General features: G+C 46.5%; 2 protein-coding genes across 2 annotated transcripts in view; one reads left to right on the top strand and one right to left on the bottom strand.

Annotated features, from left to right (window-relative positions):
- The first annotated feature begins 31076 nt into the window (after window positions 1–31076).
- Window positions 31077–39034, top strand: LOC140727361 (C-X-C chemokine receptor type 2-like). The gene is made up of 2 exons (XM_073044637.1): window positions 31077–31198; window positions 37207–39034. The coding sequence occupies exons 1-2, from the start codon at window positions 31187–31189 to the stop codon at window positions 38278–38280; spliced, it is 1086 nt and encodes a 361-aa protein (XP_072900738.1). The 5' UTR covers window positions 31077–31186; the 3' UTR covers window positions 38281–39034.
- A 23724-nt stretch (window positions 39035–62758) lies between these two features.
- LOC140728104 (C-X-C chemokine receptor type 1-like) overlaps window positions 62759–72089 on the bottom strand; it is a 10420-nt gene continuing 1089 nt past the window's right edge. The window contains exon 2 of the mRNA XM_073046302.1: window positions 62759–66799. Coding sequence (XP_072902403.1) covers window positions 65738–66796 — 1059 coding nt within the window. The 5' untranslated portion in view covers window positions 66797–66799 and the 3' untranslated portion in view covers window positions 62759–65737. The remainder of the gene's footprint in view (window positions 66800–72089) is intronic.

A 72089-nucleotide genomic window follows, 5' to 3' on the forward strand; every position in this document is an offset into this window, starting at 1 on the left:
TGACAAGAATCAACTCCTGCCTATGCAAGAAGCTGGACCCACTGCAATTTGTCTATCGCCACAATAGGTCTACAGTGGATACAATCTCACTGGCTCTCCACTTGGCCTTGTGTCACCCGGACAATAGTAATACTTACGTCAGGCTGCAATTTATAGACTACAGCTCAGTGTTCAACACAATCATACCCTCAGTTCTAATCAATAGGCTCCAGTACCTGGGCCTCTGTACGTCCCATTGCAACTGGGTCTTTGATTTCCTCACCAGAAGACTACAGTCCATGTGAATTGGATGTAACATCTCCACCTCACTGATAATCAATACTGGTACATTAGGATATGTGCTCAGCCTACAGCGCCACTCTCTTGACACCCATGATCGTGTGGTTAGGCACAGCTTAAACGCCTTCTATAAATTTTTCAATGACACAGCTGTTGAGTGGTGTCACAGCAATAAACTTGCACTCAATGTCAGTAAGACCAAGGAATTGACTGTGACTTCAGGAAGGGGAAGTCAAGGGAACACATACCAGCCCTCATCGAGGGATCAGAAGTGGAAAGGGTGCGTAGTTTCTCGTTTCAGGGTGTCAACGTCTCTGGGGATCTATCCTGGGCCCAACATATTGATGCAATTACAGAGAAGCCTTGACAATGGCGATATTTCGTTAGGAGTTTGAGGAGAATTGATATGTCACCAACGACACTCACAAATTTCTACAGATGTTCTGTGGAGAGCATTCTGACTGGTTGCATCATTGTATAGGGAGTGGGGTACTGCACAGAATCTGAAAGAGCTACAGGGGGTTGTAAACTCAGCCAGCTCCATCATGGCCACTAGCCCCACAGACATTAAAGACAGCTACAAAAGGCGGCATCCATCATTCAGGACCTCTTTCACCCAGGACATGCCCCTTCTCATTGTTACCATCCTGGAGGAGGTGCGGGAGCCTGAAGACTCACACTCAACATTTCAGGAACAGCTTCTTCCCAGTACCATCAGATTTCTGATTGAACACTGAACCCATGTCCACTGCTCCACTAATTTTGCTCCCTTTTTGCACTGCTTATTTAATTTTTCATTTTTTATATATATTTCTTATTGTCATTTACACATTTTATTATTATGTATTGCAAAGTATTGTTACTGCAAAATGACAAATTTCGTGACATGTGCCAGTGATATTATCTGATTCTGAATCCAATAGGAACCTACTCCCTGCAGTGCAGGAGAATGACAGAACATTCGATAGAGGTATACAGAACTATGAGGGGTATAGATAGGAAATGCAAACAGACTTTTTCCGTTGAGGTTGGGTGAGACTGGAACCAGAGGTCATAGGGTTAGGGTGAAAGGTGTAATGTTTAAGGGGAACATGAGGGGGCACTTCTTCACTCAAAGGGTGATGAGAGTGTGGATCGAGCTGCCAGTGGATGTGGGTTCAATTTTAGCATTGAAGAAAAGTTTGTATTAGTACATGGATGGGAGGGGTGTGGAGAGCTATAGTCCAGAAGCAGGTTGATGGGTCTTGGCATAATAACTTTGTCACAGACTAGATAGGCCAAAGAGCCCATTTCCATGATATAATGCTCTCATACGAAGGCACGTCTAACCATTTGTGTATTCTAGTCTTCCACCTCCTCTCTGTAGGCTGTCTCGTTATTGTTGGTGAAAAGCCCCAGCACTCTCATGCCATCACCGAACTTGTTTATGCGTGCTTGGCCGTGCAGCCGTGTGTGAGCAGAGAGTACAGCAGTGGGCTCAGCACATAGAACTGGGAGGCACCCATGTTGAGGATGATGGGCAGAAAGGAGATGTTGTATGTCCTGACTTTCTGAAGTCTGTTCATTAGGAAGTCTAGCACCCAGTTGCACTGTGGTGTACTTAGACTGAGGAGCAGGAGCTTGTTCAGCAAGGACTGTGGGACAATAGTGCTGAATGTGGACCTGAAATCCAGAAACTGCATTCTGACATGTGTCCTTGTCCTTGTGTTTGGGACAGGTGGTATGCCAGCTGTTGTAGAGTGGTTCTGTCAGTAAGCATGTCCAACGCGGCAGGAATAGACATCGTGGTAAGTGCCAGTCGAAGCCCTTCGTGAGGATTGGTGTCAGTGTCACTGGGCGGTAGTCATTTAATTTGGGATAATTGAGATAGTGGTGAAGTTTTGTGCAAGTACGTTTGGGGTGTTACAGAGCAAGGAAATAGCATATGTTTTTATGGTCCTTCAGCCCAACTTGTCCAAGGTGATCAAGCTGTGTCAGTGCCATGTGCCTGCATTTGACCTGTATCTCTCTAAATCTCCTCACAAACAGGTTTATTGTCGCTGGCATTGTGAAATTTATTGTTTTGTGGCAGAAGCACAGTGCAATACATAAAATATACTAGAAATTACAATGCAAAATAACGACTATATTTATGTGTAACCCTCTCATCATAGGCTAACAAAGCATAAATGTTTGAGTGTTTTTTCTCAGGGAAAAAATAAGACTATTACTTGTATGAATACTGACACACCCATCAAAATTTACTTTTTGCCAGGAAGTTACAACTAAGTATAAACCTGGAGGTCATTGTCACATAATCAATCCAGTTTGCTTCACTTCATTTTCTCACGGTACTGAAATGGTTCTGAACCAGTCCAATAAAAAAAATGTACGCATGCAACCCATCAAACTCCCTCCAATGTCGTGTGCAGGCTAGGCATTGTGAAACCATAGTCTGCCTGAAGATTCTCTGGCATTGATGTCTGTCCTTCCAAACGGGGTTCTGTGAGCATTTCACCATTTCCACTGTTCATTGTCCGGTTTCATTCTCCCTCTTCCCCGAAACTCCTTTGATCCAGTGCTCTGTGTAGAAAAAATGGCTCCCCATTCCTTTTCCCCTGCACTCTCTCTAGAATGTTCCCAAGACAAATGACCAAGCCTAACTTATTAATCAACTAAATTTTAAACAGCAAAAAATGAAATACCTGATTGTGTAATGTAATTAAAGAAACACTCACTGCGTTTTGAGAAAATCTACAGAAAATAAAATACCCGAAAGCATAACTTTATTAATGAAATAAAGCATGGTCTGTAACCGGGGATTTTACACACACACTCACAAATGCATACGCACATGCGCACACGTGTGCACACACGCACACTCACAAATACACACACATGAGCACACGCGTGCACACACGCACACTCACAAATGCACACACACATGCGCACACGCACACTCACAAATGCACACCCACATGCGCACACGTGTACACACACACACACACATAAAATAAGCAGTGTAAAAAGAGCTTAAAGCAAGTGAGGTAGTGTACATGGGTTCATGGTCAAAAATCTGGTGATGGAGGGAAAAAGCTGTTCCTAACATGTTGAGCGTGTACCTTCAGGTTCCTTGATGGTAGCAGTTCAAACGCCTGTCCTGGGAGCAGGGTCCTTAATGATGGATACCAAATCTTCTCAAGCTCCTAATATTGTACAGCCACTGGCATGTCTTCTTTGTAATTGCATTTGCCCGCGTTTAGCCTGTATCTCTAAACCTATCCGATCTACTTAACTCTCTTAATGTCTTTGAAACATTGTAAGTGTACCTGCCTCAACCACTTCCTCTGGCAGCTTGTTCCACATACCCAGCTGTGTGAAAAAATTTGCACCTCAGGCTCCTTTAAAGCTTATCCTCTCTCATCCTATCTCTATGCTCTCTGGTTCTGGAATCCTCTACCCTGGGGAAAAAATTGCTGCAATCTACCTTCTCCATGCCTTTCATAATTTTTTTGTATAAAGTCATTCTGATTCTCCTACATTCCAAAGAATAAAGATCAGGTTTGCGCAGCATCAAACTCTTAATGAAGTATAGCCACTGTCATACTTTCCTCGGTAATGAGGTTCCCCTCATCCTTCTTAACTTCAGTGAACACCTCAGGGGTGTGTGCTTAGCCCACTGCTCTACTCCCTCTACACCCATGACTATGAGGCTAGGCACAACTCAGATGTCATCCATAAGTTTGCTGATGATACAACCATTGTTGGCAGAATCTCAGATGGTGACGACAGGGCATACAGGAGTGAGAGATACCAGCTAGTTGAGTGGTGTCACAGCAACAAACTTGCACTTAAAGTCAGTAAGGTGAAAGACCTGATTGTGGACTTCAGGAAGGGCAAGACGAAGGAACACAAACTAAACCTCAGAGGGATCAGGGACGGTGAGCAATTTCAAGTTCTTAGATATCAAGATGTTTGAGGATTTAACCTGGTCCCAGCATATTGATGCAGCTATAAAGAAAGCAAGACAGTGTCTATACTTCATTAGGACTTTGAGGAGATTTGGTTTGTTACCTAAAACACATCTCCTCCTTGCCCTGCACCTACTATTAACACCTCCACATACAATCTTTTCTCCCAATCTTCACCTGCCCCACATGCACCTTCCACCAACTCCCCAGTCATCATGGACTCACCTTCACTATTGAGCAGGTGAGAAGAACTCTGGGGAAACTCAGACACGGCAAAACATTGGGACCAGACGGTGTGAACCCCAGGGTCCTGAGGGAGTTTGCTGAGCAGCTGTGTGGAGTTCTCCAGCTCATTTTCAATCTGAGTCTCAGCCTGGAAAGGGTCCTGACTGTGAGGAAAACATCATGTATGGTCTGTTACAACTGTGCCCCAACTCTGAGGGGCCGAAAGGTACAAAGTAGCCCCCTCCTTTTTGAGAATCGCAAGATCGCTATTAATTCAGGTCAGGAGACCCAGGAAATGAGAGAGAGACGTTTGGAATGTGTCCTGGCCCCTCAGCGATACAAAGCCACGGAAAATGGCCATTGTCTCTTGGAGACGGAATTGTGTATTGAGCACTGTGCTATTCATTGAAGCCCTCAGGGAATGAGCAACATGGACTGGTTGGGGGATGGCATCATCCCAACCTGATTGACACCTGAGACCCCGTGAGTAAGGATAAAAGAGGGTCTGGGGAACAACCCCTTCAGACGCACCAGGAGAAACGCTTGAAATCCCGTGACAGCGTTTAATAGCGACAGCCGGTTGAGGGCCCACGTGTGTCCTTTCCCGTTGCCAGGATTGGGGCCTTACCACGGAAGACGGCTTAGCTAAAGAAGAGAAACCACCACCAACGAAATTTCGAAGGATCGACATCATAAAAAGGAAAAGACTGGCAAGTTCTAATAATCCGTCTCTCTTTCCAACCAAAGGCTGCAGCCTGCATGAACTAAAGTGACTTTTATATTTCCATTGGACAATACATTATCCCCTAGACAACGATAGAGCTATTTCTTATTGATTGTTATTATACCCACGCTTTTAGATTTAGTATTGACGATGTATATTATCTGTATGTTTGCATTGATATTATTTTTGTGTATTTGTACCAATAAATACTGTTAAAAATAGTACCATCAGACTTCAACGGACCTCTCTATCTTTGCGGGTAAGTGACCCAGTTATGGGGTACGTAACAGGTCCCAGTACTCAAGAAGGGCCAGGCAGCCGATCAAAAACCTTGAATGACTACCGTCCAGTGGCCCTGACCTCACACATCATGAAGACCCTAGAGAGGCTGGTCCTGGCTCACCTCCAACCCCTGGTCAGTTCAGCCCTCGATCCCCTGCAATTTGCCTACCAGCAGCCCACTGGAGTTGACGATGCTGTCATCTACCTACTGAACAGAGTCTACTCCCATTGGATAAACAGGGCAGCACTGTGAGAATCATGTTGTTTGATTTCTCAAGTGCCTTCAATACCATATAGCCCTTGTACAGCTGGGGGAAAGCAGGTTGGAGTTTCCATAGCGGATAATGGACTATCTGACTGTATCATCTGCAACTCAACATTAGTAAGATAAGGGACTTTAAGAAGACTAAGCCTGCACTGCTCCCTGTTACTATCGATGGCGAGGACGTGGATGTGGTGAGGACCAACAAGTACCTGGGGGTGCACCTGGATGACAGAATGGAGCACCAACACAGAGGCTGTGTACAAGAAGGGCCAGAGTCACCTCTACTTCTGTTACAAGAGCATTGGAAGCGAACCCAAGTGCAGGACACCGACACGTAGGTAGCATTAACAGAAGTGTGTTTATTAATCATTGCAAGGAAGGCTGGGGAGCGAGGATTCGGCTGAGGGAAGCCAAGGGGAGAGCGAAGCTGGACCGGGATCAAACCCGGGTCACTACAGCAAGACTCTCCGCATTTAGCAGTGGGATTTAGGCAGAGCAGGGATGTGGACCAGGGGATGGGCGTGGTTGGGAAAGAACAGAGGGCAGAATGCCCTACTCCTATTAACACGGGGGGGAAATTAACACAGGCAACCTGCGCGGGAACAGAACTTAGAATATAGCACACACAATTCGTATCTTGACTTGGAGTAGTGGCAAACGGCTGGCAATACTCAGCTGGACACAAGACGACAAAACCAAACAACGACAGACAATTTGTATCTTGACTCGGAGTAGCAGCAAAGGCGATCACTTAGCTGGACACGAAAAGACAGAATTCCTGAAGCAACCCCAGGCACCAAAGCAACTTAGAATCTACCATTCTCGGCGGCCCGGAACTTGCATTGCCGCACTGGCTCAGGTGACGGTCCAGCTCTGAGTAGATGTAAGCCGGAGACTTTATGCTGCCGGGTCGGATGAGAATCAAGTGCCTCAATCACGGAGCCCGGTAGAACACGGGGAAAAGGGAATTAAAAGAAAATGAGGAGTTAACGGACTGGACTGTGACAACTTCCTGAGGAGCCTGAGGTCCTTTAGATTATTTAGGCCCCTCCTTCTCATGTTCCACCAGTCTGCTGTCACCAGTACGGTGGTGTGCTGGGGCAACAGCTTCAACACGGGTGATGCCAACAGGCTCAATAAACTAATTTGAAAGACTGGCTCTGTTACTGGAGTCAAACTGGACACACTGGAGGCTGTGGTAGAACAAAGGACCCTACTGAAGATCCTGGCCATTCTGGACAATGTTCCTCACCCTCTGGGTGCCACCTTGGAGAAACAGAGTCTAAGACAACTGCACTGCTCCAAAGAGAACTACATGAGGTCATTCTTACTCTTGGCTGTTGGACTTCATAATGAACAAGAGAAAATCTGCAGATGCTGGAAATCTGAGCAACACACACAAATTGCTGGAGGAACTCGGTAGGCCAGGCAGCATCTGTGGAAAAAGTACAGTCGACATTTTGGGCCAAGACCCTTCAGCAGGACTGGCTCTATAATGAGTCAACCTGCAGCCAGGGAAATGATGACTCCCTCCTGTTAGACTGTTTGAAGTAACTTATTTTCTGCTTTTCACTTCTCTTCTAATATTTGTGTATCTTTATACTTGTAATGCTCCTGTGACACTGTAATTCCTTTTGGGATCAGTAAAGTATCTATCTATCTACCTAGTCCTCATTTATGAATATCACAAACAGTTGAGGTTCCAGTACAGATCCCTGAAGAACACCACTAATCACAGACCTCCAGCTAAAATAAATCCCTTCAACCACCGCCCCATTTCTTCAATGGGCAAATCCATCAGCCAATTCACCAATGGATTCCCATGCACTTTAATCTTCCGGTTGAAACTTCCATAAGGGAACTTGTCAAATGCCTTACTAAAATCCTTGTAGCAGCTCTACCTTCATCAATCACCCTCATCACTCATCAAAAAACTCAATCAAGTTCAAAGTAAATTATTTTCAAAATACACTATGCCACCCAGAGAATTATTTTCCTACGGGTATACTCAATAAATCCATGCTAGAATCGATGAAAGATTGCACCAACTGAGTGTTCAACCAGTGTGAAAAAGACATCAAACTGAGCAAATAAAAAAGGAAGAAATAATAATAATAATAAATAAATAAGCAATAAATATCAAGAACATGGCATGAAGTCAAGTCAAGTCACTTTTTATTGTCATTTCGACCATAACTGCTGGCACAGTACACAGTAAAAATGAGACAATGTTTTTCAGGACCATGGTGTTACATGAAACAGTACAAAAACTAGACTGAACTACGTAAAAACAACATAGAAAAAAACTACACTGGACTACAGACCTACCCAGGACTGCAGAAAGTGCACAAAACAGTGCAGGCATTACAATAAATAATAAACAAGACAATAGGCACAGTAGAGGGCAGTAAGTTGGTGTCAGCCCAGGCTCTGGGTATTGAGGAGTCTGATAGCTTGGGGGAAGAAACCGTTACATAGTCTGGTCATGACAGCCCAAATGCTTTGGAGCCTTTTCCCAGATGGCAGGAGGGAGAGGAGTTTGTATGAGGGGTGCGTGGGGTCCTTCATAATGCTGTTTGCTTTGTGGATGCAGCGTGTAGTGTAAATGTCTGTAATGGCAGGAAGAGAGACCCCGATGATCTTCTCAGCTGACCTCACTATCCGCTGCAGGGTCTTGCGATCCGAGATGGTGCAGTCTCCGAACCAGGCAGTGATGCAGCTGCTCGGGATGCTCTCAATACAACCCCTGTAGAATGTGATGAGGATGGGGGGTGGGAGATGGACTTTCCTCAGCCTTCACAGAAAGTAGAGACGCTGCTGGGCTTTCTTTGCTACGGAGCTGGTGTTGAGGGACCAGGTGAGATTCTCCGCCAGGTGAACACCAAGAAATTTGGTGCTCTTAACGATCTCTACCGAGGAACCGTCGATGTTCAGCAGGGAGTGGTCGCTCTGTGCCCTCTTGAAGTCAACAACCATCTCCTTTGTTTTGTTCACATTCAGAGACAGGTTGTTGGCTCTGCACCAGTCCGTTAGCCGCCGCACCTCCTCTCTGTAAGCTGACTCATCGTTCTTGCTGATGAGACCCACCACAGTTGTGTCATCAGCGAACTTGATGATGTGGTTTGAGCTGTGAGTTGCAGCACAGTCGTGGGTCAGCAGAGTGAACAGCAGTGGACTGAGCACGCAACCCTGGGGAGCCCCCGCGCTCAGTGTGATGGTGTTGGAGATGCTGCTCCCGATCCGGACTGACTGAGGTCTCCCAGTCAGGAAGTCTAGGATCCATTTGCAGAGGGAGGTGTTCAGGCCCAGTAGGCTCAGCTTTCCAATCAGTTTCTGAGGGATGATTGTGTTGAATGCCGAACTGAAGTCTATGAACAGCATTCGAACGTACGTGTCTTTTTTGTCCAGGTGGAGGGTGATGGCAATGGCGTCATCTGTTGAAGACTCCTTGAAAGTGAATCCATAGTTTGTGGAAACATTTCAGTGATGGGAAAAGTGAAGTTGAGTGAAGTTATTCTCTTTGGTTCAAGAGCCTGATGGTTGAGGGGCGGTAACTGTTCCAGAACTTGGTGCTGTGAGTCCTAAGGTGTCTGGAACTTCTTCCCAGTGGCAGCAGCGAGAAGAGAGCATGACCTGGGTGGAGGAGGACTCTGATGATGGATGCTGCTCTTCTACGCCAATGTCGCATGGTTCTCAATGTTGCTCAATGGTGGGGAGGGCTTTACCTGTGATGGATTGGACCATATCCACTTTTTGTCAGATTTCCCATTCAAAGGCATTGGCGTTTCCATACCAGACTGTGATACAGCTAGTCAATATTCTCTCCACACATCTTTAGAAGTTTATCAGAGTTTTAGATGTCATGCCGAGTCTTCACAAACTCCTATGAAAATGGAAGCACTGCTATACTTACTTCATATAGGACACGTACTGGACTGAGGACAAGTCCTCTGAATTTAAATTTGCTGATCCTCTTCACCTCTCATCCTCAAATGAGGATTGGCTCATGGACCTCTGGTTTCCAGCTCCTGTAGTCAATAATCAGCTCCTTGGCATTGCTGACATTGAGTAAGAGGTTGTGGTTATGGCACCACTCAGTCAGATTTTCAATCTCTCTCTTATCTGCTGATACACCATCATCTTGATTCAGTGGTGTCATCTGCAAACTTGAATATTGGATTGGAGTTGTGTTTAGCCTGACAGTCATAAGTGTAAAGCGAGTCCAGCAGGGGGCTAAGCACATAGCCTTGTGGTGCACTTGCGCTGATGGAGATTGTGGAGGAGATGGTGTTGCTAATCTGAATTGACTGGGGTCTCCAAGTGAGGAAATCAGGGATCCAATTGCACAAGGAGGTTCTGAGGCCAAGGTCTTGAAGCTTATTGATTAGTTTTGAGGGGAATGATAGTATTGAATGCCGAGCTGTAGTTAATAAAGAGCATCCTGATGTATGCATCTTTGCTGTCCAGATGTTCCAGGAATGAGTGACAAGCCAATGAGATGGTTCTGTTGTGGACCTGTTGCACTGGTAGGCAAAATGGAGCAGATCTGAGTCACTTTTCAGGCAGGAGTTAATATTTTTCATCATCAAGCTCTCTCTCAAAATGTTTCACTACAGTGGATGCAAGTGCTACTGGATGATAGTCATTGAGGCAAGTTACCACATTTTCAGTAAGTTAGTAAGACACAACTTGCCCCACACAAAGCCATGCTGGCTCTTTCTAATTAGACCATGGTTTTCCAAATGTTCATAAATCCTATCCCTAAGAATTCTCTCTGGTAACTTCCCTACCACTGATGTGAGAGTCAACAATCGATAGTTTCCAAGATTATTCTTAGTTCCCTTCTTGAACAATATTGACGTGGTCTTTGGTAGGTCAAATGTAAAGAGACAATACACTGTTGAAGGCAAAGCCTTGGAATTTCTGAAATCGGCTACACAGATTGAAGGGTTGGTTAAAAAGGCATATGGCATGATTGCTTTTATTAATCAAGGCATTCATCAATAAAGATTCACCAAATTTCATGACCTATGCATCAGTGATAATAAATCTGATCCTGATTCATGGATAGGAAAGATAGGAAAGGTTTACACAAGGTAAATAAGACTAGCTTAGACAGACAATTTGGTCAGCAGTGACGAGTTGGGTTGAAGGGACTCTTACTCTCTCTCTCCCCCCCCCCCCCCCTTTCAGGATCTATTACTCCATATCTCCCAAACTTACTTGCATGAAACTCCACCAATGGCAGGAATGTGTTCAGTCAAACAGCGAGCATCCAGAGCTCTGCAGAGAAATACTACATAGAAACGTAGAAACATAGAAAACCTACGGCACAATACAGGCACTTCGGCCTGATGCCCAATCAATAACTCTCGGAGACTGGAAGTGAACGATAGGCTTTTATTAACAGCAAAAAGGGAGCATGACATCTCGGAGACTGAGGGAGGAGCAGTGCCCCAATCGCCTTTATACAGGGGTCTGTGGGAGGAGCCACAGGAGCAGTCAGCGAGGGGCATGTCCAGACAGGTATACATAGTTTACCACATTCACCCCCCCCCCCTTTGTTTTAAAAGAGAGTCCCCACGGGGCGAAGTTTCTTACGAGTATATTTACAGGTTAAGTCTATCAGGCGGTCAAATCTGTCGCTGCGATCTACATAGCACTGGCTGTGATTGCACAGGTGCCGGAGGTGATTGCACCAGAGACGGTGGTTGTGCTGGCTCCGGCCTGACTTGAGGTGCCAGCCCGTTAGGCATCAGTAATCCCTCATGCATGTGTGCCTGGTATGGGAGTGTCGTGAGGAGTCTGTATCGGGCTTGGTGTGCGCAGTGTCCCGTGGGTATATACATCAGTGGGTACGGAGTTCATAGTCACCGTGGAGTGTTCGGGGTAGGGGTCTGGTGCTCCTGCGGGTGTCAGGTCGTGGACGGAGACCGTGTCCTGCCGCCCATCAGGTAAGACCACGTAAGCATACTGGGGGTTCGCATGTAGAAGGTGAACCCTCTCGACCAGCGGGGAGTATTTATTGCTCCTCGCATGTTTCTGGAGCAGCACCGGCCCTGGGGACGTCAGCCAAGCCAGTAGGGTGGTCCCAGTGGCAGACTTCCTGGGAAAAGAAAAGAGTCGCTCATGAGGGGTGGCATTAGTGGACGTACATAACAGGGAGCGGATAGAGTGGAGTGCCTCGGGGAGGACCTCCTGTCAGCGAGAGACCGGCAGTCCCTTTGACCTGAGGGCTAAGAGTGTGGCCTTCCACACAGTGGCATTCTCCCTCTCCACCTGTCCATTCCCCCGGGGATTATAGCTCGTGGTCGTACTAGTAGCAATACCCCTATCCAGCAGGTACTGGCGCAGCACATCACTCATAAAGGAGGACCCTCTATCACTGTGGATATAGCAGGGATATCCGAACAGAATGAAGAGCTGGCGCAGGGCTTTTATGACGGATGTGGCAGTGGTATCGGGGCAGGGGATGGCAAAGGGGAACCGCGAGTACTCATCGATTATGTTGAGAAAGTAGACACTGCGGTGTGTGGAGGGAAGGGGGCCCTTAAAGTCAACACTCAGTCGCTCGAAGGGGCGGGTGGCCTTGATAAATTCTGCCTTTTCAGGATGATAGAAGTGCGGTTTGCACTCAGCGCAGACTTGGCAGTCCCTGGTCATCGTCCTGATGTCCTCAAGGGAGTAAGGCAGGTTCCGGGCTTTCACGAAATGGTAAAGCCGGGTGACCCTCGGGTGGCAAAGATCTGCATGGAGGGCGTATAGCTGGTCGTGCTGCGCGCTGGCACACGATCCCCGGGATAGGGCATCAGGGGGCTCATTGAGCCTTCCAGGCCGGTACAGGATGTCATAGTTGTAGGTGGAGAGTTCCAATCTCTACCTCAAAATGTTATCATTTTTGATTTTGCCCCGCTGTTGGTTACTGAACATGAATGCAACTGAGCGCTGGTCGGTCAGCAAGGTGAACCTTTTGCCGGCGAGATAGTGCCTCCAGTGCCTAATAGCTTCCACTATGGCCTGGGCTTGTTTCTCTACCGCGGAGTGCCAAATTTCAGGGCCCTGAAGGGTACGAGAGAAGAATGCTACCAGCCTTCCTGCCTGATTGAGGGTAGCAGCCAGCGCGAAATCGGAGGCGTCACTCTCTACTTGGAAGGGAATGGTCTCATCCACCACATGCATTGTTGCTTTGGCAATGTCCCCTTTAATGTGGGTGAAGGCCGCGTGGGCCTCGGCTGAGAGGGGAGATGCGGTGGACTTGACCAGGGGGCAGGCCTTGTCTGCGTAGTGAGGGACCCATTGGGCGTAATAGGAAAAGAAGCCCAGGCACCGTCTGGGGGCTCTGAGGGTGGTGGGAAGAGGGAGTTCCAACAGGGGGTGCATACGGTCAGGGTCAGGGCCAATGACCCCGTTCTCCACGACATACCCAAGGATAGCAAGTCGGGTGGTTCCGAACACACACTTGTCCCTGTTTTAGGTAAGGTTAAGAGCTTTGGCCGCTTGGAAAAATCGTTGGAGGTTGGTGTCGTGATCCTGCCAGTCGTGACCGCAGATGGTGATGCTATCCAGATATGGGAACGTGGACTTCAGTTGGCACTGGTCCACCATCCGGTCCATCCCCCTCTGGAAGATAGAGACACCATTCGTGACACCGAAGGGGATGCGCAGGAAGTGATAGAGCCTGCCGCCTGCCTCGAAGGCAGTGTAGGGGCGGTCCTCTGGGCGGATGGGGAGCTGGTGATAAGCGGATTTCAGATCTATTGTCGAGTACACCTTGTACTGAGCTATCTGGTTGACCATATCCGCGATGCGGGGTAGGGGATACGTGTCAAGCTGCGTGAACCTGTTGATGGTCTGGCTATAGTCCACGACCATCCTACTTTTCTGCCCAGTCCGAACAACAACCACCTGGGCCCTCCAAGGACTTGTGCTTGGCTCAATGATCCCCTCCCCGAGCAGCCGCTGCACCTCTGACTGAATGAAGGCCCTGTCCCCCGCACTGTACCTCCTGCTTTTAGTTGCCACCGGTTTACAGTCGGGGGTCAGGTTGGCGAACAGTGGTGGGGGGGGGGATCTTGAGGGTGGAGAGGCTGCAAGTGGTGTCTGTAGTGCAGCTGTAGGCATGGGTTTGGGTGGGATGTGTGGGTCGGTGTGTGTGTGTGTGTGTGGTCAGTAGCGGGGTACGTGATGAAGTCCCACAGAACTGAGGATTTCTGACAGTGATTGGTGGGAGGGGCCCGTCATACTCCATTGTCACACTTTTCAGGTGGCTCTGGAAGTCCAGCCCCAATAGCATAGGGGCACACAGTTGAGGCATGACCAGTAGCGCAAAGTTCCGATATTCTGTGCCCTGCACCATCAATGTCGCTACACAACCCCCCGGATGTCTGTGGAGTGCGACCCAGAAGCCAAGGTGATCCTGTGACTTACCGGCTGTGTCACGAGTCCACAGCGTTGCACTGTGTCTGGGTCAATAAAACTCTCAGTGCTGCCCATGTCAAACAGGCAGCTAGTCCTGTGCCCCTCCACCAGGATGTCCATCATTGACCTTGCGAGCTGGTGTGGAGCGCTTTGGTCGAGGGTTACGGAGGCCAGGGTTGAATCGTCGTCTTGGTGCCCGGTAAGCACCCATGGGTCGGAGGCGGGGCGAGGTGGCGCCGGCAAAGATGGCCGCCCCCATGTGGGGACTTCACGGACTCGTGACTGGCAGCAGCCGAGGTCGATTCGCCGGCGAGTTGCGGGGACTTCACGGACTCGTGACGGGCAGCAGCCGAGGTCAATTCACCGGCGGGTTGCGGGTACTTCACGGACTCGTGACTGGCAGCAGCCAAGGTCAATTCACTGGCGGGTTGCGGGTACTTCACGGACTCGTGACTGGCAGCAGCCGAGGTCGATTCGCCGGCGGGTTGCGGGGACTTCACGGACTCGTGACTGGCAGTAGCCGAGGTCGATTCGCCAGCGGGTTGCGGGGACTTCACGGACTCGCGACGGGCAGCAGCCGAGGTTGATTCGTCGGCGGGTTCCGGGGACTTCATGGACTCGCGACGGGCAGCAGCCGAGGTTGATTCGTCGGCGGGTTCCGGGGACTTCACGGACTCGCGACGGGCAGCAGCCAAGGTCGACTCACCAGCGGGTTGTGGGGTCTGCAGCGTCCATGAGGCCGGCGGGAGATTGCGCGCCTGGGCAGCGTCATCGTTGTGCAGAGCAGCCTCCAGCGTGTCGGCCAGCTCGATCACCGAATGTAAGGTAAGATCGGCATTTTCCAGCAGCCGCTGGTGCACATGCACTGACCTGATCCCCGTAACGAAGGCGTCTCTTACTAGCAGCTCCGCATGCTGTTCCACCGTCAGTCCCCTGCAGTCACAGGCCCGCACGACTGTCTGTAGGGCCCAGACAACCTCAGCGCTCGACTCTCCGGCCCGTTGCTGTCACGTCGCTAAGCAATGTCTTGCGTAGACGGTGTTCACCGGCCGCAAGTACTGTCTTTTGAGGGCATCCATCACGCCCTGGTAGTCCGGCTGGTCCCTGATCAGGGAGTAGACCCGCGGACTGACCCTGGAGAGGAGAACTCTGTGCATCGTGGCAGGCTCAGTCACACGAATCTCCTCCAGGTACGATTGGAAGCATGCAAGCCAGAGTTCAAAAGCGATGCCGGCTTCCTGGGATTGAGGGTCGAGATCCAATCTGTCGGGTTGTAAAATGCTCTCCATGTTTTAAAATTGCTGGTAATAAAATTGATGCACCATCAATAACTCTCGGAGATGGGAGGCGAACGATAGGCTTTTATTAGCAGCAAAACGGAGCACAGCATCTCGGAGACTGAGGGGGGAGCAGTGCCCCAATCGCCTTTATACAGGGGTCTGTGGGAGGAGCCACAGGATCAGTCAGCAGAGGGGTGTGTCCAGACAGGTATACATAGTTTACCACACAGCCCACAAAGTTCTGCCAAATACGGCCCTACCTTAGAAATTACTAGGCTTACCCATAGTCCTCTAATTTTCTAAACTCCATGTACCTATCCAAAAGTCTCTTGAAAGACCCTGTTGTATCCGCCTCCACCACTGTTGCCGGCAGCCCATTCCATGCACTCACCACTCTCTGAGTAAAAAACTTACCCCTGACACCTCCTCTGTACCTACTCCCCAGCACCATAAACCTGTGTCTTCTTGTGGCAACCATTTCAGCCCTTGGAAAAAGCCTCTAATTATCCACATGATCAATGCCTCTCATCATCTTATACACCTCAGTCAGGTCACCTCTCATTCCCTGTCGCTCCAAGGAAAAAAGGCCGAGTTCACTCAACCTAGTCTCATAAGGCATGTTCCCCAATACAGGCAACATCCTTGTAAATATCCTCTGCACCCTTTCTATGGCCTCCAATTCCTTCCTGTAGTGAGGTGACCAGAACTGAGCACAGTACTCCAAGTGGGGTCTGACCAGGGTCTTATATAGCTGCAACATTACTTCTCGGCTCCTAAATTCAATTCCACAATTGATGAAGGCTAATACACCGTATGCCTTCTTGACCACAGAATCAGCCTGCGTAGCTACTTTGAGCTTCCTTTGGACTCGGACCCCAAGATCCCTCTGATTCCCCCACACTGTCATGATTCTTACCATTAGTACTATATTTTGCCATCATATTTGATCTACCAAAATGAGCCACTTCACACTTACCTGGGTTGAACTCCATCTGCCACTTCTCAGCCCAGTTTTGCATCCTATCAATATCCCGTTGTAACCTTTGACAGCCCTCCACACTATCCACAACCTTTGTGTCATCAGCAAATTTACTAACCCATCTCGCCACTTCCTCATCCAGGTCTTTATAAAAATCACGAAGAGTAGGGCTCCCAGAACAGATCCCTGAGGCACACCATTGGTCACCGACCTCCATGCAGAATATGACCCATTTACAACCACTCTTTGCCTTCTGTGGGCAAACCAGTTTTGGATCCACAAAAAATGTCCCTTTGGACCCCATGCCTCCTTACTTTCTCAATAAGCCTTGCATGGGGAACCTTATCAAATGCCTTGCTGAAATCCATATACACTACATTTACAACTTTAAATCTAATCTTTGAAACGCTCATCTTGAACATTGGACTTTGTTAGGCAAATACACTGGGGGGGGGGGGTGAGCAGTGTATTACAAAGAAGACTGATGGATATAGGCTGAGTACAGACTTAATGGCACGATTCTTAGCAGCGTAGAGGAACGGTGGGATGCTGGGGTTCACGTCCACAGGTCCCTCAAAGTTGCTGCTCAGGTTGATAGGGTTTGTTAAGAAGCTATATGGTGTGTTGGGCTTCATTAGCTCAAGAGCTGTGATGTAATGTTGCTGCTCAATAAAACTCTGGTTAAATCACACCTGGAATATTGAGTCCAACATTGGTCGCCTCACTATAGGAAGAATGTGGAAGCTTTAGAGGGTGCAGAGATTTGCCAGGATGCTTTCTGGATTAGAGAGCATGTCTTATGAGGGTAGGTTAAACAAACTAGGGCTTTTTTCTACAGGGAGAAAAAGGATGAGAATTGACTTGATAGAGGTGTATAAGGTGATAAAAGGTGGATAACAAGAGCCTTTTTTCTCAGGGCAGAAATGGCTAATATGAGTAATTTTAAAGGGATTGGAGAAAAGTATAAGGGGGGGTCAGCAGTAGTTTTTTACAAGTGAAAGTGTTGGGTGTGTGTAATGCACTGCCTGGGTGGTGGCAGAGAAAGATACACTAGGGACAATTAAGAGGTTCTATAGCTGGGCACATGATGATAGCAAAACGGAGGGCTATGTAGGAGGAAAGGGTTAGATTGATCTTAGAGTAGGTTAAGAGGTTGGCACAACTTCTGTGTTCTATGTTCTATAAATACGTGTTTCCGCCACCCATCCCCACACCACTTTCTGGAGTACCCTGTCAACTCATGGTGGTAGGGTGAAGATACACCTCGACCAAAGGTGGCATAAGGTGCTTCTTCCCTCCGCTAAGGGAGGGTTTGAATTAATTTGGCAGGGGAACGGGAACGGGAGAGATAGGGTTGAGGATGAGCTAGTTGGTTTACAAACCGAGGCAGCGTGTGGTGAGACTCATAGTAAGATATTGATGATAGCACAAAATTGCAGTCAACAGGATGAACTGCAATGCAAGAAAGTGACAAAGTCAAAAAGGGGGATGAATGCAGGACTGAAGGTGTTATATTTGAATGCAGGCGGTATACAGAATAAAGTATATCAGAAACAGATCTTTTTCTACCTATAATGTCCTTTAATATCTCTTTTTTTTTCCTTTCAGGGTTCTTCTGCAGACCCTGACCTGGAGTTACACGCTGACTTTGGTTCTTTATGGGAATGGGACCCGCTCTCAGGGTCTCACGACTGGCCGCTACTCGATATGCTAAGGACGCAGCCTAGAAAACTAGTGCGCCTTCAGGGTGCCGGATTTTCATAGCTCTGGAGGCGGGCAGACTCGAGGTTGGTGCCACCGCCTGGTGCATCGGGGGAGATGGAAGATCGAAAGCAGCGAGCTGACTGCCGGCCGTGTGCCCAGAGACCCGAGTTCTTTGGGCACAGAGCTCGGAAAAAGCAACGCAATGGACTTTTAACACCATAAATCGGCGAGTTGTAGGTTATGTCTCCACTCTCGCTGTGACACCTCTTCTTCCCTGGTTAGGGGGGGGGGGGGGGGGGAGAGAGAGAGAGAGAGAGAGAGAGAGAGAGAGAGAGAGAGAGAGAGAGAGCGCCTGTGGTATGTCAAGTATTGGGTGAACGAGTAGTTTTTGGAGTACTGCAAATCTGTGTCTTTATTGATGCTTTGCTGAACACTTGAGCGCGCTCTGTAGGGGTTGCAGATGCTTTTTTGCTGGTGGGGAGGGGGTGTCATCGCTTTGATGCTGTTTATATGTGGGGGGAGCTGGGAGGGGGCTTTGGGGTTTGAATATTTAACTGTCATTCATTCTTTGGGGCATTCTGTTTTTGTGGATGTTTGCGAAGAAAAGGAATTTCAGGATGCCACTGGTTATTGTGTACATTTCTCTGACATTGAATGTACCAATTGAAGTAGACGAACTTGTAGCACTGTTACAGATTGGCATGAATGATGTTGTAGGCTTCACTGAATCATGGCTGAAAGAAGATTATAGGATGCAAGGATACACATTGACTCAAAAGGACAGGCAGATGGGCGGATGGGGATGTGGTGGCTCTATTGGTAAATATTGAAATCAGGTGACCTAGGATTGGAAGGTTTAGAATCATTGTGGGTAAAACTAAGAAACTACTAGGGTGAAAAGACCTTGATGGGAGTTATATACAGACCTCTGAACAATAGTAAAGATGTGGTCTAAAAATTAGAATGGTAGATATAAAATGTATACGAAAAGAGTAAGTGGATGCTGCCCGACCTGCCGAGTTCATCCAGCTTGTTTGTACGTGTTGATTTGACCACAGCATCTGCAGTGTACTTTGTGTTTACCAAAGTTACAATAGTCCTGGGGGGATTTCAAAATGCAGGTAGATTGGAAATATCAGTTTGGTGCTGAATCCCAAGAGGGGGAATTGTAGAGTACCTACAAGGTGGCTTTTTAGAGCAGCTTATGGTTGATCCCGCTAGAGGATCAGCTATTCGGGATTGGGTGTTGTGCAATGAAGAGGAATTAATTAGAGAGCTTAAGGTAACATAACCTTTAGGGGAAGATATCATAAAATGATAGAGTTCACCCTGAAGTGTGGGGGAGAAGCTAAAGTCAAATCTATCAGAAGATGCAGGATAGATACATCCCTTGGAAGAAGTATTCTAAAGGTAGGATGACATTGCCGTGGCTGACAAATGAAGTCAAAACCAACATAAAAGCATGTGAGGGACTGGGCTGTAATCACCATTTTCTGTTGCCTTTTCTATTCCTGGGAGTTGGTGTTTCTATACCAAGCCATGATGCAATCAGTCAGGATGCTCTCTGCTGTGCATCTATCGAAGTTTACCAAAGCTTTTGGTGGCATACTGAATCTATGCATTCTTCTAAGAAAGAAGAGGTGCTATTGTGACAGCACTTATGTGCTTTTCCTGGGACACGCCCTCTGATATGGTAACACAAATGAATTTAAAGTTACTGACCCTGTCATGATCCCGATCATTAATTCCCTATCTTGCTCCTAATTTCTTTTGATTATGCCTTGATTCTGACCGTTAATTTCCTGAATGCTTCTAATTCGCTTTGATGACGGCACATCTGGTTTCCATCAAGAACTGCAGTATAAGAACTCTGGCGTCACAACCACTAGTTGCCAGTTCATTGGTCTTCTTCCTGTGAGATAACTACGTTCCCTGACCACTTAGAACCGTTTGTTCTAGGTTTAGTTCAGGTTTCAAGGTTTACCTGTGAGACTCTGTTTCTCTGAGTCAAGGCTCCATATCAGGGTTCGGTATCAAGATCCCTCCTGTTTGCTGTTCGGCGTTTACGCCCATGTAAACATCCAAACTCAATCTCCGTGCCTGTGTCCTGCACTTGGGTTTGCTTCCTTCGCTCATTGCAACAGAACAAACTGGCCACTATGGACCCAGCAGACATGAAGACCCTGCAACAAGCTGTCGCCAGCCAGGGCTCCCTACTGGGTCTGCACGACAAACTTCTCCGGGATTGTCGTGGAGAATCTCCATTCCCTGTCTGCTAACATAACGAAGATCGGTGACCAGGTGGACCATGTATCCACTAATCTTACTCCATCCTGTCCTGGAACTCAGTCAAACCAGTCCAGACAGTCTGTAGTGGCAACCTCCTACCCGTCAGCAACACCCCCGCCAAGAGAGCCGTACATACTGAATCAGAACACTACACTGGGAATTTGGAGAAGTGCCGGGCTTTCCTTCTGCAATGGTCCTTGGTGTTCGATCAGCAGTCATCCAGGTACACCAAGGACAAGTCAAAGGTAGCTTATATCATGGGGTTGTTGCAAGGAAGTGCCTTAGTGTGGGCTATGGCTGTTTGGGATAATCAGCTGGATATCTGCTCTTCATTCCCCACCTTTATCAAAGAAATGAGAAAGATTTTTGACCACCCTGTCCATGGTAAAGATGCTGCTAAGCGCCTTCTCATTTTCTGTCAGGGCTCACGCAGTGTCACCGAGAATTCTGTGGAGTTCCGGACGTTAGCGACCGACTCGGGGTGGAATGATGAGGCGCTCCAAGAGGTATTTCGGGATGGTCTCAGGGACAGGGTGAAAGACGAGTTGGCGACAAGAGACGCCACAGACAGCCTGGATTCTTTTATCTCTCTAGCCACCAGGTTGGACAATTGTCTCCGAGAATGCCATAGGGAGAGATCTGGTCGTCCACCACCATTGGCCACAACACGGCACTCGTTTCCGCCATCCACAAGAACAAGCCTCTCTGCTCCTCCTGCTCCAAGAGTGGCTCCCAGCCCGGCCATTTCCACCACCCCGGGAGAGGAACTCATGCAACTGGGACGGACCCGCCTCTCTCCCGCTGAGCGAGTCCGGAGATTGAGAGCGGGTGAGTGTCTATATTGCAGCCTGTCCGGCCACGTCCGAGCTACCTGTCCCCTTTGGCCAAAGAAGGAAGGCTCACCAGTAGAAAGGGGGATCCTGGTGAGCCAGACAACATTCCGTTCCCAGAACCCGGATGCAGATCCCGGCTACTTTATGTTACAACAAACAATCCCTGCCTCTGTCAGCTCTAGTGGACTCCGGTGCTGAGGACAATCTTCTGGATGAAGACATAGCTTCCTGGGCTGGAATTCCTCGGGAGCCGTTGAGTAGCCCTCTGGAAGCCTGGGCGCTGGACGGTAGACCGCTGGCTTGGGTCACACACTGCACACCACCCCTGTCTCTTATTCTCTCTGGGAACCATCGGGAACACGTACAATTTAACCTAATTTCCTCTCCTCAAGCTCCTATCATTCTTGGATACCCCTGGGTTAAGCCGTCATAATCCCCACATTGATTGGTCCATTGGGAAGATAGCCAAATGGAGTCCATTCTGTCGCTGCACTTGTCTTCATTTGGCCCTTTCCCCTGTGAAAGTCACCATGTCCTCGTCTGCCTCTGAAACCCCCAACCTATCCAAGGTTCCAGCAGAGTACCATGATCTGGGAGAAGTGTTCAGCAAACAACGGGCTCTTTCCCTGCCTCCACACCTCCCTTATTATTGTGCTATTGACCTTCTCCCCGGACCCCCCTCTACCCACCAGTCAGCTGTGTAACTTGACCCAGCCAGAAAGGGAAGCAATGGAGGCTTACTTAAATAAATCTCTCATTGCGGACATGACCCCTCTTGGTCACTTCGAATACCTGGTCATGCCATTCGGCCTCACCAGTGCTCCCGCCATTTTCCAAGCCCTGATAAATGATGTCCTTCAAGATGTTATTAACTGCTTTGTGTTTGTCTATTTGGATGACATCTTAATCTTCTCCAGCAATCTTCAGGAACACACCCATCATGTCCGTCAGGTCCTGCAGAGGCTTTGGGAGAACAAACTATTCATAAAAGCTGAGAAGTGCAAGTTTCATGTTCCTTCAGTCAGTTTCTTAGGGTACATCATCGAGAGCGGGCGAGTGAGAGCGGACCCCGAAAAGATCCGGGCGGTGGCGGAGTGGCCAACACCCACGGCATTCAAGCGACTCCAGCGATTTCTGGGGTTTGTAAACTTTTATCATCATTCCATCAGGGATTACAACCGGGTGGCAACGCCCCTTACTCGACTCACCTCTCCTAAGACCCCTTTCCGCTGGGATCCCGAAGCAGATGCTGCCTTCTCGGAGCTGAAGATGCGTTTCACCTCCGCTCCCATCCTGGTGCAACCAGACCCCTCTTGTCAATTCATTGTGGAGGTCGACGCCTCTGACTCTGGGGTGGGAGCGGTCCTCTCCCAACGTTCAGGCCCTGACCAAAAACTTCATCCCTGTGCCTTCTTTTCTCGCCGGCTGTCCCCCGCCGATCAAAATTACGACGTAGGGAACCGGGAGTTACTGGCGATTGAACTTGCTTTGGAGGAGTGGAGGCACTGACTGGAGGGAGCGGAACATCCGTTTATCGTCTGGACCGATCACAAGAACCTCACATACATCCAAACCACCAAATGCCTGAATTCCCAACAAGCCCGTTGGGCGTTATTTTTTGGCCGGTTCAGATTTACACTCACCTGTCATCTGGGGTCCAAGAACAGGAAGCCCAATGCTCTCTCCCGTCAATACATTTCCGAGGAGGGCCTTCCCAATCTCGAGACCATCTTTCCACCATTCTGTGTAGTGGCTGTTCTCACCTGGGAGATCGAGGCCATAGTCAAAGAGGCCCAATGGACTCAACCTGACCCAGGCAACGAACCCTCCAATTGCCTCTTTGTGCCTGACTCAGTATGGTCTCAGGTTCTCCAGTGGGGGCACACGTCTCCTTTCGCCTGCCATTCTGGAATCGATCGGACTCTATCTGTTCTGGTGGCCCTCCATGGATGCTGACACCTATTCCTTTGTCTCTGCCTGTTCTGTTTGAGGCTGTGGAAAAGCCTCCCATCGATCACCTGCTGGATTGCTTCATCCTCTACCTGTTCCTAGCCACCCTTGGTCTCACATGGCACTGGTTTTCATTACGGGACTACCCCCTTCACATGGGAACACTGCCGTACTCACCGTGGTCGACCGCTTCTCCAAAGCTGTGTATTTCGTAGCCCTTCCCAAACTCCCTACAGCTCGTGAAACAGCCAACCTTCTCGTCCATCACACTTTCCGCCTTCACGGGATTCCTTCAGACATTATTTCTCCCTGGGGTCCCCAATTCATCTCTCAGGTCTGGAGATCTATTTGTCAAGCCCTTGGAGCCTCAGTAAGTCTGTCGTCTGGCTTTCATCTGCAGACGAACGGGCAAACAGAGCGAGCTAACCCAGATTTGGAAGCAGCACTGTGCTGCATAACCGCTGACAACCCGTCTACCTGGAGTACCCATCTCGCTTGGGTAGAGTATGCCCACAACTCCCTGGTCAGCACTGCCACCAGAAGGTCTCCCTTTGAATGCTCCCTCAGTTACCAACCCCTCCTGTTCTCTGTTCATGAAGATGACATTGCTGTGCCTTCAGTTCAGGCCCATTTCCGCCGGTGCCGCAAGATCTGGAAAGACACACAAGCGGCCCTGCTCCGCTCAGCCGACCGCAACCGGAGGATTGCTGTTCGCCATCATATTCCTGCACCTGATTATCGGCCTGGGCAGAAGGTTTGGATCTCTTCTGAAGACATCCCCCTCAAGAATGAGCCCAAGAAACTCGCCCCCGCTTCCTGGGACCATTCAAGATTGAGAGTATTATCAACCCCTTGGCGATCAGACTCAAGCTGCCTAAATCTATGCACATCCATCCTTCATTCCATGTTTCCCAATTGAAGCCAGTATCTGTCCGCCCTATGTGCCCTCCTGCCGAACCCCCTCCACCCGCCCAGATCATTGACGACTACCCAGCGTACACTGTTTGGCGATTACCGGATGTGTGCTGCCAAAGCAGGGGCCTCCAATATATGGTCAATTGGGAGGAATACGGCCCGGAGAAATGTTCCTGGATTCCCAGCTCTTTCATCTTGGACCCTTCCCTCATCCGTGATTTCCATCGGGACAGTCCGGACAAGCCTGGTGAGTCGCCAGGTGGTTCCCGTTGGAGGGGGTGGGTATTGTCATGGCCCCGGTTGTTAATTCCGTATCTCGCTTCTAATTTCCTTTGATTGGGCCACAGTTCTGACCGTTAATTTCCCAATTGCTTCTAATTCGCTTTGATGACAGCACACCTGGTTTACATCAAGAACTGCAGTATAAGAACCCCTGGCGTCACAACCACTAGTCGCCAGTTTTTCCTGTCTTTTTCCTGTGAAATAACTATGTTCCTTGGCTGGTTAGAACTGTTTGTTCTAACTTTAGCTCCACTTTCAAGGTTTAACTATGAGACACCGTTTTACTGAGTCAAGGCTCCATATCAAGGTTCCATATCAGGGCTCATTGTCAAGATTCCTCCTGTTTGCTGTTGGGCGTTTACGCCCGTGTAAGCATCCAAACTCAATCTCTGTGCCTGTGTCCTGCACTTGAGCTCGCTTCCTTCGCTCATTGCAACAGACTCTTTCCATCTCCGATCCCCCAATGAGGACTGGCTGAGAACGTCAAAGCCTGGCACTGGTGTTACATGAGTGTTATTTGCCACCTCGTAGCCCAGGCCTAGCGACTGCCCTGGTATTGCTGTGTTTGGTTGTGGATGGCTTCATTATCTGAGGAGCTATGAATGAATGGCACTGGTGGTGGCCCTGCTGTCCTTCTGGTTTGCTGTGCATTTGCTGGTTCGTAGTACATCTGCTGGTTTGTGATGGATCTTCTGACTTCTGCTGTGCCTGCTGGTTTGTGATGGATCTTCTGACTTCCACTGTGCCTGCTGGTTTGTGATGGATCTTCTGACTTCTGCTGTGCCTGCTGGTTTGTGATGGATCTTCACGTTTAGAGACATAGAGTTATAAAGTACTACAGCACACAGGACATTCAGCCCATCTAGTTTGTGCTGACCTGTTATTCTACTTACTCCCATTGACCCACACCTGGACCATAGCCCTCCATACCCTTCGTGTCCATGTACTTATCCAAATTGCAATGTCTACATCTAACCCACACAATCACTTCTGCTGAAAGCTCATTTCACACTATCACGAACCTCTGAGTGAAGAAATTCCCTCTTATGTTCCCCTTATAACTCAGTGGAAAAAGTCTGCTTGCATTTACCCCATCTGTATCCCTAACAATTTTGTAGATCTCTAGCAGATCTCCCCTTATTCTCCTGTGCTCCAGGGATTAAAATGCTAACCTATTCAACCTTTCTCTCTAACTCAGGTCCTCAGTCCCAGCAATATCCAAAGTAAATTTTCTCTGTACTCTTTGATATATCACTGAAGACATGTACACATTTCTACAGATGCGCTGTGGAGAGCATTCTAACTGGCTGCTTCACTGTCTGGTGTTGGGGAGGGAGGGCTACTGCACAGGATTGAAATAAGCTACAGAAAATTGTGAACTCAGTCAGCTCCATCATGGGCACGAGCCTCCGTAGCATCCAGGACATCTTCAAAAGCGATGCCTCAAAAAAGCAGCATCAGTTAAGGGCCCCCACCACCCAGAGCATGCCCTCTTCTCATGGAGACTATCAGGGAGGAGGTACAGGAGCCTGAAGACAAACCCTCAATAATTTAGGAACAGCTTCTACCCCCCACCATCAGATTTCTGAATGGACAATGAACCCAATGAACCTCAGATTGATATTCTCTTTCATACTGATTTGCCAGGTAGATTGCAGCTGGAATAATAAGACAGAAGATGGGGCAGTTGGTATACAAGTCTAAAGCTAGAAATCAACTGGAGCAGATGGACTACACCACAGGGCCCTGAAAGAGGTGGCTGAAGGGGTCGTGGGGGCATTAGTAAGTGAGCTTTCAAGAATGACTAGATACTGAAATGGTTCCAGAGGACTGCAAAATTGGAAAAGTCACTCCACTCTTTAAGAAGTGGAGGCAAAAAAGGAAATTATAGGCTAGTTAGCTTGACTTTAGTGGTTGGAAAAACTTTGGAGTCCATAATTAAGGAAGAAGTTTCGGGGTACTGGAAAGCACATGATAAAATAGACTGAAGTCAGCATGGCTTCCTTAAGGGGAAATCCTGCCTGACAAATCTGTTAGAGGAAGTAACAGGCTGGATAGACAAAGAAGCATCAGTGGATGTTGTTTACTTGAATTTTCAGAAGACCTTTGACATGGTGTTGTGTACAGGAAAGATGCCAGCGTGCATAAAAGATTGGTGAACAGGTAAGAGGCAAAAAGTGGGCATAAAGGGGAGCTTTAGTGATTGGCTGCCAGTGACTAGTGGTGTTCTACAGGGGTCAGTGTTGGTACTGCTTCTTTTCACATTATATGTCAATGATTTGGATGACAGAAATGATGGCATTGGGGCCAAGTTTGCAGATGATACGAAGATAGACAGAGGGGCAGATAGTGTTGAGAAAGCAGAGAATCTGAAGAAGGACTTGGACAGATTGAGAAAATGGGTGAAGAAGTGGTAGATGGAATATACACTTATATAGAAGGAATAAGGGTATAGACTATTTTCTAAACAGGAAAAAAATTCGATAATCAGAGGCACTGTGGAGAAAAGTTAGAGAACACAGAAGTTCCATATCCTCATTGATATAAACTTCCTGGTGTCAGCAATCTAACAAGGAAGTCTCTTTGCTAACTCAACATGCATGCCTCAGCTTTCAAAACCCAGAGCTGAAAATTGGCTGATCCAGCTTACTACATTATCACCCAGATCATTGACACAGATGAGAAATGACAACGGACCCAGCGCTGTTCCCTGCTGCACACCACTTGTCACAGGCAACCATCTACTCCCACTGTCTGGCTTCTCCCACAAAGCCAATGTTTAATCCAGCTTACTACCTTATACTGAATGCCAAGCAACAGAACCTTCTTGACCAAGCTCCCATGCAGGACCTTGTCAAATGCACCACTGCTTTGTGGTGTTTCTGCTAGATCTATAAGACTATAAGATTCGGCCCATCAAGTGTGCTCCATCATTCCAACATGGCTAATTTATTTTCCCTCTCAACCCCATTCTCCTGTCTTTTCCCCTTCGATGCTCTGAGTAATCAAGAACTTATCAACCCCTGCTTTAAATATACTCCATGACTTGTCCTCCACAGCCATCCATAGCAATGAATTCCACAGATTCACTACCCTCTGGCTAAAGAAATTCATCCTCATCTCTGTTCTAAAGAATACAGACAAGGAATAATGAGGATGTGCTTTCTGATCCTAGATTCCCCCACTGTAACAAACAACTTGTCCACAGCTGCTCTATCTGGGCCTTTCATCATTCGATAGGTTTCAATGAGATCCTCTTCATTCTTGTGGTCCCCAGCGAGTACAGGCACAGAGCCATCAAACACTTCTCATATGTTAACCCTTTCATTCCTAGAATCATTCTCGTGAATCCCCTCTGGACCCTCCTTAATGAACATTTTTTTTCTGAGATAAGGGGCCCAAAACTGCTTCCAGCACTCCAAGTGTGGTTTGACCAATGCCTTATCAAGCTTCAGCTTTACATCCTTGATTTTATATTCCAGTCCTCTGGGAATGACAATAGACAATACACAATAGACAATAGGTGCAGGAGTAGGCCATTCGGCCCTTTTGAGCCAGCACCGCCATTCACTGTGATCATGGCTGATCATACACAATCAGTACCCCGTTCCTGCCCTCTCCCCATATCCCTTGACTCTGCTATCTATAAGAGCTCTATCTAACTCTTTCTTGAAAGCATCCGGAGAATTGGTCTCCACTGCCTTCTGAGGCAGAGCATTCCACAGATCCACAACTCTCTGGGTGAAAAAGATTTTCCTGAACTCCGTTCTGAATGGCCTATCCCTTCTTCTTAAACTGTGGCCTCTGGTTCTGGACTCCCACAACATCGGGAACATGTTTCCTGCCTCTAGCATGTCCAATCCCTTAATAATCTTATATGTTTCAATCAGAACCCCTCTTATCCTTCTAAATTCTAGCGTATACAAGCCCAGTCGCTCCAATCTTTCAACATATGACAGTCCCGCCATGCTGGGAATTAGCCTCATGAACCCACACAGCATTTCCTCAATAGCAAGAATGTCCTTCCTCAAATTTGGAGACCAAACCTGCACACAATACTCCAGGTGTGGTCTCACCAGGGCCCTGCACAACTGCAGAAGGACCTCTTTGCTTCTATACTCAACTCCCCTTGTTATGAAGGCCAACATGCCATTAGCTTTCTTCACTGCCTGCTGTACCTGCATGCTTACTTTCATTGACTGATGAACAAGGACACCTAGATCTCTTTGTACTTCCCCTTTTCCTAACTTGACACCATTCAGATAGTAATCTGCCTTCCTGTTCTTGCCACCAAAGTGGATAACCTCACATTTATCCACATTAAACTGCATCTCCCCACTCACCCAACCTGTCCTAGCCACTCTACATTCTCATAACATCCTCCTCACATTTCACACTGCCACCCAGCTTTGTGTCATCTGCAAATTTTCTAATGTTACTTTTAATCCCTTTTTCATCATTCATGTATATTGTAAATAGCTGTGGTCCCAGCACCAAGCCTTGCGGTACCCCAGTAGATACTGCCTGCCATTCTGAAAGGGACCCGTTAATCCCTACTCTTTGTTTCCTGTCTGCCAACCAATTTTCTATCCATGTCAGTACCCTACCCCCAATACCATGTGCTCAAATTTTGCCCACTAATCACCTATGTGGGACCCTATCAAAGGCTTTCTGAAAGTCCAGGTACACTACATCCACTGGCTCTCCCTTGTCCATTTTCCTAGTTACATCCTCAAAAAACTCCAGAAGATTAGTCAAGCATGATTTCCCCTTCGTAACTCTATGCTGACTCAGACCGATCCTGTTACTGCTATCCAAATGTGCCGTTATTTCATCTTTTATAATTGACTCCAGCATCTGCCCCACCACTGATGTCAGGCTAACTGGTCTATAATTCCCTGTTTTCACTCTCCCTCCTTTCTTAAAAAGTAACATTAGTTACCCTCCACTCCACAGGAACTGAACATGAATCTATAGAACACTGGAAAATGATTAGCAATGCGTCCATGATTTCTAGAGCCACCTCCTTAAATACCCTGGGATGCAGACCATCAGGCCCTGGGGATTTATCAGCCTTCAGTCCCATCAGTCTATCCAACACCATTTTCTGCCTAATGTGAATTTCCTTCAGTTCCTCTGTTACCCTAGGTCCTCTGGCCACTATTACATCTGGGAGATTGTTTGTGTCTTCCCTAGTGAAGACAGATCCAAAGTACCTAGTCAACTCATCTGCGATTTCCTTGTTCCCCATAATAAATTCACCCGTTTCTGTCTTCAAGGGCCCAACTTTGGTCTGAACTAATTTTTTCCTCTTCACATACCTAAAGAATCTTTTACTATCCTCCTTTATATTCTTGGCTAGCTTACCTTTGTACCTCATCTTTTCTCCCCGTATTGCCTTTTTAGTAATCTTCTGTTGCTCTTTAAAAGTTTCCCAATCCTCTGGCCTCCCGCTCATCTTTGCTATGTTATACTTCTCCTTTATTTTTATACTGTCCTTGACTTCCCTTGTCATCTACAGTCGCCCCTTACTCCCCTTAGAATCTTTCTTCCTCTTTGGAATGAAATGATCCTGCACCTTCTGTATTATTCCCAGAAATACCTGCCATTGTTGTTCCACTGTCATCCCTGCTAGGGTATCTTTCCAGTCAACTTTGGCTAGCTCCTCCCTCATGGCTCCATTTGTTCAACTGTAATACTGACACTTCTGATTTTCCCTTCTCCCTCTCAAATTGTAGATTAAAATTTATCATATTATGATCACTACCTCTTAATGGCTCCTTTACCTCGAGTTCCCTTATCAAATCCGGTTCATTACACAACACTAAATCCAGAATTGCCTTCTCCCTGGTAGGCTCCAGTACAAGCTGCTCCAATAATCCATCTCGGAGGCACTCCACAAACTACCTTTCTTGGGGTCCAGTACCAACCTGATTTTCCCAGTCTACCTGCACGTTGAAATCTTCCATAACAACCGTTATGAATGAATGTTAACATTGCATTTGCCTTCCTTACCACCAACTCAACCTGCAAGTTTACCTTCCTGGAATCCTGCATGAAGACTTCTAAGTCCCCTTGTATCTCTGATATCTGATTTTGTCCCCACTCAGAAATAATCTGTACCTTTGTTCCTTCTACCAAAGTGCGTGACCATGCAGTTCCCTACATAATATGTCATCTGCCATTTTTTTTTGTCCAAACTCCAAACCTGTCCAAGTCCTTCTGCAAACTCTTTGGTTCCTGAACACTATTTGCCCCTCCACCTATCTTCATATCATCCACAAATCTGGCCACAAAGCTACCAGGTTTGTCATTCAAATCATTGACATATAACTGTGAAATTAAAGGGTCTCTACATTGCTTTCTGCTAAACATCATTAGATGTCAATGGCCAACCAGGTAAGACATTTATTTACTCTCTTTGCCTCCTGCCAGTTGGCCAATCCATGCTAGTATCTTTCCTGTAAGATCATAGGCTTTTTCTCAGTCCACAAACATCGGAGGTTTGTGCCACTTACCAGTAAATACCGAGTCACACCAAATCATGGAATCCGCCTGTGGTTTAGAATTCTATGCAACCTGCATGAGTCAATTTTTGTGCAACTGTTCACATCACATTTTGCAACATCCTTCCCATTTCACAAGCTTTATTTGCTAGCGGATTTGGACTGAAGAGACCTCACTTCGCAGGTGTACACATTACCAGGAACTGTGGAGGGCTCCTGATCAGCCGCCCTGCTTGTGGTTTGCACATTGGATGGTCTAGGCAATCATTACAGTAGCTGATACACAGGGCACAAAGCACCAGGTGATGTTTGAAAAGGTATGTAAACTTTAATCGATGATTGAATTATGTTGAACCCGTATTTATGATAAAGGAAAAGTGATAGTGCCTGGATCATCCTCTCTGCTTGTGTGCACATTGGATGACCTAGAAAATCACCGTAATCTCATAGAAGCACAAAAGATACTGCAGATGCTGGAAATCCAGAGCAACACACGCACACACACCCACAAAGTGCTGGAGGAGCTCAGCAGGTCAGGTAGCATTTATGGAGGGGAATAAACAGTCAGCGTTTTGAGCCGCAACCCTTCATCAGGACTGGCAAGGAAGTGGGGAGAGACCTGGGAAAGTGGGAGGAGGGGAAGGAGATCAAGCTGACAGTTGCATGGTGAGACCAGGTGAGGTAGCAGGTGGGATAATGTGAGAGGCAGGGAAGGGATAGATGGAAAAGACAAAGGGCTGAAGAAAGAATATGAGAAAGGACAGTGGACCATGTGAGAAATGGAAAGAGGGGGTGCATCAGAGGGAGGTGATGGGCAGGTGAGGAGAAGTGAATGGGTAAGAGGGGAACCAGAATGAGGAATGGAAAAAGAAAGGAGGGGGAGGGGTGGAATTGCAGTGTAGAGAAACTGATGTTCATGCCATCAGGTTGGAGGCTATCCAGACAGTGATTTCATTCCTATTTCAGAATCACAGTCAGAATTATTATCACTGACTTAGATGATGTGGAATTTGTTATTTTCTGGCAGCAGTACAGGGCAAAGAACAGCGCAGTGTCTGTCCCAGGGCAACTTCTGTCTCCACAATCACCACCAGCCCACCTGTTCTTCCATTGCTGAATCTGACCTCTCCGCTTGAGTCAGAGAGTCAGAATCAGGTCTGTTGTCACTCACTGAAGATAATTTGAAATTTGTAGTTTTGCAGAAAAGTAACTTGCAAAGATACAAAATCCCTATCAATTACAAATCAAATAAGTAGTGCAGAAAGAAGGAATAATGAGGTTGTTTTCAAGGATTGACAGACTATTGAGAAATCTGATGGCAGAGGGAAAGAAGCTGTTCCCGAATCATTGAGTGTGAGTCCACCTCCTTGCTGATGGTGGTAAGAAGAAGAGGGCATGTCCTGGGTGGCGAGAGTCCTTAATGATGGATGCTGCCTTCTTGAGGCACAGCCTCTTGAAAGTGTGCTTGATGCTAGGGAGGTGAGTGCCCACGATGGAGCTGGCCGAGTCTAGGGCCCTGTGCAACCTCTTTCAATCCTGTGGTGGCCCCTCAGATCTCACAACATATGGGGCATCATGGTAGTGTAGCGGGTAATGCTATGTGATTATAGCTTGGGGTGTTCCGGAGTTTGGAGTTCAATTCCGGTGCTGTCCTGTAAGGATTCTCTGTATATCCTCCCCTTGGAATGTGTGAATTTTCCTCAGGTAAGACATGGGAGCATATTAAGGCCATTTGGCCCATCAAGTCTGCTCCACTATTCCATCATGGCTGATTTATTATTCCTCTCAACCCCATTCTCTTGACTTCTCCCTATAGCCTTTGATACCCTTACTAATCAAGAACCTATCAACCTCTGCTTTAAATATGCCCATTGTCTTGGCCTCCACAGCTGTCTGGGGCAATGAATTCCAAAGATTTACCACCTTTTGGCTAAAGAAATTCCTCCCATTCTCTGTTCTAGAGGGAGGTCCTTATATTCTGAGGCTGTGTTCTACAACACCCCCACTATAGCAAACACCTTCTTCATGTCTACTCTATCTAGTCCTTCCAGTATTTCCAAAATAGGTACCGGTATATAGAGCAGCCAGGGCACCTTGAGTGGCGACTCGCATGGCAGCAGAACTCTCAATTGCTGCTTAAAACTGATGGAAACAAAGCCCATTGTGGATGTACTCTTCACTGGGCTCCACGTAGGAAACATGGCTGCAGGTCAGGGGTACAAGTGTGTTTAAGGAAACAGGGTTTTAGACTCCCAGTACTGACTATCTTGCAGGCAAATGTGCAGTGTCTGGTGAATAAAATTGATATTCTCAGAGCTAGGGTGCTGAATCGGAGAGACATTAGGACTGTTTATGTCATTTGGTTCACGGAATCCTGGTTAACCCCTTCCGTACTGGATGCAGCAATGCAGATCGACAGGGTTACTATACACCGTCAGGATAGATCTGTAGAGTCTCTCAAAAGCAGAGGTGGAGGAGTATGCCTCATGATCAACTCTTCTTGGTGCACAGATATATCAGTGCTGTCCCAATTCTGCTCACCAGGCCTGGCATATCTCACAGCTGAGTGCCATCCATTTTACCTACCATGAGAGATTTCCACAATCATTTTGGTAGCGGTATATATTCCACCTCAGTCCAATGTCAATCAGGCCTTAGATAATCTGAGCAATGGGATCATCATGCATGAACTGCACATCCTAACGCCTTCACCATCATTTTGGAAGATTTTAACCAGGCCAGTCTGAAAATCAGTAAACAATTACCATCAACAGATCACTTGCAATACCAGAGGAAACAACAGACTGGATCACTCTTACAAGCCCATCAAGAATGCCTACCGTGCTATGTCACACCCTCACTTCGGGAAGTCTGATTACCTAGCTGTACTTCTACTCCCTGAGTACAGGCAGAGACTGAAGACTGAAGCACCAGCAGTGAGGGCCAAGAAGGTTTGGACAAGGGAAGCACAGGAGCACCTACAGGACTGCTTTGAATCGGTGGATTGGACTGTATTCAGGGATTCATCTTCGAATCTAGATGAGTATGCTACAGTTGTTACCGACTTCATTAAAACCCATGTGGATTAGTGTGTGCCTACAAAGACTTGCTGTACACTCCTAAACATTTCTTAATGCATGCATGCATTTCTAAATGACAATAAATGAGGACTGAATGTCCTCAATCTAATCTAATCTAAAAGCTGTGGATGAACCAGGAGGTACATCGTCTGCTGAAGGCCAGATCTGTGGCATTCAAGTCTGGCGAGCCAGATCTATACCAGAAAACCAGTTATAACTTGCGGAGGGCTACTTCAAGGCAAAAAGACAATTTCGAATGAGATTGGAGGTGACATCTGATGTACGACAACTCTGACAGGGTTTGCAAGGCATTACTTCTACAAAGCGAAGCTCAATAGCATGAATGGCAGCAATACTTCACTACCAGATGAACTCAATGGCTTCTATGCCCGCTTTGAAAGGGAGAATATAACTGTGCCGTAAAGACCCCTGTGGCACCCAGTGATACTGTAATCTCTGTCTTGGAGGCTGATGTTAGCCTGTCTCTGAAGAGGATGAACCTTCACAAGGCGGAAGGACCCAACGGAGTACCTGGTTAAGGCTCTGAAAACTTGCGCCTAACTAACTGGTGGGAATATTCAAGGACATTTTCAATCTCTCACTACTACTGGTGAAAGTTCCCTTTCGCTTCAAAAAGGCAACAATTATACCAGTACCTTAGAAGAATAATGTGAACTGCCTTAATGACTGCAGTATTGTCCGGTAGCACTTACATCTTAGAGTGATGAAATGCTTTGAGAGGTTGGTCATGACTAGACCAAATTCCACAACCCCCACAGGAAGGACCTGGACCCACTGGAATTTGCCTATCGCCACAATAGGTCAACAGCAGACGCAATCTCAATGGCTCTTCACATGGCCTTAGACCACCTGGACAACACAAACACCTACGTCAGGATGCTGCTTATCGACTATAGCTCAGCATTTAATACCATCATTCCCACAATCCTGATTGAGAAGTTACCAAACCTGGGCCTCTGTACCTCCCTCTGCAATTGGATCCTCAACTTCCTAACCGAAAGACCACAATCTGTGTAGATTGGTGATAATGTCTCCTCCTCGCTGACAATGAACACTGGTGCACCTCAAGAGTGTGTGCTTAGCCCACTGCTCTACTCTCTATATGCCCTTGACTGTGTGGCTAGGCATAGCTCAAGTACCATCTATAAATTGGCTGATATACAACCATTGTTGGTAGAATCTCAGTTGGTGATGAGAGGACGTACAGGAACAAGATATACCAACTAGTGAAGTGGTGTTGCAGCAACAAACTTGCACTCAATGTCAGTAAGACGAAAGAGCTGATTGTGGGCTTCAGGAAGGGTAAGACGAAGGAACACAAACCAATCCTCATTGAGGGATCAGAAGTGGAAAGAGTTGATGCAGTTATAAAGAAGGCAAGACAGTGGCTATACTTCATTAGGAGTTTGAAGAGATTTGGTATTTCAACAAAAATGTTCAAAAACTACTATAGATGAATTGTGGGGAGCATTCTGACAGGCTGCATCACAGGACCAAAAGAAGCTGCAGAGGGTTGTAAATTTAGTCAGCTCCATCTTGGGTACTAGTCTGCAAAATTAGTACCCAGCTTTGAGGAATACTAACCACACTTTAAGGAGCAGTGTCTGAGAAAGGCATCGTCCATTATTAAGGACCTCCAGCATCCAGGGCATGCCCTTTTCTCACTGTTACCATCAGGTAGGAGGTACAGAAGCCTGAAGGCACACACTCAGCGATTCAGGAACAGCTTCTTCCCCTCTGCCATCCGATTCCTAAATGGACATTGAACTCATGAAAACTACCTCACATTTTTAATATATATATTTTCTGTTTTTGCACGATTTCTAATCCATTCAATATACATATAGTGTAATTGATTTTTTTTCCTATATTATGTATTGCATTGAACTGCTGCTGCTAAGTTAACACATTTCATGACGCATGCCGGTGATAATAAACCTGATCCTGAATCTGTCCCTGAATCTTTGAACCTGAACTGGGCTTTGCACTTTCTTCTGAAACCGAACTTGGATAAACAGGCATAAAATGTTGGAGGAACTCAGTAGGTCAAACTGTGATCATAAATCAGTCATAATGAAATGGTGAAGCAGACTCGATGGGCTGAATGGTCTAATTCTGCTCCTATGTCTAATGGTCTAACATTCCAAGTGTGGTCTAACCAGCATTTTATGGAGCTGCAACATTACCTCATGGCTCCCAAACTCAGTTCTCTGATTAGCAAAGGTCAACACACCTTCCCAACACTCTATCAATTTACAACTTTGAGGGATTTATAAATGATCTATACATTGAACTATTTGAAGTTCCACTGCCTATTTGTAACATTTTCTGTTTTATTTCATATTATATATATATTTTTAATCGATCTCCATATATTTATATATATACACAATGATCCCTTCATTCTTGTACCTGATGAAGTGGCCACTGGGTTTACGTTCGTGGTCTTCTGCTGCTGCTGTAGCTCATCCGCTCCAAGGTTCAACATGTTGTGCATTTGGAAATGCTCTTCTGCACACCATTGCGGTAACTCGTGCTTAATTTGAGTTACTGTTGCCTCCCTGAATGAGGCTGGCCATTCTCCTCTGACCTCTGTCATTATCGAGGCATTTTTGCCCACGGACTCACTGCTCACTGGAAGTTCTTTAGCTTTTGTCTCCATTCTCTGTACACTCCAGAGACTGCTGTGCATGAGAATCACAGTGGATCGGCAGTTTCTGAGATTCTCAAACAACCCCATTGGGCTTCATCAATCATTACACAGTCAATATCACTCGGATCTCATTTCTTTTCCATTCTGATGCTAGGCCTGCAGAAGAGCTGAACCTGCAAGCTTTTATGCATTGAGTTGTTGCCACAAGATTGGCTGAGTAGGGCAGTACGTTGCTGTAGTGGTTAGCACAACACTTTACAGTACCAGCGACCTGGGTTCAATTCCCGCCATTGCCTGTAAGGAGTTTGTACATTCTCCCCGTGACCGCATGGGTTTCCTCCCTCAGTCCAAAGATGTCCTGGTTGGTAAGTTAATTGGTCATTATAAATTTATCCATGATTAGGCTTGGATTGAATGAGGGGATTACCGGGTGGCATGGTTCAAAGGAACGGAAGGGCCTATTCTGCACTGTATCTCAATAAATAAATGTTTGAAGTATTAAGCAGGTGTACAGGTGTACCTAATAAAATGGCCACTGAGTGTGTATTTTCTCTTCTACCTTTTGTTTCAGAAAATGGCTGCCATTAAAATAAATCTTGATGACATCAATATCTATGATCTTTTTGGAAACTCTACCATCCCTGAATACTACAATCCTGATCCAGGATCGTCACCCTGTCCACAGATAATTATCAGTAGTTCTCTAAATGTTGTCTTGGCCATTGTCTACAGCCTGGTGTGTTTCCTCGCCGTGACAGGGAACCTGGTGGTGATGATTGTCATTCTTCACAATTGGCACTCTACATCCTCCACAGATGTCTACCTGTTCCATCTGGCCATGGCTGACCTGCTCTTTGCCATCTCTCTGCCCTTCTGGGCAGTGGATGCCACATATGGGTGGGTGTTTGGAGATGCCATGTGTAAGGTTGTCAGCATTCTCCAGGAAGTGAACTTTTACAGTGGCATCCTGTTGCTGGCCTGCATCAGTGTTGACCGTTACCTCGCCATCGTCCACTCTGCCCAGTACCACAGACAGAAGCGGCCATTCCTGATCAAACTGGTCTGTGCTGTCGTGTGGGTGCTGGCTGTTCTCCTGTCTTTACCCATCCTCCACAAGGGCAAGTTAGTCTACTATGAAAGAGTCCTGTGTTATGAGTTACTGGAGGGTGAATCCATCGCAATCTGGAAAAACAGCACCAGGTTCTTGCGTCACATCATTGGGTTTCTCATCCCACTGGATGTCATGGTCTTCTGCTACAGCATCACCATCCACAGACTGTGTCAGACAAAGGGTTTCCAGAAGCAGAAAGCCATGAAGGTCATTATCGCCGTGGTCCTCGCCTTCCTTGTTTGCTGGCTGCCCCACAATATCACCGTGTTTGTTGACACTCTGATGAGAAGCAAGCTCATCGCCGAGACTTGTGACAGGCGTAAACACATCACCATTGGTCTGAATGTGACCCAGTGTTTGGGATCCCTACACAGTTGTGTGAACCCAATCTTGTATGGCTTTATTGGGATAAAATTTCGGAAGAACCTGGTCAGACTCCTGGCTAATAAAGGACTTGTGAATCCAAGTGATGAATTTCAGTTTCAGAGGTCTTTCCAGTCCTCAGTCACTGGAACAACATCAACCACTATTTAAATGCAGTGTGAGAGGTTCTGCCATCTTTCAATGTGAGGTTGGATGCATAATAAAGGACTGCTACTACTATTGATCAAACTCTATCCTATTCTGCCTGGGGAAAGTCACTTCTAGCTCCATCAAGTTATAATTAAAGATTAAAGATTAGTTGTAATTGTCACGTATACATCAGAAAATACAGATTAATCTGTCCTGTTCTGCCAAGGAAATAGGACATAGAGTATGGACCACAGCCTGTAGTGGGCTGTAATGCTCTATGTTCTATGTAGCTTCTATGACCATCAATAAAAATCTCAATGAGCAGAGGTCCCTGAACAGATCTACACAGAACACCACTGGTCACTGATGTCCGCGTCGAATACACTTCATTGATTATCATCCCTGCCTTCAATATGCAAAGCAATTCTGTATCCACACATCCTGGTTTTCCAAGATCCCATGCATCCTGACTTTCTGAACGAGCCTACCATGGGGAACCTTACCAAATGGCTTACTAAAATCCATATACACCACATCCACTGCTCCACCTTCATCAATGTGTTTTGTCATATCCTCTAATAATCCAGTCAGACTCGTGAGGCAAAACTTACCACTCACAAAACCATGCTGACTATCCCTAATCAGACTATGCTTCTCCAAATGCTCATAAACTCCATCTTTAAGACTGCTCCCCAATAATTTGCCCACCACCCTAGTAAGTCTCACTGGTTTCTAATTCCCAGTATTATCCCGACTTCCTTTCTAGAATAACATTTCCCACCCTTCAATCATCTATTACTACTCCAATGGGTAGCGAGGACACAATGATCATCACCAGGGGCATAGCAATCTCTTCCCTCACTTCCCGTAGTAATCTGGGGTGTATTCTGACTTTCTGAAAGAGTCTCCCATGGTTAATAGATAAAATCACTTGTGAAAAGTGATTTCAAATTGCTTCCAGATAATATCAGGTGAAGAGAGAATATCAAGAGAAACAAATTTTGAACATAACCGCAAGTGCCCAAGACTGTAAATAAAACCAGAAAATGCTGTGAATTCTCAACAGATCAGTTGGGATCTGTGGAGAGACGAAGCTGATGAAATGACATTGACCTGAATTTCTACCTACTTTTTCCTCCAAAGATGCCAATTTTTATTTTTGAATAAATGCTATTGCTTCTCTGGACTGACGTGTTTACAAAATAAACTGGCTTTGTTTTCCCATGTGATATGTTTGTACATTGGAGATCTTTATTAAATAAAATTGCACTTATGATGATAACTGGCTGAAATATGGGAGTCTTAGAGCATAACACTGTAAGGCATAGGATTAGGGTTAGGCCATTCCATCCATTGAGTCTGCACTGTTACTCGATTGTGGCTGATTTATTAATCCTCTCAACCCCATTCTCCTGTCTTTCCACAAACATTTGATGCCCTTACTAATCAAGAACCTCTGCCTTAAATATACCCAATGATTTCCATCTGTGCAAAAAATTCCTCTGGCTAAAGAAATTTCTTCTCATCTCTGTTCTAAGCGGATGTCCTTGCATTCTCAGGTTAGACTGCTCAGCTATAGGAAACAACCTCTCCAGATCCACTCTGTCTAGACCTTTCATAACCACATGGCCTTTGCCATAGTCACACACTCAAAGATGAAGGATAAACTTTTTTTGCTAGATATACATTTAAATGTACTAAGCGTTTGCTGTGGCGTGTTGGTCAGGGCACAATACACACTGTAACCTGCAAGGGGTGTAACACCTGTCCGTACATCCCCTCTCTCACCACCATCCCGTGCCCTCAAGAGCCTTTCCAGGTGAGGTTAGCATTCACATGTAAAACATGATATAGAGCACTACAGTGCAAGACAGGCTTTTCAGCCCATAATGTTGTGCCAACATTTTATCCTACTCCAAGATCAATCTAACCCTTCCCTCCTACATAGCTCCCATTTTTCTATCATCCATGTGTCTATCAAAGAGTCCCTTAATGTCCCTCATGTATCTGCCTCTCCTGCCACCCCGGGCACACACTCACCCCACTCTCTGTATACCTTCCTTCCTATTTGCTGTAACTGAAGGTATAGAAACATGAGGAGGCAAGGTGGTGTAACGCCGTCACAGTGCCAGCAACTCGGCTTCAATTCTGCCGCCTTCAGTAAGTAGTTGGCACGTTCTCCCCGTGACCGTGTGGGTGCCCTGCTTTTCTCCCACGTTCCAAGAACGTATGGGTCAGTAGGTTAATCGGTCATGTTGGTGTAATTTGGCAGCACGGACTTGTTGGTTTGGAAAGGCCTGTTGCCTTGCTGTATCTCAAATTAGCTAAGACAAATGGAGCAATACAACCGACCCAAATAGCCATGCTGACCACAGTGCCCATCCGGATTGTCCCAATTCCCTGAGTTCAGCTATAGCCAAGACCCACCCCTCCACCCAAGAAGCACTTAGATGTATCTGTCCAAGGGCTTCATAAGTGATACTATTGTACCTGCCTTGGACAATTCTGCAGGCAGCTTGTCCATATCCTCACCACCCTCTGTCTGAAAAAGTTGCTGGGGTGTTAACTTTGAAGCGCACTCAATGTCCACATTCTATGAACAAATAATAATTTTAACCATATAACCATATAACAATTACAGCATGGAAACAGGCTATCTCGGCCCTTCTAGTCCGTGCTGAACACTTACTCTCACCTAGTCCCATCTACCTGCACTCAGCCCATAACCCTCCATTCCTTTCCTGTCCATATACCTATCCAATTTTTTTTAAATGACAAAATTGAACCTGCCTCTATCACTTCTACTGGAAGCTTGTTCCACACAGCTACCACTCTCTGAGTAAAAAAGTTCCCTCTCATGTTACCCCTAAACTTTTGCCCCTTAACTCTCAACTCATGTCCTCTTGTTTGAATCTCCCCTACTCTCAATGGAAAAAGCCTATCCACGTCAACTCTATCTATCTCCCTCATAATTTTAAGTACCTCTATCAAGTCCCCCCTCAACCTTCTACGCTCCAAAGAATAAAGACCTAATTTGTTCAACCTTTCTCTGTAACTTAGGTGCTGAAACCCAGGTAACATTCTAGTAAATCTCCTCTGTACTCTCTCTATTTTGTTGATGTCTTTCCTATAATTCGGTGACCAGAACTGTACACAATACTCCAAATTTGGCCTCACAAATGCCTTGTACAATTTTAACATTACATCTCAACTCCTATACTCAATGCTCTGATTTATAAAGGCCAACATACCAAAAGATTTCTTCACCACCCTATTCCACCTTCAGGGAACTATGCACCATTATTCCTAGATCACTCTGTTCTATTGCATTCTTCAATGCCCTACCATTTACCATGTATGTCCTATTTTGATTAGTCCTACCAAAATATAGCACCTCACACTTATCAGCATTAAACTCCATCTGCCATCGTTCAGCTCACTCTTCTAACTGGCCTAAATCTCTCTGCAAGCTTTGAAAACCTACTTCATTATCCACAATGCCACCTATCTTAGTATCATCTGCATACTTACTAATCCAATTTACCACCACATCATCCAGATCATTAATGTATATGACAAACAACATTGGACCCAGTACAGATCCCTGAGGCACACCACTAGTCACCGGCCTCCAATCTGACAAACAGTTATCCACCACTACTCTCTGGCATCTCCCATCCAGCCACTGTTGAATCCATTTCACTACTTCAATATTAATACCTAATGATTGAACCTTCCTAACTAACCTTCCGTGGGGAACCTTGTCAAAGCCCTTACTGAAGTCCATATAGACAACATCCACTGCTTTACCCTCGTCAACTTTCTTCGTAACCTCTTCAAAAAATTCAATAAGATTTGTCAAACATGACCTTCCACGCACCAATCCATGTTGACTGTTCTTAATCAGACCTTGTCTATCCAGATAATTATATATACCATCTCTAAGAATACTTTCCATTAATTTACCCACCACTGACGTCAAACTGACAGGCCTATAATTGCTAGGTTTATTCTTAGAACCCTTTTTAAACAATGGAACCACATGAGCAATACACCAATCCTCCGGCACCATCCCCATTTCTAATGACATTTGAAATATTTCTGTCAGAGCCCCTGCTATTTATCCACTAACTTCCCTCAAGGTCCTAGGGAATATCCTGTCAGGATCCGGAGACTTATCCAATTTTATATTCTTTAAAAGCTCTAGTACTTCCTCTTCTTTAATCCTCATAGTTTCCATAACTACTCTACTTGCTTCCTTTACCTTACACAATTTAATATCCTTCTCCTTAGTGAATACGGAAGAAAAGAAATTGTTCAAAATCTCCCCTATCTCTTTTGGCTCCACACATAGCTGTCCACTCTGATTCTCTAAAGGACCAATTTTATCCCTCACTATCCTTTTGCTATTAATATAACTGTAGAAACCCTTTGGATTTATTTTCACCTTACTTGCCAAAGCAACCTCATATCTTCTTATAGCTTTTCTAATTTCTTTCTTAAGATTCTTTTTACATTCTTTATATTCCTCGAGCACCTCATTTTCTCCATGCTGCCTATATTTATTGTAGATCTCTCTCTTTTTCCGAACCAAGTTTCCAATATCCCTTGAAAACCATGGCTCTCTCAAACTTTTAACCTTTCCTTTCAACCTAACAGGAACATAAAGATTCTGTACCCTCAGAATTTCACCTTTAAATGACCTCCATTTCTCTATTACATCCTTCCCATAAAACAAATTGTCCCAAACCACTCCTTCTAATTCCTTTCTCATCTCCTCAAAGTTAGCTTTTCTCCAATCAAAAATCTCAACCCTGGGTCCAGTCCTACCCTTCTCCATAATTATATTGAAACTAATGGTATTGTGATTACTGGACCCGAAGTGTTCCCCAACATATACCTCCGTCACCTGACCTATCTCATTCCCTAACAGGAGATCCAACACTGCCCCTTCTCTAGTTGGTACCTCTATGTATTGCTGCAAAAAACTATCCTGCACAAACTCCAAACCATCCAGCCCTTTTACAGAATGGGCTTCCCAGTCAATCTCCCACAATCACAACCTTGTGCTTACTACAAATATCTGCTATCCCCTTACAAATTTGCTCCTCCAATTCTCGTTCCCCATTAGGTGGTCTATAATACACCCCTATAAGTGTTACTACACCTTTCCCATACCTCAATTCCATCCAAATAGTCTCCCTAGACGAGCCCTCTAATCTATCCTGCCAAAGCACCGCTGTAATATTTTCTCAAGCAAGCAATGCAACACCTCCTCCTCTTGCTCCTCTGATTCTATCACACCTGAAGCAATGAAACCCAGGAATACTTAGTTGCCAATCACACCCCTCCTGCAACCATGTTTCACTAATAGCTACATCATCATATTTCCAGGTATCAATCCATGCTCTAAGCTCATCCACCTTTCTTACAATGCTCCTAGCATTAAAATAGATGCATTTAAGAAACTCCCCACCTCTTCCTTTCTGATTATGCCTAACGGTGCAAATGACTTTATTATCTTTTTTTTCCTTCTCCCCTACATCTTCAGTCTGAGCGCTCCCGTTCTCTGTCACCTGCCTATCCTCCTTCACACTCTGTCTACTAGCTTTCTCTATTTGTGAACTAACCTCCTCTCCCCTAGTCTCTTCAAATTGATTCCCACTCCCAACCATCCTACAAACGTTTGTAGTTTAAAGTCTTCCCAGTAGCCTTAGCAAATCTCGCCGCCAGGATATTTGTCCCCCTAGGATTCAAGTGCAAACTGTCCTTTTTGTGCAGGTCACACCTGCCCCAAAAGAGGTCCCAATGATCCAGAAACTTGAATCCCTGCCCCCTGCTCCAATCCCTCAGCCACGCATTTATCCTCCACCTCATTCCATTCCTACTCTCTCTGTCGCGTGGCACAGGCAGTAATCCCGAGATTCTTCTCAACTGCCTTCCTAACTCCCTATATTCTCCTTTCAGGACCTCTTCCCTTTTTCTACCTATGTCATTGGTACCTATATGTACCATGACCTCTGGCTCCTCCCTCCCACTTCAGGATATCTTGGACACGATCAGAAACATCTCGGACCCTGGCACCAGGGAGGCAAACTACCATCCGGGTCTCCTGATTGCATCCACAGTATCGCCCAACTATAGAGTCCCCTATCACTACTGCCTTCCTCTTCCTTTTCCTACCCTTCTGAGCTACAGGGCCGGACTCTGTGCCAGAGGCACGGCCACTGTCGCTTCCCCCAGGTAGGCTGTCCCTCCCCAACAGTACTCAAACAGGAATACTTATTGTCAAGGGGTACAGCCACTGGGGTACTCTCTAGTACCTGACTCTTCCCTTTCCCCCTCCTAACCGTGACCCACTTGTCTGCCTCCCATGGCCCTGGTGTGACCACCTGCCTGTAACTCTATCAACTCCTCACTCTCCCTGACCAGACGAAGGTCATCGAGCTGGAGCTCCAGTTCCCTAACACAGTCCCTTAGGAGCTGCAGCTCGGCGCACCTGGTGCAGATGTGGACGTCCGGGAGGCTAGGAGACTCCAGGACCTCCCACATCCGACACCGAGAACAACAAGCTGCCCTCACACTCATACTTCCCCTTTCCTCAAATAACAGGCAAAATTGAAAACTAAACCCACCCTGCCTCGCCCATTGAGCCCAAGCCCAATTTTGGATATAATTGCCTTTGCATCTTTTACCTCAGTGCCACTTTACCACATTACTCACTTCCCCAGTGCTTAATGTTTCCCATACAAAAAGAAAAGCTATGTCTGATCAAAATCAGATGTCTGCAAGTCCGGACCGATTGGCTGGAGCCCCAAGTCTGTGAATTTCCGTGCGTCCGCTGGGGAAGTCGAAGGCCCTTTGTCTGCGGGACTGATTCTGAGTCGGCTGAGGGTGGAGGAGGAGGAAGGAGGTGGCCTGTCCTGGTGTTCAAGGACTCTGCATGGTGAGGGGTGGGTGGGAGGAATGGGACTTGCTTTGCTGTTGTTTTATTGCTTATTGTGTTCTGTCGAGCATTATGGGCATGCCATGTTGGCACCGGAATGTGTGGTGACACTTGGGGTTTGCCCTCAGCATAATCTTAGATTGCGTTGGTTGTTACCACAAGTGACACATTTCACAGTGTGTTTTGATGTAGATGTGATAAATAAACTTGAATCTCGAATCTTGCAGTGGGTCTGAAAATCAATGACCACACAGTCTTTTGGAGGAAGTCTTCTTTCTCAGTGTTATCCCTGTGGTTTTTGAAATTTGTTATTTTAAGAGCTCCAAGTATGACGACACACCCTCATGTGTGTTAGTTACAAGATAGGTCTCAGAGGACTTGCAATAATATTCTCCAAACAGTACTTCTTTTTCCAAGGTTGTGGCTTGTACTTAACATAAGTTCATTAGGAGTGGTTTTGGGGATAGAGAGGGAGGTTAGAGGTTAGATTAGAGTTTAGGGACAGTGATATGTGAGGAGTAAGAGGGCATGCCTCCGCTCCAGGCTCGAAGGCCATGCGAGCAGAAGGAACAAGGATCAGTCCACTGGTGTGACTGGAGTTCATCTCAAATTCGGGGGAAAGCTTGAGAAGATTGGACGTGTTTCCTTTGGAGTTGAGAAGAATCAGGGCCGAAGCTTGGAGGCCTGTCCTAAAGTTGGAGAATTGTCCATGCATGTAGGAGTGAGGAAAGGGGCTTGCTTCGCTGCTGTTGTTTTGTTGCTTGTCGTGTTCTGTGCTGTTCTGCTGAACACTTTGGGCCGGAATGTGGCCCAGCACATCCTTGGGTTTGCTGGTTATTAATGCAGATGACACATCTCACTGTAGGTTTTGATGTACACGAGTAAAATAAATACATCTGAACCTGACAAGTCTCAACTCACTAAGTTGGTCTCTGGAAAGAAATACATTTAAAAATGTTATTCTTATTTTAGTTTGCACATTCAGCATGGGACAGGCCTTTCCTGCCCAATGAGCCCACACTGGCCAGTAATCCACCTATTTAACCCTAGCCTCATCACAAGACAATTTACAATGACCAATTATCCTACCAACTGGTATATGCATGGAACATGATAGAAAACTGGAGCACCGGCTGGAAACCAACACGCACACAGGAAGAACGTACAAACCTCTTACAGACAGCTCCGGAACTGAATTCCAAACTCCAATGTCCCATGTCCCGAGCTATAATATCACACTTACCGCTATGCTGTTGCGGATGATTGGATGTATTATCTCTGGAGCTGAGAAGAATCAGTGATGATCTGAACGATCAAGGATCAATTTTATTCACCATATTGATTTGCATGTGTTAGGAATTTCCTGTGGTGTGTTGGTCAGGGTGTAACATGCAGCAAAAAAAACCACCATTCAACAGTTAAAAAGAATAAATAATTATATAAAGAACTATATGTAAATATAAAACCTAATTAATTTAGAGGTTAGAAAGGGGATATGGAATAAAATGTGCATAAATACATGAATACCAGTGTGTATTTGTAATGTAAACAGTATTTTTAAAAGAGGCTTGAAGTGTTTAAAATGCAGAGCAGTGAAGGCAGTAATTGAAAGAGGGATTGAGGAGTGCTAGCTAGAATGGTTGATCAGATTAACTGTCCCCGGAAGAACCTTTTAAGATGGTGTGAAGTTTTTGTTGTAATATTCCAAAAGTGCTTTCCAGAAGGGAGGTTTTGGAAAAGGCAGTTAGCAGGGTGGGTAGTGTCTGCAATGAGTTTTCAGCACACTTCTTTGTCCTGGACACATACAAGCCCCTCAGTGATTTTAGACTAGCCAAAGATCTTTTGTTTTGATCCAACTGTAGTTTTTTGTATATTGCGAGAGGATGCTGCACCAACGCAGACAGTAATGGCTGATGTTTTGATTTTTAAATTTAATTTGTATCTGATGGATTTGAAGATGCCTAGTATAAGATGGGGTAACAAGCAAACTGCTGGATGGGCCGAGCAGCTTCTGTGGAGGGGGGAGTGGGGAATTCTGTGGAAGGGTTGATGTTTGTGTTGAACCCTTTAGTACTATATAAGATCAAGACTGTGTGAAATGATTGCCGAAACAGGTCCATATAGAGACGCAGACTGCAGAATCTGGCCCTGATTGGTCTGCTGGAGGAAGAGAAGATATGATGGAAATTCATTTCCTGATGCCCAAAGATGTGATAAATATTCACTGTCCAGGTCCCAAGGCTGTGGTCGATATTCACTGTCCAGGGCCCAAGGATGTGCTAGATATTCACTGTCCAGGGCCCAAGGATGTGGTCGATATTCACTGTCCAGGGCCCAAGGATGTGGTCGATATTCACTGTCCAGGGCCCAAGGATGTGCTAGATAATCACTGTCCAGGGCCCAAGGAGTGACAGATATTCACTGTCCAGGGCCCAAGGAGTGACAGATATTCACTGTCCAGGGCCCAAGAATCAGAATCAGATTTAGGATCATTGGCATATGTTGTGAAGTTTGTTAACATAGTGGTAGCAGTACAATGCAATACAATAATATAGAAATAAATCAATATGTAAATCAATTACAGTTTGTACATATATTCATATTAGATAGCTACATTAAATATAGTGTAAAAACTGAAATAATAAAAGCGAGTGGTGTTCGTAGGTTCAATGTCCATTTAGGAATCGGATGGCAGAGGGGTTGAAGCTGCTCCTGAATCACTGAATGTGTTCCTTCAGGTTTTAGTACCTCCTTCCTGATGGTAACAATGAGAAGAGGGTATGTTTTGGGTGGTGGGGACCTTAATGATGGATGCCGCCTTTCTGAGACACTGCTCCCTGAAGATGTCTTGGGTAATACAGAGGCTAGTACCAAGATGGAGCTGACTAATTTTACAACTTTCTGTAGCTTCTTTCAGTCCTGTGCAGTGTCTCCCGCCCCCCCCCCCCAATCCAGATAGTGATACAACCTGTCATAATGCTGTTCATGGTACATCTGAAGCAGTTTTTGAATGTTTTAGGTGACAAACTAAATCTCCTTAAACTCCTAATGAAATATAGCCACTGTCTTGCTTTCTTTATAGCTGCATCGATGTGTTGGGACCAGTTTAGATCCTCAGAGATCTTGACACCCAGGAACTTGAAATTGCTCACTCTCTCCACTTCTGATCCCTCTTTGAGGATTCCCTCATCTTACCCTTCCTGAAGTCCACAATCAGATCTTTTGTCTTACTGACATCAAGTGCAAAGTCACCACGCAACTAATTATCTTGCTCCTGTACGCCCTCTCGTCTCCATCTGAGATTCTGCCAATGATGGTTGTATCAACAGCAAATTTATAGATGGCTTTTGAGGTATGCCTAGCAACATGGTTATTGATATACAGAGAGTAGAGCTGCGGGCTAAGCATACCCCTCTGAGGTGCGCCAGTGTTGATCGTCAGTGAGGAGGATTTATTCATTCCAACCTGCACAGATTGTGATCTGCCAGTTAGGAAGTTGAGGATCCAATTGCAGAAGGAGAGTGCAAAGAAACAAGTTCTGTGGCTTATTGTTCAGGAGTGTAGGAGAATGATGGTGTTAAACGCTGAACTATAGTCAACGAACAGCATCCTGACATCGGTATTTGTATTGTCCGGGTGATCTAAGGCTGTGTAAAGAGCCTTTGAGATTGCATCCTGCATTGATCTGTTGTGGCGATTGGCAAATTGCAGTGGGTCCAGATCCTTGCTGACGCGGAAGATGATACTGACCATGACCAACCTCTCAGAGTTACTGGATGATAGTAATTAAGGCACCTCACGCTACTCTTCTTGGGCAGTGGTATAACTATTGCCCTTTTAAAGCAGGTGGGGACTTCCAACCATAGCAGTGAGAGGTTGAAAATGTCTTTGAATACTCCTGCCTGTTGGTTGGCACAAGTCTTCAGATCCTTTCCAGGTACTTCAATGGGGCCTGTTAAGTCCATGAAGTCCCGTGGTGAGCAGCAAGTGATGAAGGGGACAGGATTGTGAAATCTGGAAGCCTTTAGTCTAGAATATGTGGATCCCAGATCAGCCTCTATTGGAGGAGCCAGCAATAGACAAGCCTTGAGGAGAACATCATACACAACTCAAGTGATCGCACCAGTACTACTATCTTAACTCTGTTCTGATGAAGGGTTTCAACACAAAGTATTGACAATTCCCTTCCTGTTGTGATAAACTGGAGAAATTGTTTTAGGGTAATTAACAACTTGACAGCATGGTAATGTTATGAACCTTTATTACAACACTGCTGAGGATTTCTAGACAGCATATGGCGCCATGGTAGCACAGTACAGGCACGTTACGCCATGATGTGCTGAGCTTTTAACCTATTCTAAGATCAATCAACAATTCCATCCCAAGTGTCCCTTCTATCATCCATGAGCCTACAGATGAGTTTCATATCTGCCTCTATCACACCCCTGACAGGCATCCCATGTACCCATCACTCTCTGTACAAAAAAAACTACCTCTGATATCCCCTGTATTCTTTCGTCCAACCACCTTAAAATTAGGACGTGGAGGGGTGGGTTAGTAATTTTGCTGATGACACAAAGGTTGGGGATGTTGTGTATAGTGTGAAGGGCTGTCAAAGGTTACAACGGGACATTGATAGGATGCAAATCTGGGCTGAGAAGTGGCAGATAGAGTTCAACCCAGATAAGTGGGAGGTGGTTCATTTTGGTAGGTCAAATATGATGGCAGAATATAGTACTAATGGTAAAACTCTTGGCAGAGTGAAGGACCAGAGGGATCTTGGAGTCCAAGTCCATAGGACACTCAAAGCTGCTGCGCAGGTTGACTCTGTGGTTAAGAAAGCATACAGTGCATTGGCCTTCATCAATAGCGGAATTGAATTTAGGAGCCGAGAGGTAATGTTACCCTGGTCAGACCCCATTTGGAATACTGTGCTCAATTCTGGTCACCTCACTGCAGGAAGGACGTGGAAACCATAGAAAGGGTGCAGAGGAGATTTACAAGGATGTTGCCTGGATTGAGGAGCATGCCTTGTGAGCATAGGTTGAGTGAACTTGGCCTTTTCTCCTTGGAGTGACGGAGGATGAGAGGTGACCTGATAGAGGTGTATAAGATGATGAGAGGCATTAATCATGTAGATAGTCAGAGGCCTTTTCCCCAGGGCTGAAATGGCTAACATGAGAGGGTACAGATTTAAGGTGCTGGGGATTAGGTACAGAGGAGATGTCAGGGACAAGTTTTTTACGCAGTGAGTGGTGAGTGTGTGGAATGGGCTGCCAGCGGTGGTGGTGGAGACAGATACAACAGGGCCTTTTAAGAGGTTAGGTACAGGGAGCTTAGAAAAATAGAGGGTGAAAGGTAACCCTAGGTAGTTTCTAAACTAAGTACATGTTCCGAACAGCGTTGTGGGCTGAAGGGCCTGTATTGTGCTGTAGGCTTTCTATGTGTCTATGCCCCCTTGTATTAGCCTTTTCTACCCTGAGAAATAGTCTCTGGGTATCCCTGTTGCAATGATAATAAGACATATTTATGTTCCACTGCAACACAGATATATTTCCACTCCTTCATTGTTGCTATGATTAGATTGGGAAAGTTGTGGGAGTCATCTCTCCAGAAGAATTGAAATAGTTCTATTCCATGCTGAACTGTTATTCTGCCCAATCCCATTGAACAACACCCGGACCATAGCCTCCCATACCGTACTTATCCAAAATCCCCCAAATGTCAAAATTAAACCCACAACCACCACTTCCACTGACAGCTTCTTTTACACGCTCACCACCTTCTGAGTGAAGAAGATTCCTCCTCGTCTTCTTTTTAAACATTTCACCTTTCACTCTCAACCTGTGATCTCTAGTTGTCGTCTCATCCAACCTCAGTGGGAAAAGTCCCTCTATCAAATGTGCCCTCATTCTCCATGCTCCAGGGAATAAAGTCTAACCTATTCAACCTTTCCCTAAGCAACACCTTTGTTAATTTTCTTTGCATTTTTCCAGTCTTATTGACATCTTTCCTGCAGGTAGGTGAGCAGAACTGCACGCAATGCTCCAAATTAGACTTCAGGAATGTCTTATACAACTTCAACATAACATCCTAATTCCTGTACTCAAACATCACAACTCCTGTACTCAAATCAGATTATTTTTCAGATTTCCAGAATCTTCTGATTTTCACTTCTGTGTAGCTGCTTCCCTTCGAACTAAATGATACGCAGCCCAGGGTGTAACTGTGGGATCACCCTCTGCTCTGCCCTGGATAATCTGATTTTGTGCTGTAAGGAAGACAGATGGAATAAGCAGGAGAGGTGAGGCCGGGCATGAATCAAAGCTGTTTTATTCCACAGACAGTCAGTGTATGTACAGAATAGTTGTCAAAGCAAATTTCATTACACACTTACACAAATTACACAGTTCACACAATTCTATTCACATCTCCAACCAAAAGTAGGAATATAAACTACACAGTCTTTGCTTTCTTGGTCAAAAGTACTTGCTTTTGGCATAAATACACTTGCAGGAAACGTCTTTCAGTAGATATAGTATGTCCCCCTGTAGTTTTAGAATGGGATAATGGATGGGAGATGTTTAACTATTTAGCCATTTAGAATGTGGATCAATTCCTAGGTCCAGATGGAATATATCCTTGGCTGTTAAAACAGCAAGCCAGAAAATGTATTTATTTTCAATTTTTATTTAGAGTTACAGCACAATAACAGGCCCTTCTGGTCCAATATGTCTTCAAGACTCAAAAGAGGTGTACAAGATGATAAGAGGCAAAAATTGAGTGGACAGTGAGAGACTTTTTACCAGGGCAGAAGTGACTAATGCAAGTGGGCATAATATTAAGGTGACTGGGGGACAGTATAGGTGGGGGGGGGGGGGGATGCCAGAGGTAAGTTTTATACACAGGGAGTACAACACTACTAATCTTCGCAGCATCTACAAAAGGCTTACTGACCCACCCATCTACATGATCATCCAATTCATTTACAAATGTAACACTTACCCAACAGGCTGGTATATGTTTAGGGGAAAAGGAGATCCAGCCACACACCAACCCACCTCCCATACACGTAGGTGCTGTGAGAATCGAGTTTATGCCTCGCGCCGCTCACCGTATCAACTTCACACCAAATACCGTTATGAAATACACTTTATAGAATTTACTAACATTAACTAAAGAAGTATTAGGCAATACAATATATATATACAAGGAAAGAAAAAAACAAAAGGCGCCAACTTATCAAAGTTCAGTCAGTGTAGTGCACATCGTAAGAGCTCAATCAACGAATCATCCGACAGCCACGTCGTCGCACCTGGGACCACCTGGCGGTCCAGCACCCGTCGCGGTGGTCCTACGAGCCGTCTAGCGCCCGTCGCGGTGGTCCTACGAGCCGTCCAGTGCCAGTCGCGGTGGTCCTACGAGCCGTCCAGCGTCAGTCGCGGTGGTCCTACGAGCCGTCCAACGCCCGTCCACCTTCCTCGTCCGTCTCTCCTCACACCCCAAGCCCGCGCAACCCCTCCCCCAAGTTCCCAGCCTCACAAAACACAATAACATTCCCCATTGATTAACAAATGAATACAATTACCATATCAGCCATTCTAAAGCGAAACAATGGCGAGAGAAACATTTAACAGACAAAGAAGCATTCCTACTCGTAACAAACCAAAGAAGCCCTTTTTAGTAACATACACAGGACATTGTACATTCTCTCCCCACCAGCAAATGTCATGCCCTCATGGCATTACTAGAGTTCCCCAAAGCTTCTTGCAACACACAAAACCCCACCCAGGTGCAGAAAGCAGTGACATAACTACCCAGAGCAGTAGAAATCACACTCGGTTCTCCTGGTACCACATATGTCAACCGCTCCGGGGGGGGCGCCTAATCCTCTGAGATCTCCATACCCCTTCTGCCCCACTGGGCTCCCTCTTCACCTGCGAACCCACTGTCTCGGACACCCCAGGTCTACCTGACAGACCCTCACCCCCTTCCTCATGGGGGTCCTCCCTCACCTGAGATCTCTCAGGCTCACGCTCGAGCTCCACCCTCTCTCCCACCAATGTTGGCTGCCTCTCCGTCTGACCCTCAAGACCTTCCCTCCTCTCACCCAATTCAGTATGGGAAGGGCCAGGAGCCTCCTCTCCTGGTACTGGAGCACCAGCGAATGGGAACAGGGGCCACTCATCTGAGTCGTCCTCTTCCGAATCGGTAGCCATTTCCGGACGAGGGACCCGTCCCCGCTCTTCAGCAGCGGGCTCTTCCCTTTCTCCGCACCCTCGCAGAGTCCTTGTACTAGGCGTAACCTCCCACTCTGGCTCCGTATCCACCTGCACCGCTTGACCCAGCGGCAGCAGGTGATTCCGATGGAGTACCTTGATAGGCCCTTTCCCATCCTCAGGTTTCACCCGGTAAACTGGCAGGTTCGGCATCTGGCTCTCTATTACATAGGGGCTGGCCGCCCATCGATCTGCCAACTTGTGCTTACCAGGGAGTCCCAAATTCCGTAAAAGGACCCGGTCGCCCGGCAATAATTGAACAAACTTCACCTTTCGATCATACCGCATCTTATTCCTCTGATTTTGTTTGGTAGCCGCCGCCTCGGCCAACTCGTACGCCCGCTGTAACTCCCTCTTCATGTCGGACACATACTTTAGATGGGACTTCCCGGGTAATTCACCCACTTCACCCCCAAAACACAAGTCAATGGGCAACCTCGCTTCCCGCCCGAACATCAGATAATAGGGCGAATATCCTGTAGCATCATTGCGAGTACAATTGTAACAGTGAACCAATTGTCCAATATGACGACTCCACCTGCTTTTCTGCCCAATCTCCAGTGTCCCGAGCATATCCAACAGGGTCCGGTTGAACCTCTCTGGCTGCGGATCTCCCTGTGGGTGATAAGGGGTAGTCCTGGATTTCTCAACCCCAAGCATAGTCAGTAATTCATGGATAAGGCGGCTCTCAAAGTCCCGCCCCTGATCGCTATGGATTCGCCTGGGAAGGCCGTAATGAACAAAATACTTCTCTCATAACACCTTCGCCACTGTCATCGCCTTCTGATCCTTAGTGGGAAATGCCTGAGCATAGCGAGTGTAATGATTGGTGATGACTAAGACATTCGCGGTGTTGCTGGTGTCAGGTTCAATCGACAGAAAATCCATACATACCAGGTCCAGAGGTCCCGCACTCTGCAAGTGCGACAGTGGAGCCGCCAACGCTGGCAGGGTCTTCCTCCGGATGCAATGACTGCAGCCCCTACAGTATTCTTCGACTTCCCCCCTCATCCGGGGCCAGTAGAACCGGTCTTTGAGTAATCCATAGGTCTTTTCCACCCCCAAGTGTCCAGAATCATCATGTAGGGCCTGGAGTACAGCCTGCCGATACTCCTCTGGCAGGACCAGCTGCCAACAGTGGGGTTGGTCCGGAGGCGCTGTTACCCGGTACAAGATTTGGTTCTTTAACTTTAACCGGGACCACTCCTTCACTAACAGAGGCACGAATGGGTGCTTCGCCTTCTCAGCCAACGCCCAATCTCCCTTCTCGACCGCTCTCCACACTGTGCCAATGCCCGGGTCATTTTGCTGAGCAGCTGCCACTTTCCCCGGACTCAGTTCCGGCAACTGTTTAGTCCGCAATGCGGTCAGGTCACAGTAAGCTAGGGGTATGGCGTCGTCAAAAACCCCCAAATGGTCTACGGCTCGTTCCAGCCTCCCTCTTCCCTCGGCCTTCACGGTGATAGCAAACTGACACATCGCCTTCACTCCAGGGGTAGGGACACTCTCCCACCCCTCGTCCCTCTCCTGTTCCCCCGGCTCCCGACGAGACAAAGCATCCGCATCGACATTCTTGCTTCCGGGCCGGTACCTCAGGCTGAAATCATATACCGACAAGGCCGCCAGCCACCGATGTCCTGTGGCATCCAGCTTCGCCGAAGTCAAAATATAAGTGAGAGGATTGTTATCCGTTCTCACCTCAATCTTGGCTCCGTATAGGTAATCGCCCAGCTTGTCCACCACCGCCCACTTCAGCGCCAGGAACTCCAACTTGTGAGTGGGATAGTTTCTCTCCGAAGGCGACAAGCTTCGGCTGACAAAAGCTACCAGCCTCAATGCTTTGCCATGCTCCTGGTACAGAACAACCCCGAGATCCTCTCGGCTGGCATCCGTGAGCAGCACATATGGCTTCTGGGGATCGGCAAAAGCCAACACCGGGGCCTGGGTCAGTGCCCTTTTCAAAGATCGGAACGCCTCTTCACATTGATCATCCCATCTCGAGCCAAAAGGTTCCGCCGGGTTCCAGTATCCTCCAGTGTCCTGCCTCTGGTCCCCCGTCCTTTTCTTTCCCACCGGGGGATAGCCACACAACAGCTGAGTCAACGGGTGACACACTTTGGCGTATCCTTTCACAAATCGCCGGTAATACCCACAGAACCCCAAAAATGAGCGCAGAGCGCCCACTTTCTGGGGTCTCGGCCAGGTGGTCACGGCCTCTATCTTGGTTGGATCAGTAGCCACTCCCTCTCGCGAAATGATGTGGCCAACGTAGCTATCCGACGACTTGCAGAACTGGCATTTGTCCAGGGAAAGCTTCAACCCTTCTTCATTAAGCCGGCCCAACACCTTCAACAGCCTCTCCTCATGTTCCTCCAAAGTCGATCCAAACACTATCAAATCGTCCAGGTACACCAGCACCTCTAACAGATTCATATCCCCCACAGTTCTCTCCATGAGCCTCTGGAAGGTGGCTGGGGCTCCCGATATGCCTTGGGACATTCGTTCGAACTGAACGAACCCCAGCGGGCAGATAAAAGCGGTCTTCTCTTTATCGCCTGCACTCATCGGGATCTGGTAATACCCACTTCTTAAATCCAGCACACTGAACCATTTCGCACCGCTCAGGCAGGCCAACGTGTCCTCGACCCTCGAGACAGTACATTGATCAGGGACAGTTTGCCGATTCAACGTCCTGTAGTCAACACACATGCGCACTCACCCATTCTTCTTCCGTGCCACCACTATTGGGGACGCATAAGGACTTCGGGACTCAGCTATGATTCCGGCCTCCTTCAACGTGCACAAGTGCTGCCGCACGTCCTCAACATCTGCCGGAGCCAGCCGCCGGGATCTCTCTCGGAACGGGGTGTCCTCCGTCACCCGGATGGTGTGGCGAGTGCTTTTGGAGCAGCCAACATCAAACTCGCCCTGAGAAAAAACAGCTTCCATCTTCAGCATCTTCTCCACTAGCCTGTGTTTCCACTCCGGCGACACAGGGGAATCCCCGAAGTTAAAGACTTCAGCGGTCAGCTCCCTTCGATGCTCCGATCCCTCCCCATTAGGGGTCCTCACTGGTGCGCTAGACATTACCATCACCAGGAACAGATGTGCCAGTGGCATTCCCCTCTTAAAGGTGATTTCTCTTGCCGTGGTGTTCCTGACACTTATAGCTATACGCCTCGCATGTACCACCCCTGGTCTCTGCACTTCGGGCCTCACCAGCGCCCCCGCCGGAAATCGTGTCTCCCCTTCAAGATCGTCCGGGGCGTCTACTAACAGGGCTTCACCCATCGGCACTCCTGGGAATCTGGGGGTCCCCATCACTAGCGCTACCTCCCCGGGACGGATCACCTTGGGCCTCGCCTGCGTACACCACACCATCCCTCGTTTACACTCTGGGTCCAGTCTGAGGGAGGCAACCCCTTCTTCGAACACTGCTCGAAACACTGGATGCACCGAGAGGGTCTCCAGAAAGACTTCCCCCGCTTTCTCCTTACAAGCTCCCAGGAGCCGTCGCACAACGGGGGAATTAGTCCCCACCAGAAGGGCAGAACCACCGGTTTCCACCGGGTCAGGACACACCAACACCAACGTCTCAATAGCTTCGGACACTCCCACATTGCCCTCTGAGAACTCCAATCTCACTGATAGGTACCCATCGTACGGGTAGTCACCCTCGCTCACACCCCAAATCTGCAGGGCGTCAAATGGGGTTACGGGCAAATGCTTTAGATATTGGTTGTAGAAAGACCGGTACAATAAGGTCACCTGCGATCCCGTATCAAGAACGGCTTTTGCGTAAACTCCCTCTATCCGTAGACCCACACTGGCATGGGGTCCTACCAGCCCATCCGGAATAGAGGCGTGGGCACCTGGTGGTCCCCTGGCTGATCTCTGGGAACGTGTTCCTCCAGAGGCTCCAGTCTGTTCCCTCACTGAGCCTCTCCTAAGTTTCCCGACACCTTCCCCTTCTTAGTCGCAGGGGGGGCTTGTCCTCCGCGGAACTCCTGGTCTCTCACAATCCCACCTAAAGTGTCCTTCCTCTCCACAGCTATAGCACACCCTCGGCCACCCACAGTCCCGCCTGAAATGCCCCTCTTTCCCACAGTTAAAGCACACGCTGCCTGCCGCCCCTCCTCTCCTAGGACGACTCCCGCTCCCAACCCACGGCACTGGTCGCCCCTGAGGGTGGGTACCTCCCCTGTCCCTCCCCTCCAGAGGGAGTTCTCTACCTCCCGGTGGGTTGTCATTCCTCCACCCAGCCACCACTTCCTGTATCGCTGAGGATCGCTCCCGTAGGCCCGCGCCCCTTTTCCGTCCCAACGCTCTCTCTTCTTCCCGCACCTCTCTAATCAGTTGCCCGAACGATGGAGGGGGGCCTTTCCTATAAGCCTGCCGGATAGTCCACGCCACCTTGTCCTCCTCCAGAGAGCCACTGAATAACTGACTCATCCTCACGCTAGCCACGTCCGGTGCCTTCACTACCCCCCGGCGCCGCAGCCCCGAGAGCATCCCCTCCATCCTAAATATGTACTCGGAGAGCTTTTCCCCTCTCCATTGTTCCAGGCGTTGGAACTCTGCTAAAAGCAGCCAGGGTTCCCCTGACAACCCAAACGCTCCCTCGAAAACTTCTATACATTCCTCCACTGAGGCCCCAGACTTTTCAGCTTTCAACTCCCGAACTGTTTTGGCTGCTAAACCCCTCAAACTTCCCACCAATCGCTGCCTCTTCTCCTCCTGCGAGCCTGGCCACTCCTCTAACATCAAGGATGTATGCTCGATCCAGGTCTCATAGTCCACCTCCCCGTCCGGAGTAGGCTTGGCTCCGGAGAACACCCCCAGCTTCAGCCATGGCCTCTCGGCCACCCCCACCAGGGAGTTAAGTGCAGCTGCCAGCTCGGAGGCTTCCACCCTACCTGGGGAGCGGGGCCTAGTCACGACCCCCTCCTCCCTCCTCCCTTTGCTAGTGCCTGCCACCTCTCCGGGGTTTTCCTCTAGCTCTAGCTCCTCCTCCAATGTCTCCTCATCCTCATCCTCGGAGAGAGTGTGGAGCCCCCACAGCCCCTCCTCCCCCGGTACACTGACCGTCGCCGGCAGTTCCAACGTCCTGACATCAGCACTCGTACTAACCAACACCCAGCTAGACTCCACCTCTTTACCACACCGTCTAGCTACCAATTCTACCTGCTCCATACCGTTCACCAAACTTAACCCCCGCACTACTGCGTCTCCCGAAACTCGAAAATCCACTCTGCTCACTACGCATGCGTACTGTACCGGTACACCTTCAAATTTGCACCAGCGAACAATCTTATCCCTGTCCATCTCCGCTCTGCTGCCTGCGCGATTCCACAGCCCCCTGACAATCCAATCCGGGACGAGCACCCCACAAATGTAACACTTACCCAAAAGGCTGGTATATGTCTAGGGGAAAAGGAGATCCAGCCACACACCAACCCACCTCCCGTACACGCAGGTGCTGTGAGAATCGAGTTTATGCCTCGAGCCGCTTACCGTATCAACTTCACACCAAATACCGTTATGAAACCCACTTTATAGAATTTACTAACATTAACTAAAGAAGTATTAGGCAATACAATATATATATACAAGGAAAGGAAAAAACAAAAGGCACCAACTGATCAAAGTTCAGTCAGTGTAGTGCACATCATAGGAGCTCAATCAACGAATCATCCGACAGCCACGTCGTCACCCCTGGGACCACCCGGTGGTCTTACGAGCCGTCTAGCGCCCGTCCACCTTCCTCGTCCGTCTCTCCTCCCGACTCTCCTCACACCCCAAGCCCACGCAACCCCTCCCCCAAGTTCCCAGCCTCACAAAACACAATAACATTCCCCATTGATTAACAAATGAATACAATTACCATATCAGCCATTCTAAAGCGAAACAACGGCGAGAGAAACATTTAACAGACAAAGAAGCATTCCTACTCGTAACAAACCAAAGAAGCCCTTTTTAGTAACATACACAGGACATTGTACACATACATCACAAAGAGCAGAGAACCCTGTGGTTCAAAAAAATTTTGTAAATTTTGCAGATATTTTCTTTTCCAAGAGTAAACAGGTTGGTCCATCATCATTTCCATGATTAGACATCCCCTTGAATTTGATCTTGCAATTGCGTCCTCCAAGAAGCGGAGCCCATCTCTGCATTCTTGCTGCTGCTGTTCGTGAAACACCCTTCTGTGGATTGAGCATGGACCCTAGTGGTTGATGATCAGTAATGAGGGTAAACTCTCTCCCTTACAAGTACTGGTTGAAATGTTTGACAGCCCAAACCAGACTCAAGATCTCTCTGTCAATCTTTTCATAACTTTTTTTCTGTAGTAGTAGGGGAATGTGATGGGGTGTTCACTTCTGGCATAAGCCATATTTTTTGTCATTTGTTAGTCTTCACATTGTAAATCTCAAGTCCTGTGTCACTCACATCATTATCAGAATTTTCATCAACAGCATGCAAATTGGTGTTCTTCTTGAAACTGAAACTTGACCCTTTAAAAAAAAATCTTTTTCTCTTCCCTGCGCAGTCTATTTATTTTGGGTGCTCAGCAGGCTAGTTTCACCTTTAAACCTGCATTGGTCTGGTGTATGTGAGCCCCTGCCACAATGGTAACACAGTTTGTTCAGCCAGGCAGGTTTCTGTTTAGATATTGCAATTTTATTCAAACTGACTTTCATTCCTGACTGCACTCAGTTGCGTCTCTGCTATTTCCATTGATACAGCTATTTCAACTGCTCTTTTAAATGTGAGTTGTACTTTAGTTGGGAGCCGCTTTGAATGCTTTCTTGTAATATTCCAAAGCTAAGCAATCTCGCAGTGCATCATTAAATCCATTACTGAACTGGCAAAGCTTAGACAAATTCTTCAGTTCAGCCTTTTGACTCCACTTATGAAACCAAAAGCATTCTGCAATCAACAATGTGTTCAGTTGTAAATATTCCTGCATTACATTTATGATATCAGCAAAGCTTATTTCGCTGGCTTGGTTGGACTTTGAAGCAAACTGCATGTTCTTCCATCAATTGCGCTCCACAAGACTGGCACTCGTTTCTGATCAGCGATTCTATTTGCTTTGAAATACTGCTCCATTCACTCAGTATACAAGATCCAGTTATCTGTGGTGCAATTGAATGCATCTGTCTTTCCAATATAGCTAGTATTTCTGCTTTTAAGAAAATCATTGTTATCACCCGTTACTCACTGTTTATAAACCCACAAATTTCACTTGTTTTCAGTCTTTTTTTAGACTTGACTGTCTTTATGTCCTCCTTTTGAAAAAAATGTGCTGCTCTTCAGCAGGTAAGTGTTGTCATCTCAGGTTTATTTCAAAACTTCCTCATCACCACCTTTATGCTTTGTACTCCAAACATAAAATGAAGTGAAAGAAAAGCATGGGAGCTGGGAATAACTCCTGTACGTTTAGCTTTACTTTAGCGAGGCGTGCACATAAGACATGGTGGTGTGATGACATATGCTATTTATGTACTTTTACAAATATTCCATGATGAATTGTGTAAGCAAACAAAGAATGCCTTCTGGAAGTATATATTTACAATATTACTCAAGTAATATCTGAGGGGCAACTTTCTCACTCAGAGGATGCTGAGTATATGAAACGAGTTTCCAGAGGAAGTGGTTGAGGCAGGTACAATAGTATCATTGAAGAAGAACTTGGACAGGTACATGGAGAGGTGGAAATTCGGGAGATATGGCAAAACACAGGAAATAGTGATTAGTTGGCTGAGCACCATGGTCTGGATGGGCCAAAGAGCCTGTATCCATTCTGTGTTGATCTGAGAATCTATGCTAAGTGCATCCTTTTGATTCTGAATATTGTGGTTTGTTGGACTCCAGATCCTCCATGTTCAGCTGGAAGGTTCTATTGTTAAAGCAGTTCTTAGAGCAATGACCCTGAAATCTGAAACCCTGCCCCCTACACCAGTTCCTCAGCCACGTGTTCATCCTATTCTTACCCTCACTGGCATGTGGCACAGGTAGCAATCCTGAGATTACCACCCTTGAGGTGCTGCTTTTTAGCTTCCTACCAAGCTCTCTATACTCACTCTTCAGGACCTCCTCACTCTTTCTTCCTACGTCATTGGTACCGATGTTTACCCTGACATCTGGCTGCTCACCCTCCCATTTCAGAATGCTGTGCACGCGATCAGAGACATCCCTGACCCCGGGACCTGGGAGGCAGCAAACCATCCGGGAGTCTCTGTCGCGACCACAGAACCTCCTGTCTGTACCTCTAACTATCGAGTCTCCTATCATTACCACTCTCCTCTTCTTTCCCCCTCCCTTCTGCACTGCAGAACCAGACTCAGTGCCAGAGATCCGGCTGCCGCAACTTGTCCCAGGTAAGCCATCCCCCCAACAGTATCCAAATCGGTATACTTGTTGTTGAGGGGAATGGCCACAGGGGAACCCTGCTCTGCCTGACCTTTCCCCTTCCCTCGCCTGACCATAACTCAATTACCTGTGCCCTGCTCCTTTGGTGTAACTACCTCCCTGAAACTACTATCTATAAACTCCTCATTCTCCCGAATGATCCGGAGGTCATCCAGCTCCTGCTCCAGTTCCCTAACGCGGTTTGTTAGGAGCTGCAGCTGGATGCATTTCTTGCAGGTATCGTTGTCAGGGACACCAGAGGTCTCCCTGGCTTCCCACATCCTGCAAGAGGAGCATTCCAACATCCTGCCTGGCATTCTCTCTACTCTAAACGAACAAAACAAAACTTACCGGAACCTACCCTCGCCTCTGCCTGTTCACGCCGAAGCCTGTTGAGTCAAAGCCGTCCCACTCTGACTCAGTCCACTCCGATGATGGCCGCTGTATGTGGCTGTCTTTTTCTTAAACCTTTGGTGAGCTACGTCACGCGCCTGCGCAGTCTAGCCTTTACTCCCCGATCAGTTAAAAAGAATGGCTTCTCTCTGAGATGTCTTTAGTCCTTCACTCTCCGCCTCTTGCTTTGATTTTGTCAAGGAACAGAAGACAGATGGCTGAAGTCATTTATTTAAGTGTAAATGAATCGTCTACCCAAAACTCACTCTAACAGTCGTGAGAATGCCGATTTCACCAGACTGCAGCTTGCAAGTATTTAGTGCGGGCGGGACCCTCGAAAATGCGGGGTCAGTAGCATATGCTACTTTTGCTACTACGTTAATCCGGCCCTGGCTCTGCCCTGGATAATCTGATTTTGCGCTGTAAAGAAAACAGACAGAATAAGCAGGAGAGGTGAGACCGGGCATGAATCAAAGCTGTTTTATTCCACAGACAGTCAGTGTACATACAGAATAGTTGTAAAGTAAATTCCATTACATCATTACACAAATTACACAGTTCACACAATTCTATTCACATCTCCAACCAAAAGTAGTAATATAAACTACACAGTCTTTGCTTTCTTGATCAAAAGTAATTGCTTTTGGCATAAATACACTTGCAGGAAACATCTTTCAGTGAGATATAGTATGTCCCCCTGTAGTTTTAGAATGGGATAATGGATGGGAGATGTTTAACTATTTAGCCATTTAGAATGTGGATCAATTCCTGGGTCCAGATGGAATATATCCTTGGCTGTTAAAACAGCAAGCCAGAAAATGTATTTATTTTCAATTTTTATTTAGAGTTACAGCACAATAACAGGCCCTTCTGGTCTAATATGTCTTCAAGACTCAAAAGAGGTGTACAAGATGATAAGAGGCAAAAATTGAGTGGACAGTGAGAGACTTTTTACCAGGGCAGAAGTGACTAATGCAAGTGGGCATAATATTAAGGTGACTGGGGGACAGTATAGGTGGGGGGGGGGTGCCAGAGGTAAGTTTTATACACAGGGAGTACAACACTACTAATCTTCGCAGCATCTACAAAAGGCTTACTGACCCACCCATCTACATGATCATCCAATTCATTTACATACATCACAAAGAGCAGAGATCCCTGTGGTTCAAAAAAAATTTGTAAATTTTGCAGATATTTTCTTTTCCAAGAGTAAACAGGATAGTCCATCATCATTTCCATGATTAGACATCCCCTTGAATTTGATCTTGCAATTGCGTCCTCCAAGAAGCGGAGCCCATCTCTGCATTCTTGCTGCTGCTGTTCGTGAAACACCCTTCTGTGGATTGAGCATGGACCCTAGTGGTTGATGATCAGTAATGAGGGTAAACTCTCTCCCTTACAAGTACTGGTTGAAATGTTTGACAGCCCAAACCAGACTCAAGATCTCTCTGTCAATCTTTTCATAACTTTTTTTCTGCAGTAGTAAGGGAATGTGATGGGGTGTTCACTTCTGGCATAAGCCATATTTTTTGTCATTTGTTAGTCTTCACATTGTAAATCTCAAGTCCTGTGTCACTCACATCAGTGAAACAGTGAGAGACTTTTTACCAGGGCAGAAGTGACTAATGCAAGTGGACATAATATTAAGGTGACTGGGGGACAGTATAGGTGGGGGGATGCCAAAGGTAAGTTTTATACACAGGGAGTGGTGGTAGAGGCAGATACATCAGGGGCATTTAAAAGTCTTTTACGTAGCACATGGATGATAGAAAAATGGAGGACTATATAGAAGGGAAGGCTTACATTAATCTTGTAATCAGTTAAAAGTTCAGCTGAAGGGCCTGTTCTGTGCTATGCTAATCTATGTTCTATAATCTCCAGAAAGTTGCATGTTCAACCAGCTTGTAAACCTGGCTGAGGTGCTGAACACACATTTTAAGATGTCCCCAAAATTTACTTTTGTAATTGGTCATGTTACAACCAGTAGCATGGTACACGGGGTGCATCAATCAGCTGTGAACATAACACAGTTGCTGAAGGCATCAGGACTTACGGGGAGAGAGGGAGGCAGTGTGGCATTGGCGTAAGGGCTAACGGCGATTGCATTGAAGGTTTGCCAGCGTTCACTCCAGCTGAGAGGAATGATGACGGAGGCTACAGACGGACTGAACGTAGAACATAGAAAAGTCCACAGTGTTGTGCTGAATCAGTTTAAATTAATAATCAATTGGTCAACTAGTCTAACTGAACTAAACTAGTCTCTTCTGCCTTAATATCCATATCTTTCCATTTTCTTCACATTCACGTGCCTTTCTAAATGTCTCTTAGAAGTCCCTAATGTACCTGCCTCTATCACCACCCCAGACAGTGCATTGCAGGCTCCCACTACTCTCTTTGTAAAAAACCTGCTCCTCACATCTGCTTTGGAAATTAATTCCCTCTGGTAGCAAACATTTCAACCCTGGGAAAAAGAAATTATCTGTCCACGCCATCTATGCTTTTCATAATCATATAAACCTCTATCAGATCTCCCCCCACCCTCCGCTGCTCCAAAGAAAACAACCCAAGTTTGTCCGGTCTCTTGTTATATCAAATGCCCCCTAATCTAGGCAGCGTCCTGGCAAACCTATTCAACATCCTCTCCAAAGCTCCACATCCTTCCAATAATGTACGCAATACTCCTGATGCAGCCAAACTAGAGTGTTATAAAGCTGCAATATAACTTCCTGATTTCTGAACTCAATGTCCTTAATTCTGTGTTGCTCTGAGAATCTATGCTAAGTGCATCCTTTGATTCTGATTATTGTGGTTTGTTGGACTCCAGATCCTCCATGTTCAGCTGGAAGGTTCTATTGTTAAAGCAGTTCTTAGCGCGATCAACACACACTCAGCAGGCCAGGCAGCATCTATGTAAATGAATAAACAGTCGATATTTTGGGCTTCATCAGGATGGGAAAGGAAGGGGGAAGATGGTGTGGGGAGGGGAAGGAGTACAAGATGGCGGGTGAGGCCAGGTGGGTGGGGGAGGGGTGGAGAATGAAGTAAGAAGCTGGAAAGTGACAGGTAGAAAAGGTTAAAGGCTGCTGAAGAAGAAGAAGAAGAAGAAGAAATCTGATTGGAGAGTACTGTAGAACGTGGGGGAAAAGGAAGGGGGTGGGGCACATGGGGAGGGTGAGAAGCAGATGAGAAGAGGTAAGAAGGGGGCCAGAATGGGGAATGTAAAAGGAGAGAAGGGGAGGGGGATCAATTGCTGGAAGTTGGAGAAATCCATATTCATGCAATCAGGGTGGTGGATGCCCAGGTGGAGGAGAGTGGCCTCATTGTGGCAGCACAATTGGCCATTGACTGACGTCAGAATGGGACTGGGGATTGGAAGTAAAATAGTTGGCCACTGGGAAATCCTGGTTTCCTTCATTGACGTATGTTTCCAAGGCACGGATCGTGTCTAAATGACGGTTGAAGTTGTTCCAGAGATTGATGGCCGGACAGATCTCTGAAAATGAGATTCCTCAGTGTGCTTTATGAGTCCTTTATCAGCCAGGAGTCTGAGCAGGTTCGCCCGGAATTTCACCCCGATGAAGGCGTATAATATTGGGTTCACGCAGCTGTGCAGAAACCCCAAACACTGGGTAGCAAACAGAGCTCGGTCAATGTGGTCGCGCCCAGCACAAGAGGCCATGGTGACCCTCATCCTCACCAGAGTGTCGATAAACACAGTGATATTGTGCGGCAGCCAACAGATGAGGAAAGCGAGCACCACAGCGATAATGACCTTCAAGGCTTTCTCTTTCTGGAATCCCTTCGTTTGACACAGTCTCTGGATGGTGACGCTGTAGCAGAAGACTATGACACCCAGTGGGATGAGAAACCCAATGACATGGCGACAGATTTTGGTGGCTAGTTTCCATTTCTCATCATATTCACCATCGTGATCCTCATTACAGATGTATTTGTTGGAGCTGACCCTTACTTGGACCTTGTAGAGGATGGGTAAAGACAGGACAACAGCCAGCACCCACACAGCAGCACAGACCAGTTTGATCAGGAATGGCCGCTTCTGCCTGTGGGACCGGGCAGAGTGGACGATGGCGAGGTAACGGTCAACACTGATGCAGGCTAGCAACAAGATGCCACTGTAAAAGTTCACTTCCTGGAGAATGCTGACAACCTTACACATGGCATCTCCAAACACCCACCCAGACGTGGCATCCACTGCCCAGAAGGGCAGAGAGACGGCAAAGAGCAGGTCAGCCATGGCCAGATGGAGCAAGTAGATATCTGTGGACAAGGTTGCACGTCGGCTGCAAAGAATAACAATTATCACCACCAGGTTCCCCGTCACAGCGAGGAAACACGCCAGGCTGTAGACAACAGCAACTAGAGTGTTCGTGGCTGGATATATCTCAAATATACAAGGAGTTGTGTCAGGATCAACTACAAATGGAGTTCCAGAAGTTTCATTTGCTCTATAATGAGAAGGAATTTTGAGCTTTAAAGAAGCCATTTTCTGGAAAAAAAAAGATCAATTAAAGATAAGGCATTTTCCATTAATGCAAACATTCTTAGAATACGCACTAAATCTGCAAGCATCATTCTCACCCCCAAATGCCCAGACTGGCCAAGGTTTCGGCAACACTGCATTCCCCACAGTCCAGGAAACTCCAAGGAACATATCAGCAATGTAATTTTGAGCTCCCCTAATGATCTAAGATACATCCTGAGTCACTGATTACACAAACATTACAGAGCAGGGGTAGGAATAATCATGGTGGGGACTTAAACCCCCTCAATTACATGGCAAGAAAAGCAAAGGAAGTCACCACTTCTGTAGTTGTACCATGGAGAGCATTCTGACAGGCTGCACCACTGTCTGGTATGGAGGGGTTACTGCACAGGACCGAAAGAAGCTGCAGAGGGTTGTAAATCTAGTCAGCTCCATCTTGGGTACTAGCCTACAAAGTACCCAGGACATTTTTAGGGAGCAGTGTCTCAGAAAGGCAGCGTCCATTATTAAGGACCTCCAGCGCCCAGGGCATGCCCTTTTCTCACTGTTACCATCAGGTAGGAGGTACAGAAGCCTGAAGGCACACACTCAGCGATTCAGGAACAGCTTCTTCCCCTCTGCCATCTGATTCCTAAATGGACATTGAAGCTTTGGACACTACCTCACTTTTTTTTAATATACAGTGTTTCTGTCTTTGCACATTTTTAATAATCTATTCAATATATATTATTGATTTACTTGTTTATTTATTATTATGTTTTATTTAATTTATTATTATTATTTTCTCTCTCTGCTAGATTGTGTATGGCATTGGACTGCTGCTGCTAAGTTAACAAATTTCTCTCTAGCAAGGCCTCTCTAACACTGCATTCCCCACGATAAAGGGAGCACTGAGAGGAAGGGGGAAACATTATTGTTAAGCTCCCCTATTGATCTGAGATCCATCGTCAAGTTAAGTCAAGTCAAGTCACTTTTTATTGTCATTTCGACCATTACTGCTGGTACAGGACACAGTAAAAATGAGACAACATTTTCAGGACTGTGGACCGACATGAAACAATACAAAAACTAGACTGAACTACGTAAAAACAAAACAGAAAAAAACTACACTGGACTACAGACCTACCCAGGACTGCATAAAGTGCACAAAACAGTGCAGGCATTACAATAAATAATAAACAAGACATTAGGCACAGTAGAGGGCAGTAAGTTGGTGTCAGTCCAGGCTCTGGGTATTGAGGAGTCTGATGGCTTGGGGGAAGAAACTGTTACATAGTCTGGTTGTGAGAGCCCGAATGCTTCGGTGCCTTTTCCCAGATGGCAGGAGGGAGAAGAGTTTGTATGAGGGGTGCATGGGGTCCTTCATAATGCTGTTTGCTTTGCGGATGCAGCGTGTAGTATAAATGTCTGTAATGGTGGGAAGAGAGACCCCGATGATCTCAATTGACCTCCTCAGCCGCTGATTACACAAACCTTTCATTACAGTGCACTGGTAGGGACAATAATGGTGGGGACTTTAACTCAGTGACACAAGAAAAGCAAAGAAAGGCGCAGACAACGGAAACCTGAAATAAAGGCAGGATCTACTCAGCAGGTCAAGCAGTGTCTGTGTGGAGAACGTTCTGACAGAGCTGTCTCACACTCTTTACCTCTAGCATCAGTGGGGAAGGCAGTGAGTCAGTGGTGTCCCCTTGTGTGTTGAAACCTCTTCCCTCTCTTGTCTGGACTTGGGTGCCAGAGAGTATTATTTTCAGATGATGTTGGATAATCTTGGAATTGAAAACTTTCAGAATCAGTATCAGGTTTATTGCCACTGACATATATTGTGGAAGGTGTTGTTTTGTGGCAGTAGTACAGTGTAACACATGAAAATAATGATACATTATGATAAACTCAGTAAAACTAAGATGTAGGCAGGAGCATGTGTACTGCCCCCCCCCCACCCCCCCCCGCACCTTCCTGAAGTCAATGGTAATCTTTGTTTTTTTGCTGACATTGAGAAATTTTGTCATGTCACAATGTTACTGAGTTCTTTATCACCTTCCTGTACTCTGACTCATTGTTGTGTGAGATATCATCGATGTTTTGGTTCAGAACTCTGAATCCGGACTAATGCCATGTCCTGATGCGGGCACTAACTCGAAACCTTGACAAGCTGCTCAACTGCTGAGTTCCTTCAGTATCTTGTATGTTACTCTGGATTTCTAGCACTTGCAGAATCTCTCGTGCTAAGATTTTAAAGATAAAGTGAATTTGCCACATGTCCATTGAAACATACAGTGAATACAGGACTGGATACAGCAAAAGCTATTGACTGGAAAATATTCCACCAATAATCCTTGTTCTCCAAAACCTGGTGTTCCCTTAGCCTGAATCAGAATCTGGTTTATTATCACTGTTTTATATAATATAAAATTTGATAGATTAGCTTTATTTGTCACATGTAAAATGGCTATAAAAAGCATTCACCCTCCTCCCCTGGAAATTTTCATAGAACATAGAATATAGAACAACACACTAAAGTACAGGCCATTCGGCCCACAATGTTGTGCAGACCCTTAAATCCTGCCTCCCATAAATATAACCTTCCACCTTAAATTCCTCCATATACCTGTCTAGTAGTCTCTTAAATTTCACTAGTGTATCTGCCTCCACCACTGACTCAGGCAGTGCATTTCACGCACCAACCACTCTCTGAATAAAAAATCCTTCCTCTAATATCCCCCTTGAACTTTCCTCCCCTTACCTTAAAGCCATGTCCTTTTGTATTGAGTAGTGGTGCCCTGGGGAAGAGGCACTGGCTGTCCGATCTATCTATTCCTCTTAATATCTTGTATACCTCTATCATGTCTCCTCTCATCCTCCTTCTCTCCAGAGAGTAAAGCCCTAGCTCCCTTAATCTCTGATCATAATCCATACTCTCTATACCAGGCAGCATCCTGGTAAATCTCCTCTGTACCCTTTCTAATGCTTCCACATCCTTCCTATAGTGAGGCAACCAGAAATGGACACAGTACTCCAAGTGTGACCTAACCAAAGTTTTATAGAGCTGCATCATTACCCTGCAACTCTTAAACTCTATCCTTTGACTTATGAAAGCTAACACTCCATAAGCTTTCTTAACTACCCTATCTACCTGTGAGGCAACTTTCAGGGATCTGTGGACATGTACCCCCCAGATCACTCTGCTCCTCCACACTACCAAGTATCCTGCCATTTACTTTGTACACTGCCTTGGAGTTTGTCCTTCCAAAGTGTACCACCTCACACTTCTCTGGGTTGAACTCCATCTGCCACTTCTCAGCCCACTTCTGCATCCTATCAATGTCTCTCTGCAATCTTCGACAATCTTCAACACTATCCACAACACCACCAACCTTTGTGTCGTCTGCAAACTTGCCAACCCACCCTTCTGCCCCCACATCCAGGTCATTAATAAAAATCACAAAAAGTAGAGGTCCCAGAACCAATCCCTGTGGGACACCACTAGTCGCAACCCTCCAATCCGAATGCACTCCCTCCACCACGACCCTCTGCTTTCTGCAGGCAAGCTAATTCTGAATCCAACTGGCTAAACTTCCCTGGATCCCATGCCTTCTGACTTTCTGAATAAGCCTACCATGTGGAACCTTGTCAAATGCCTTACTAAAATCCATGTAGATCACATCCACTGCACTACCCTCATCTATATGCCTGGTCACCTCCTCAAAGAACTCTATCAAGCTTGTTAGACATGATCTGCCATTCACAAAGCCATGCTGACTGTCACTGATCAGACCATGATTCTCGAAATGCCCATTGATTCTATCTCTAAGAATCTTTTCCAACAGCTTTCCCACCACAGACGTAAGGCTCACTGGTCTATAATTACCCGGACTATCCCTACTACCTTTTTTGAACAAGGGGACAACATTCGCCTCCCTCCAATCCTACATCATAATTCCAAGTATGTATCCGAGCTCTCAGTTCATCACCTTTGTTCCTGATGCTTCTTGCATTGAAGTACACACACTTTAGCCCTTCTACCTTACTACCTTTACACCCTTTATTCTGTTTCTCTTTCCTCAAAGCCTCTTTATATGCTAGATCTGGCTTTACTCCATGCACTATACTTGCAGCTCTGGTATGATCTTTATCCTCCTCCACCTCACAATCTGCTCTAACACTCTGGTTCCCCTCCCCCTGCAAATCTAGTTTAAACCCCCTGGAGCAGCACTAGCAAACCTTCCCACAAAGATGGTAGTCCCTCTCCAGTTCAGGTGCAACCCGTCCCGTCTGAACAGGTCCCACCTTCCCTGGAACAAGGAATTGTCCAGAAACATGAAGCCCTCCCACCTGCATCAATTCCTTAACCATGTATTTAGCTGCATTATCTTCCTATTTCTAGCCTCACTAGCGCGTGGCATGGGTAGCAATCCTGAGATTGCAACCCTGGAGGTCCTGTCCTTCAACTTTGCACCTAACTCCCTAAATTTTCTTTGCAGGACCTCCTCCTTTTTCCTATCCACCTCATTGGTCCCTACATGGACCACGACATCTGGCTGCTCACCCTCTCTCTTGAGAATACTGAGAACTCGGTCTGAGATATCGCGGACCCTGGCACCAGGGAGGCAACAGACCATCTGGGATTCTCAATGTCTCCCACAGAACTTCTTATCTGTCCTCCTAACTATCGACTCCCCTATCACTACTGGTCTCCTCTTTTCTCTCCTTTCATGTTTTATTGTTTTACACCATTGAATCACAGTACATTTAATTCGGCTTTTTTGACACTGATCAACAAAAAAAAACTCTTTCATGTCAAAGTGAAAACAAATCTCTACAATGTGATTTAAATTAATTACAAAGATAAAACACAAAATAATTGATTGCGTAAGTATTCACCCCCTTTAATAAGACACACCAAATCATCACTGGTGTAGCCAATTGGTTTTAGAAGTCACATAATTAGCTAAATGGAGATCACGGTGTGCAGTCAGGGTATTTCAACTGATTGTACTAAAAATACACTTGTATCTGGAAGGTCCAACTGTTGGTGAGTCAGTATCCTGGCAAAGACTACACCATGAATATAAAAGAACACTCCAAGCAACTCTATGAAAAAGCACAAGTCGGGATACGGATACAAGAACATTTCCAAGTCACTGAATATCCCTTGGGGTACAATTAAGTCAATCAGCTTTGATGGGCTGAACAAGAATCCTACAGAAGCAAATCAAAAACCTTTATCCCCTTGCTTTACAAAACTTAATCTGCCTCTGACCTAAAAATTAAGGTTTAAGATCTTTGCTTT

This window comes from Hemitrygon akajei, chromosome 5, assembly GCF_048418815.1.
Source record: "Hemitrygon akajei chromosome 5, sHemAka1.3, whole genome shotgun sequence".
Lineage (NCBI taxonomy): Eukaryota > Metazoa > Chordata > Chondrichthyes > Myliobatiformes > Dasyatidae > Hemitrygon > Hemitrygon akajei.